This window comes from Arvicanthis niloticus, chromosome 15 (assembly GCF_011762505.2).
Source record: "Arvicanthis niloticus isolate mArvNil1 chromosome 15, mArvNil1.pat.X, whole genome shotgun sequence".
NCBI lineage: Eukaryota > Metazoa > Chordata > Mammalia > Rodentia > Muridae > Arvicanthis > Arvicanthis niloticus.
In genome coordinates, this window is record NC_047672.1 from 1,150,463 (window position 1) to 1,221,177 (window position 70,715).

The 70,715-nt window shown below is 47.6% G+C and overlaps 2 protein-coding genes across 7 annotated transcripts; one reads left to right on the plus strand and one right to left on the minus strand.

The window, feature by feature from the left end:
• The first annotated feature begins 1,215 nt into the window (after positions 1-1,215).
• Nub1 (negative regulator of ubiquitin like proteins 1) lies at positions 1,216-30,012 on the plus strand. Of its 4 annotated transcripts, none has more exons than XM_034519108.2 (15): positions 1,216-1,372; positions 4,823-4,953; positions 13,013-13,180; positions 15,420-15,478; positions 16,202-16,272; positions 17,889-18,071; positions 18,212-18,303; positions 19,399-19,505; positions 21,839-22,022; positions 22,767-22,874; positions 23,786-23,938; positions 26,122-26,268; positions 27,496-27,591; positions 28,289-28,466; positions 28,658-30,012. In XM_034519108.2, the coding sequence occupies exons 2-15, from the start codon at positions 4,837-4,839 to the stop codon at positions 28,834-28,836; spliced, it is 1,842 nt and encodes a 613-aa protein (XP_034374999.1). In that variant the 5' UTR covers positions 1,216-1,372; positions 4,823-4,836; the 3' UTR covers positions 28,837-30,012. The 4 variants fall into 4 exon arrangements, with proteins under 4 accessions (XP_034374999.1, XP_034374997.1, XP_034374998.1 ...); XM_034519106.2 differs by having other exon boundaries at positions 1,222-1,372; positions 4,836-4,953; XM_034519107.1 differs by having other exon boundaries at positions 1,369-1,439; positions 4,836-4,953.
• A 1,949-nt stretch (positions 30,013-31,961) lies between these two features.
• On the minus strand, positions 31,962-50,715 carry Wdr86 (WD repeat domain 86). 3 transcript variants are annotated; one of them, XM_076913246.1, is made up of 6 exons: positions 49,681-50,715; positions 41,714-41,855; positions 37,860-38,280; positions 35,491-35,626; positions 32,584-32,738; positions 31,962-32,472 (listed from the first exon to the last, which is right to left on the minus strand). In XM_076913246.1, exons 1-6 carry the CDS (start codon positions 49,841-49,843, stop codon positions 32,296-32,298), a joined length of 1,194 nt encoding a protein of 397 aa, XP_076769361.1. In that variant the 5' UTR covers positions 49,844-50,715; the 3' UTR covers positions 31,962-32,295. The 3 variants fall into 3 exon arrangements, with proteins under 3 accessions (XP_076769361.1, XP_076769362.1, XP_034374701.1); XM_076913247.1 differs by having other exon boundaries at positions 32,584-32,687; positions 35,522-35,626; positions 49,681-50,713; XM_034518810.2 differs by having other exon boundaries at positions 32,584-32,687; positions 49,681-50,706.
• Positions 50,716-70,715: the final 20,000 nt, after the last annotated feature.

Consider the following 70,715-nt stretch of genomic DNA (forward strand, 5'->3'; position numbering starts at 1 on the left):
TTTCTTGGGTTTACACTTACTTTCGTTTGGTTCTGAAAGCTATGTCAGTTTGGAGGACATAACAAAGAACTTGCAAACCTGAACTTTATAATAATAACAACTTGATTAGCTCCTGCTTTATTCCAGAGACCAGAAATTTTTGGACTGACTCAACAGGTCTGTGCTGGGCTCTCCCGTATGTGCATGGGAAGTAGGTGTTGAATGATGGATGTAACTTCACTGGTAGGCTGGCAGTTGGCAAGCTCCTTGTTGGGGTTCCTGGTTGCTTATGCTCCTGCAGGCTCAGGCCTCCTCACACAGTCTGCAGCAAGATGGGGCTCAACACCAGAGCATTGTTCTTTTCTCATAGTATTTTAAAAAAGGCCTCACTTTTTATGCCTGTTTGGATTGTTTCCTTACCTAGACATAAGGACACATGCCAGTTCATAGACATTGGTATTTTTCACAGTGCTGAGCAAAGCATATGTCCCTACTTACTGTATTCATGGTGGAAGTGGGCAGAAATGAGTATTGGTAGCCGCTGGAGGCATGGGTAGCCTAACTAACTTCACCAGTAGGGGGGAATCCTGCTGGGATTATGGAGGGTGGTATGAGCATCCTTCAGTTTAGGGGGACCCCCTATGCCTAGCAGAGGGAAGACAAGAAAAGGTTCAGGAAGACAGGTCTTGCTGTCAAGACTTTGGGGGAATAAAGCCAGATTCATTTTCTTCTGACCTCAGAAAAACTGGGTCTGGGAGTGGTCCGAAGACCTGGTGCCTGAAGACTTGCATTGCCTCACCTCCATTCCTCACCATGCCTCAACCCCACCCCCCACCCACCCCCCACACCCCCCCCACACCCCCCACACCCCCCGACAGCAGTCCCCCCACCTCTCTTGACTAGTTTTAGCCCTGTCTTTCCACCTAACAACTCCACCTACAACCCGCCCTGACTCCATCTTCTTCTTCTCCCCTTCCCACATCAGGTCCACCCGAAAACTACCAGCCCCGCCCACAGATCTCCTGACTCTCACATCACGGCCCTCGCCCCACCCACTTAGCCCCCCACCTCCCACCTTCACATCAGCCCTGCCATCACTCTCCCTATTTCCATCTACGCCGTTATCCCGCCCCATATCAGCCCCGCCCACCAATCACTAGCCCCGCCCACACTCGCGTTTTGCCAGCTTCCTTCCTTCCCCACCGCCTACTGCATGCCCTACAAGCCCCTCGGCCCCACCCCTCCGTGCAGCTCCCGCCCATGACCCGCCTTCCGGAGGGCGCGAGGGGGCGGAGCCGGGGGCGGGGCCGGCCTCACCCGGAATGAAAACAAACGGCGGCCTCTGCAGCATCCGGGTACTCGGCAGGTCGCGGCTGGCTCGGCGGTGGCGCAGGTGAGACAGCTGTGGCGGGCACCGATCCGGGCTTGGGCCTCGCGCGGCCGAGGCGGCCGTCGGCTCGGTGGGCAGGAGCGCTCGGGCGGAGGCGGCGGGGCAGGCTGGGGCGGAAGCGGGAGGAGGTCGCGGCGGGGCTGAGGGAAAGGGCCGGGCCCTGGCCGTCAGCCCGAGACGCGATGAGCTGACTGCTGGGGCTGACGTGCGGATCGCGGTGGGTGAGAACGCGAGCTTTCTGTGCCCACACTGGGCCCGCCTCCTTCCCTTGCTCTTTCAAAAAGGAGGCCCCAATCGCATGTTGTTGAATGTGCGTAAGTCTGTCGGCAATCTCGATTGATCTATTCCACAAGTGAAAATGATACTTTCAACGTTGATGCCTAACGTTTCACTTTCAGTTCAGAGCGCTGGTATGACTTAAGTGTTTTCCGCTTTAGGATGTGGAACGCCCAGCGACAGACAAAACAACAATTCTGCAGATAAAATTCAAAAACTGGGCTGTTAGCTTTTCTTCCTTTTGACCTAATGTGTCATCCCTGCTGCCTGTAACTGGAGTTCATACGTTTGAATGCAGTGGTTTAATTTTTCTTTTTCTTTTTTTTTTTTCTTTTTTTTTTTTTTAGATAGTGTCTCACTATGTAGCTGTGACTGTCCTGGGATTCGCTAAAGGCGAGCAAAACATGGTCGGCTTCAGTGGTTTAATTTTGTTAAATATTAAATCTGTTAATCTGGGCGTGGCACACCTTTAGTCCCAGCACTTGGGAGGCAGAGACAGGCGATGTCTGTGAGTTCAAGTCCCGCCTAGTCGAAGTCGACATAGTGAGTTCCAAGACAGCCAGAGCTGAGTAGTGAGACTCTGTCATGGTTATGAAAGAAAACAAAAAACAAACCAAAAAAAAAAAAGGAAAAAATCTTATGTGATGCAGACCTGGCAACAGTGTGGGGCACAGATGAAGGGTTCTGATAACGTTGGCTCCTTTTATCAGACAGTGGTCTGGGTACAGCCTGAAAGGCTGTTTTCAACCTTCTGAATAGCTGGTACTAGTAAATTATCCCTGCCACTCTCCTTAGGAGATGGCAGTGATGTTTGTCTCAGAATTTCTATAGATTTGAATCCTGTGTCTGGTGGTTTAAGAGATTTGTATTTGCAGAACTCCTAAGTGCCTTGTGATGAGCTTGTGAGTGAGTAAAAACAGGCAGCATATTCTCTCCCTCTCTCACTTCCTCCCTTCTTTCTCCCTCCCTCCCTCTTTCCCCTCCGTCCCCCTCCTTCCCCTCCCTCCCTCTCTGATTCACATACACACAATGTTCACTCCATGTGCCATCCTGATGACCTGTTTCTCACTGTCAGATAGATCTGAGCATCCTTTTAAAAGTGTGGTTATGGAATAATGCTTAAGTTTTACACTTGGCTTAAAGAGCAGGTAGATTACGTTTAGAAGGCCGAAATTTAAGTTACATTAATCCACATATTTTTGCACTCTCTGGAATTCCTGTTCACCAGTGAGGAGTGAGTGGCTTCCTATTTTGTTTGCTTTGGCAGTCCTTGAAACACTTCACTACCAGTTCCAGCTGCCACAGGCTCTCAGCAGCCTCGCCCTATGGAATAGCTGTGCTCATGTGTGGTGCCATTACACCTCCTATGTAAGAACGGGGAAGTTAAATGCTGAGGAAACACAGCATGCGATTTGTGAGACAAACTAGAGTCCATATTGTAGGCAGTTGTCTCATCCCAGTTTTGGCGCAGGCTTATTTTTTGGTTTTACAAACCTGGGGCCTGGGGTTTCCCAGCAGTAAAGTGATTTCACAGTCTAATCTAGTTAGATTGACAACAGTAGCACAATAGCACATTAGTGCTCTCACAAGTACCAGTGAGAACAAACCAAGAAACAAATCGTAAAGACAAACAAATCCCAAACTAAACCAAATAAAGCCACAAAAAGTGAAATGGTGCAGTGCTATAAATTCTTTTACTGATTTATTAGTTGGTTGGTTGATTTTTGAGAGCATGGCCTGTAACTCAGAGATCTACCTGTCTGAGCCCTCCAAGTGCTTGGATTAAAGGTGTGTATCATCATACCTAGATAACTTTTTATCTTTAGAGTTCAATAATATAAACATTTATTACTGATGGTTCATAGTTCAGACTAGGTTTTTTTTTTGTGCTTAGTCTTAGGTTTTGAGTTAAAGTGGCCAAGTGTGAGAGAGAATTTACAAAGTTTAGATTGAGTTACTAAAGGGTTTGTCTTGTCTTTAATATATATACATATATATAATATATATTATATATATATTTGTATATATTTGTAAATATATTTGTAAATATATTTGTATATATTTAATATATATACATATATAATATATATAATATATATGCATATATAATATATATTATATGTATGTATATATATTACCTTTTTATGTGTTTTTCAGGTGTTTTGCCTGTATGTATGTATGTATGTATAACAGAAAAGGGCCTTGGATTCCCTTGGAACTGAAGTTACAGATGATTGTGAACTGCCATGGGGGTATTTTGGAACCAAACTGACTTCAGGAAGTATAGCCAGTGCTTTAACCCCTGAGCTGTCTGGCCAGCCCCTTTCCTTGTCTTTCTGAGAATAACAGAGTAAGAAGTGGAGAGATATGTCTGGGCTGCCACTGAGTAGACCAGAGGCCTGGCACTCATAATGCAGAGTGCCCTGCATTCCTTCTTCCACAAGAAACAGAGTATGCTACTCCTTGCTACATATTAGCAAGTTGAAAGTAGACATTGTACACTGGGATGTTTATAGATACTTTTTTTTTGTTTGTTTGTTTTTTGTTTTTTGTTTTTCGAGACAGGGTTTCTCTGTATAGCCCTGGCTGTCCTGGAACTCACTCTGTAGACCAGGCTGGCCTCGAACTCAGAAATCCGCCTGCCTCTGCCTCCCAAGTGCTGGGATTAAAGGTGTGCGCCACCACCGCCCGGTGGTTATAGATACTTTTAATCCCAGTATTCAGAAGGCAAAGGAAGGCAGATCTCTGTTCCAGGGCAGCTCGGTCTACAGAACAAGTTCCAAGACAGGCAGGGCTACACAAAGAAACCCTATCTTAAAAAACAAAACAAAACAAAAACAACAATAAAAATATATTGCCTTACATATAATTGGATAAAATAGCTTAGGTTAAGCTGACTGAGGTAGGGAGGAGAAACACGGCTTACTTGGTGGATTAAGCCATGTGTAAGGCATTTTAAAATGTTTTTTTGTTTTTGTTTTGTTTTGTTTTGTTAGTTTTTCGAGACAGGGTTTCTCTGTGTAGCCCTGGCTGTCCTGGCATTCACTCTGTAGACCAGGCTGGCCTCGAACTCAGAAATCCGCCTGCCTCTGCCTCCCAAGTGCTGGGATTAAAGGCATGCGCCACCACTGCCTGGCAGGCATTTTAAAATGTGATGTGGGCTTTATTGATTTACAGTTTTACTTTCAAGGATGGCGCAGAAGAAATATCTTCAAGCAAAACTGACCCAGTTTCTAAGGGAAGACAGAATTCAACTTTGGAAACCTCCATATACTGAAGAAAATAAAGAAGTTGGTTTGGCCTTAAAGGTATTTTTTTTTTAAATGTAAATCTTTTGCAGTGTCAAAACCTATTTAGTAAATACTATTCTGAAGTCACCAGAAATTAGTAGGCACAGCAGTGGAAATTTTGAGAAGCACGAAAACCATTAGTAATGAACAAATTCCTACTTAATTTTTTTCAGCACCAGAGGTACAGCCCGGGGTGTTACCCAGGTTTATGTTCCCTGATTCTGCAGGCATTGTATTAATCATATTAACTATAATACAGTAGCTGGGGAAAATTAAGTTATAAAGAGAAAAAGGTTATTTTGGTCCATGATTCTGGAGGTTCCTTAAGCTTGAGTGGTCCTGAAGCTGTGGGATTTTGGGGTGGCACATTGTGACAAACCTCAAGGCAGAGATGAGGACTGTGGTGCCAGGACAAACAGTCATGCACAGCATGTGTTGTTTTATAGTGAGAACAAACATGACTGCAATACCAGCCTTGGCTTGCTTAGTGTGTGCTCCTTTGACTTAATTTATTCTGAAGTGTGTGGAGGCAGCAGCAACTCAGGCCTGTAAATCACTTAACCAGGTGTGACTCAAACTCCTGCCTCAGGCATATCACCCAACCACAGAGCCCAGTGGTGAAGGAAGTCTCTATTTCCTAAACTAGGAAACTGAAAGGGATGATGTATCCAGTGGGTCCTCTAACCATCCCAAGGACCTTCTACCACCTACCAATGCAAAGGTTCTACCACCTACCAATAGTAGTAGCACTGTACGCATTAAGCCTTTAACACAGCCTTTGGAAGACATTCAAACCTGGACATGAATGTGCTGTTCTTAATGCCATTTGAACTTGCTTGCAATGGTGTCTTGGCTTGAGAATTAGTGAGACATTATAAAAATGATCTTATCTCCAGTTCCTGGCAGAGCTAAAACTCTTGAGAATGGCTAAGACATCAGGGTCATCTTACCTCCTAACGAGGTTTGGGGGCCCTAACAGCTTTGGGGGGAAGGTGGCTGCCAGAAGGAAGAGGCTTTGATTAGGAGCTTTGAGCTTCCCATCCCACCCTCCAGGGCCTAATCATGGCTGTCCTCCTTTGAGGACCAGGATTTAATCAGTCTTATCTGATAGCATGCTTCCATTAAAGATATGTAAACAATGGGCTCCCTAGAGCTATGAGGGTGGCTTAGGGTCCTGGGCAGGGACTCTACCCGGGGGCTTACAGACCACACCCTGTCCCTCCGTCTCTGTTCACTTGTAGTCTTGTGGGAAGTTAGAGTCGCAGACCTTGTTCTGACTTCTGAGTCACTGTAGCAAATTGTCAAACATGGGAACCCTGTATTTTGTAGGCAGTCAGTGAGGGTAACCTGGACACTAGTGCTTGGGCTTGGTACCTGACATGGGGTATTCTGTAGGACTGCACCAAGACCTGTTGAACTGTTAGTTCCCAAGTTAATATTAGAATAACCTGCTATCAGGAGAAAAAAATACCCTTTCTAGGTAACTAGGGTTTCGGTGGGTTGGTTGGTTATTAGGTTGGTTTGGTATGTGTTCTGTTTTAGCTTTTTGAAACAGGTCTCATGCAGCCTAGATTGGCCTCAAAGTCCCTGGGACCTTGAACTCCGGATATTCCTTCTCTGCTTCCTGAGTGCTTAGATTGAAGGTGTGCTCCACCATGCTCTGGAGTCATAAGTTTTAGAAAGTGACTTTTTGAACATTTATTTACTTGTGGGGGAGGAACGTGGGTGCACATGGCGAATCAGACCCTACCTCAAAAAACAAACAACCGCCCCCAAAAAAATTCCCATCCAATGACAATAGCTCACTATTAAGAAGTCTTTTTTATAGTTATTTATGTATGAGTGCATGTATTTATGTGCCTGTGTGTATGTATATGTGTCCTGGCCCTCAGGGAATTCAACAAGAACCTAGGGAGGGAGGGCAAAACATTGAAGGGACAAGAGACACAAAGAAGTGCAAGTCTAAAAGTCCTGATCAAGTGCTCAAATTTTAATTTCAGGCGGCAGGTTATAAAGACATAGCAAAACAGGGAGTTTAGACAAGGACCATTGCTTAAGGCTATCCCACTTTCATATCCTCATTGCCTAAGACCATCCCACTATCATCCAGGAAATACCAGACATTCTTTAAGTTCCTGTGGGCTGAGACTGCTAAAACATCCTTTCCTAACCTTGTACTTTAACTGACTAGGTTTTCCCAGAACAGCAGGTAATTTCATGGGTTCTCTCCCAGCATCCCCTCCCTTTTAACAATATTTAATGAGGCTGACAAGTGAAGGTGGACCTTAGGAGATCTCATCGACAGATGAGTGGGCATTAACCAGAGGGGGAAGTATTGACCTGGTCCTCCCAGTATCATTTGTAGAGGCGTCTTTTGGGGGAGGAGAGGGTTATTTGTCTCATGGGTTGCATAGGATTTTGGGGGTCCTATTCGACTACTTTCTGAGACACAAGAAGTCAACATGAACCTCTATGCAATCCGTTCTCGGGGGACTCAGAATCGAGAAGTGGACTATAAGCTCCTCCCCCTGCAGTGCTTCGCCTCGCACTCCTGTCAGGTACTCACGTTGTGTCCGTGCCAAACCAACGTGCACTGATCTGAGTTCTATGCAGCTCCTAAAGGAGATATATCATTGCAAGGCTCAGCCAAGTGTCTGTCAGCCAGATCAAGTCTATGATAATTACTTGTAGAGGTTTAGATGCCAAGGAGTCAATTTGTTGTTTTATAAAGCCCATAAGTCTATTAAGGAGAAAAAGTCCTAAGGATAACAATACTAGCAGACCAACTACTGGCCCAGGATGGAAGGGAGAAGGGTGTAAGCCAAGGAGAGGCAAAGAAACAGTTTTTAAGCCACCCCTCTTTTTGTTCCCACTGTTTTCTTTTGCCATTCTAATCTCTCTCCGATCTTGGCCATACTATCTCTAACTACCCCGGTGTGGTCAGTATAAAAACAGCATTCCTCCTTGAGGGCAGCACAGAGCCCCCCTTGCTGAAGGAAAAGCAGATCAAGCCCTCTGCATTTTTGGAGGACCAATTCAGGCGGCGAAACGAGGGATTCTTCCAGATTATTGATGCCAATCTCTAGCTGTTTGATGTCCTCGTCAATGCATGTCCCATTGAAGTTCTGAGTAGTGCAAGTCCCGAGGCTGAGGCTGGTGTCAGGATCATAACCTTCTACAGTAAACACCATGGCTGGTTCATTTTCATCTGGAAAGGGAAGAAAAGGGAGAGAACTCTCAGGGAGATCTCTCTTCCCTGGATCTCAGTTGTTATTCATCTTATCTACAATTGGGCCTGGTTTTGTGGAGGTATCAGTTTGTTTCACTAATCTTTTTGGCAGCCATCTAGCTGTGCCTTCTTTGGTATCAAAACAGACATATCGATCCTCGGCCCCATATGAGAACTGGGTCTGGGCCATTCCATTTAAAGATAAGAGGGTCCTTCCACATGACTGTGGCATAATTTTTATTAGTCTCAAGGTGCCAGAGGTGATTGGCAGCAGTTTGCCATGAGTGTCCAGATTTAGAAAATTGAGAACAAGTAAGGCATGATGGAGAATATTTTTAGGGGATCCCTTCTGGGGGTATAACTCCCCCTTCTTTAACTTATGTAGAGTATATCTGATAGTCTGGTGGGCACGTTCAACAATGCCCAGTCCTTGGGGATTATAAGGAATGCCAGTAATATGTCTTATTTGTAACTGGCAGCAAAACTTTGAAAAAATTTTCTAGCATAGCCAGAACCATTATCAATCTTTATAATAATTTTAGGCTTACCCATGATGGAGAGACAATTTAGAACATGGGCTGTAACATTTTTGGAAGCCTCTCCAGTATGTAAGGTAGCAAAAATAAATCCACTAAAAGTATCTATGGTAACATGAAGATATTTAAGATTGCCAAATTCAGGAATATGTGTGACATCCATTTGCCATATTTCATTTGGAACCAAACCTCTGGAATTAACGCCTAGGTTGGGGGTGAGCAAAAGTGTGACACAGGCGGGGCATTGTTTAACAATTTGGCATGCCTGTTCATGAGTACACATGAATAAAAAGTAGGCGAAGGGTCTGAGCATTTAAATGATGCAAAGCATGACTCTTTGGGCCTGTTGTACAGAGCCTGTCAAAGCGGCAAGGTCAAGCGAGCAGCAGCATCTGCACAGGCATTTCCTCTAGAAAGGGGGACAAGGCAAATCAGAATGAGCACGGAGATGTCCAATAAAAATGGAGTGACATCTAGAGACAATCAGTTTTTGAAGCTGAGAAAAAAGAGGGGTGGCATTTGTGGAGGGTCTAATGTATGGGACCTTCTCAAGAATGGGAACAGAGTGAGCAATATAGGCACTGTCAGTATACAAATTAAAGGGACGATCTATAAATAACTGAAAAATATTACTGCAAAAAGTTCTACAAGTTGGGCTGATTTAAAGGGAGAACAAATAGGTGTAGCCTGTCCATCTATAATGTAAGCTGCTAATCCATTGGAGGAGCCATCAGGAAACACCAAGCAAGCATTTAATATTGGTTGAGGGGAGGTAAACTTTGGGAAAATAAAGGGATAAATTTTAGCAAATTGAAGCAATTTATCAGCAGGATGATTATCAATTATTCCCAAGAAGGAGGAGCAAACTATGGGCCACTCACTTGTGGTTTGCATGAGCCAATCTAGTTAATTTTTTAGAATATGGCACAATTATCTTATCAGGATCTTTACCAAAAAACTGACGACTCTGTTCTTGCCCCAAAAGAATAAGCTTAACAACCAAGGAGGTATAAGGGGTGAGTACTTTGAGGGGGCAGCTGCAAGGTGAACCCATAGAAGAGGGCTACATTGCCAAAACACTCCTGTATATAATATCTCCAGCATAATCATTATCCATAACTCCTGGCCCATAAGCTGTTGTGAATGTCTTTGGGTCTAAGGCTGACCTTTCCTCCCCAAAGAGGAAGCAAGGCAATAAACAAATTCCCGGAAAACATCTTTTTAGGGGCTGGTCAGGATGACCAAGACAAAAGGAATGTCTGTCACACAAGCTTCTGCTAAACCCACTCTGGAGTATATCTTAACTCAAATGTAAAAGTTCTTAATCTGGGCCTATTTCCTGAGGCCTGGCCCAAAGATTATCCTTCCTGCACTGAGGACAGATACTAGGGGAGTGATTCTGCTGTCTTGTCTATGCCTCTATTTTTTGGACAGTCTTTCCTAAAATGACCTATGCCCTCATACTTAGAGCATTCCTTATCACCTCAGCTCTGTTAAAGAATTGCTTGGACTGTAGTTAGCATTCTCTCTCATAAGCCAATTGTGTAACAAAAGGAACTCCTGTCTGAGAGTCTCTAAAATTTCTACCAGTTGGGTTCAGCAGCTTATTCACAAATTCAAGAAATGGTTCATCAGGGCTGTGTATGATCCCAGATAAAACTTCCACTGAGATTTCCTTTTCAATCTTGGGGGACTAAATTTGCCTCTACCACTGTATCTAATAAAGCTGTAAACATGGCAGCAGGGCTGTACTATGCTACAGGTGTTTTTAACTCTTTGATTACTCTTGGAATCATCTTCACCCTGCTTGAGCCTCTTCTTGACTATAAACATGGGTAAGTCAAAAATCTCGAGCTCACAATTGAACTGCCAACTGCAGCCAATGGAACATTGGCAATTTAACTATACTTTTAAGTTTCTTTTGCAGTATTAGAGTTAACAGTGTAAACAATTCATTCTCTCTAAAATCAACACCAAGTGCATTAATCTCATCTTACAAAGTTTGGCTGCCAGTTCTTATATATGAATGCATGATGGTGCAGCTTTTAATATCTCATTGAAGAGACATTGTTTTAAATCCTGTCCTTTATACATCTGGTTTCTGGATGACTCCAACCCTGAGTTACCAGTTTTAAGCCAGCTTTCTGTTACTAAAGTTGCAAATTTTTAATCATACCCAATAACTTATAGGCCAATAATCTATAACCAAGACATGCAGAAGATATTTATACTTTTAAAGCTAGTCAGAAACAAAAATGAAGTGGCTAAGCATCTTAAATATTTTATCCAAACAAAATTTTCTTACTTTGCCTAGCTGTAATTTCAAGAGAAAAATACCTTGTCACTTGTTGAACCCAATAAGCACTGTTACAGAAATTTTTCTAGGAAAAACAACTATCAGCTTCCTTATCATAGAAGCCAAAAAGCTGCTGGCCCCTTTAAGAGCAGTTTATGCAGACAATCAGCTCCTGGAAAGGCTTCTCCAGCTGAGGTTGACCCCTAATTACAGGTGCCCGGTAACTTATCAGCTTCTGCTATGCACATTAAGACTGCCTTTTAAACAAGTTAAACTAAATCAAAGGGTGGATAGCTAGCAGGTAAAGTTTTTTTTTAACAATTTTTTTTTCTTTTGAACATGAAACAGAATAACAATCATTCAAACAACGAAACAAAAACAGACAATTGACACACTTGGACATATTGCCCTGCCAAGGACAGACAATAGACCAAGAAAGCAGAACTGTGGAGTTCTCCAGTAGGAGCCAGAGAGCAATCAGGACTTCTCCTGATTTTCTCCTGCTCCTGGGAGAGCTCTGAAATAGCCTTTTTCCTTTCTTCTCTTTCTCATCAATAGTCCCCTCTTTCGGGAAATCATGGACAAACATCCCTGATGAAGTCAAAGAATTTTTTAAGATCTTTTTTCTAAACCCACATTCCTCGGGTCTTGAGGGACTCCTTGAGATCCTTTAAACATAAATCATGCTTACTTAATGCTTGTCCCAAGATTGCATTGCTCTATTTTACCTTAAACAGATCATTCTCACAGGTAGGCAGCTCTGTGGCCATCACAATGCAGATCTTCTCTCCTATTCATAGTGAAGCGGTGATCCCATGGGTGACATACATGTGGGGGCAACATTCGTCAGGTCTCCTGTACCCCAAGCCCCAAAACATTGGGCACCAATTGCCCTGGTCTACGGGGAATTCAACAAGAACCTAGAGAGGAGGGCAAAAGAATGAAGGGACAAGAGACACAAAGAAGTGCAAGTCTAAAAGTCCTGATCAAGTGCTCAAATTTTAATTTCAGGCGGCAGGTTATAAAGACATAGCAAAACAGGGAGTTTAGACAAGGACCATTGCTTAAGGCTATCCCACTTTCATATCCTCATTGACTAAGACCATCCCACTATCATAACGGGCTTCCAGGAAATACCAGACATTCTTTAAGTTCCTGTGGGCTGAGACTGCTAAAACATCCTTTCCTAACCTTGTACTTTAACTGACTAGGTTTTCCCAGAACAGCAGGTAATTTCATGAGTTTGGCTTTCAGCACATACATGACTGGTGCCCTTGGAAGTCAGAGGAAAAACATTGGAACCTCCAGAACAGGAGTTATGGGTGGTGGTAGACTACCATGTGGGTACTGGGAACCAAACCCAGGTCCTCTATAAGAATGAAAGATGCTCATAGCCACTGAGCCACCTCTCCAGGCTCCACAACTTTGAATCAAAAAAGTTGTGTGTGTGTGTGAGTGTGAGATACTTGTGGAGATTAGAATTTAATTTTAAGCCTTGTTTCTCTCCCACCACCTTGTAAGATTGGGCTCAAGGCGTCAGGCTTGGCCACAAGTGACTTTACTTGCTGAGCCGTCGTCTTCATGGCCCTAGTTCACTGCTTCCTAAAGTAATTTCTTAGTCTACTAAGGTCACAGGAATCTCGGCTTTCCCTTCCATCTCTCTGGAACAGTCCCAGTTACTCTCATTCTGACCAGCAAGCCTACTTTTACTATTTATAAGTGTTAATTTCTTCCTGAGAGTCCAGATTGAGTTTCAGTACAGTAGGGTCAGTACAGTAGGGGCATCTGCTTTTAAGAATTATGTTTCTTTGGGGAAGAAAAAAATTACATATATATATATATATATATATATATATATATATATATATATATATTACACATATACATAAAATTACATATATATGTATATATATACACATATATATGTATATATATATATATATACACACACACACAGTTTTTTTTCTTTTTTGCTCTGGTCCTCTGCTGAGCTCTTTGTCTGGTTTCTACTCATAGGACCTTGCTAAGAAGTACTCTGAGCGGCTGGAGTGCTGTGAAAATGAAGTGGAAAACATAATAGAGGAAATCCGATGCAAAGCAATTGAGCGTGGCACTGGGAATGAACACTACCGAACAACTGGGATCGCCACGATTGAGGTGTTCCTGCCTCCAAGGCTCCGGAAGGTGAGGAACTTGTGAGACTGCTGTGCTATGCTCAGACAAGCTGTGGTTGTGTTGTTGCTTTGCTTGTTTTTTTTTGTTTGTTTGTTTGTGGGGGCTTTTTTTGTTTGTTTGTTTGTTTTTTTTTGTTTTTTTTTTTTTTGAGACAGGATCTTTTTGTGTGGTTCTGTCTGTCTTGGAACTCCATATATAGACCAGGTTGCTGCTTTTGCCTCGAAAGTGCTGGGCTTAAAGGCACGTTGGCTTAAAGACTACCATGCCCAACGAGCTGTTTTCGCAAATCTACAAGCATCGTGCTTTACAAACTCCATGGGTTGAATGGTTGATGATGTAGACTTATCTTCACACATTTAAGGTAGGTTTGTTCTTGTCTGACCTTCAAAGCATGGGCCACAGAGGTGAGGCATGATAGTGTATATTATAATTGCAGCCCTTGGGAAGCAGAGGCCTCCCTGTAGTTTAAGGTTGTCTTCAGCCTATGTGGTGAGTTCAGAGCCAGCTCATGTGACCCTCTCTTTTGAAAAGTAAAACAATGTCACATGGGCCAGGGAGATGATGTAGCAAATAAAGGCTCTTCTCTTCAAGCCCAGTGACCAGGGTTTACTACACAAAACCCAAGTACTAGACTCAAGTCAGTAAAAGTGACTGCCGTGCAAACATGAGGACCTGATTGGATCCCTGGGACCCATATAAAAAGCCAGGTGTGTAAGGGTTCTTATAACCCTGGCTCTGACTGATACAGCATCAAGGGGATGTGTATGGAGCTCTGAAGTTCATTGGCCAGCAGAATCAATGAATCAATGAGAGACTCTATTACAAAAAGAAAACATGGAAAATAATCAAGAAAAGACACCTGTCATCAACCTGTGGATTTCACACATGCTTGCTTACACATGCACACCCACACTAGCAAGTACACCCACCACACGCCAACTCTTGTAAGAATAAACTGACGGTGAGCATTCACAGCAGGCTAAGGTAGACACAGACCAGCATCCATCAGTGAATGAGTGGATGAGCAGATACACCTACACCACAGAAGACAACTGGTGGGACAGATACACGATACTAATTGTCTGTTAATAGGAGGGAACCTCAAAAACATACAGAAAAGACCTGATGCTGTGTGGTCTTGTGTTGCCTGTAATTATTGAAAACAATCCACGCTAATAGCAGCTGCTCCCTGGCCTTGGTAGTCTCCCCACCTCATGGTTATCCCCATGTGGTGGTCCACCTAATTTCTTTGCCTCTGAGCCATCTGCCTCCTGTGGCTAGCTGTTACAGATCTCTGTAACCCAATAAAATCAAAACTCTAGAGGCTTATAATTTAATCAGTCAGATTTATATCAATAAATTCTCAACCAACCCCCAAAATGTCCACACAAAGAACTGAAAACTCAGTTGATATAAACACAAGCTGCACTCCTAGATGGGGCAAATGTACCCTACATTCTGTGATATTCATAGCTGCCTGTGGCTATTTCAAGACATGTGCATCAGGTTCATCTTCCTTTCCGATAAGTTCCATCTTGCCTCTTTCTCCGTCTCTCTCCCCCTCTTCATCTCCCTCTTCTCTGTCCCCACTCTAAAACTCTCAGCTCACCTTCCTTTTCCACTGCCCAATCACTGGCTCTAACCTTACATTTTGCCTGCCCTCACCTGCGTATAGGCAGAAATACACAGTCCTGCTTATGTGAAATGTCCAAAACAGATAACTCCAGAGACAGGAAATAAATGGTTTCAAGTCTGGAGGAAAGAGGGATAGGGTGCAGGACATGGTGCCTTGTGAGGGGTGATGAGATGGGAGGGTTCAGAAATTACATTAAACATTTTCTTAGTTTAAGATTTTATTTTTGCTGGATGGTGGTGGCACAAGCCTTTAATCCCAGCATTCAGGAGGCTGAAGCAGGTGGACCTCTGGGAGCTCGAGGGAATGGGTGCTGGAAAGAAAGCTTAGGTCCTCTGTAAGAGGAGTATATACTCTTAACGACTGAGCCATCTCTCCATTTGATTAGAATGGTGGCTGGCATGTGACAGATCCCACTGAGCAGCCCTACCTATTGAACCCATAGGACAATCAGGTCACCCTGTTGGTCTGTGCTGGACTGTTCAACATGCTTCTCCATACAGGCAGTGTTTTGGTCCTTAAGTAGAACCCTGTGTTTACATCCTGACAGCACGTTACAACTTCACATGCAGAGTGTCGCACTCAAGTATATTTTGTTTTCTCTTTTTGCAACAGGATAAGAAAAGCTTGTTGGAGACCCGCTTGCATGTCACTGGTAGAGACCTGAGGCGTAAGTGAGTATCTGAGCTGTGTCCCTGCAGGTCTGCCCCTCTTACCCTGCTTCTGGATGCTCTCAAGCCATCCTGTAAGCTAGGCAGTTGGCCCTTACAGCAGAGAAAGGAAGCCTGGAGGGTGGGATGATAGGCATGCTGGGCTCACACTGCTACACGAGAGGCAACATGGAGCTTCTTGGATGTAGTGCAGCTTTCAGAGGGCTGCAGCTTGGTGCCCACAGAGGAAGTGCCCAGCTGTACTGGAGTGAGCGGCTGAGGGTGGAAGCAGGAGCCAGTCGAGCTCCGAGAAAGGAGTTCCATTCCTTTGGGTGCTAGTCACTTCACCTTCAGCAAAGGCTAGCCATCCCAAGTGTCCCTTTTAGCTTGTTGTCTCACTTCTTTAGCGTCCATTGAGGTTAAGGAGAACCAGGAAGTGCTACTCATTCGGTGCCCAGAAGTAGACAGTGGTGTGGGATAACCCTAGTTAGTTTCAGGGTTCTGTAGTCCTCAGCTCAGAAACAAGCTTAAAAAGGGCATGTCAGCAAGACAAGCCCTTCTAGCAGCAGCAGCCTACGTACAGCTCAGCTCTGTTGTAAAGTGATGGTCACTGGCCAGTGGGTGGAGGGCCTGGGTATGTGTGGGTAGAAAGTATAAAGCAGCAGAGTGGACCTCATATCCAAGTCTCTGGTAGGCAGCAAGTGACAAGCTTGCTCTCCTGGAGCTCACTCTGCGTTTATTTTATAGAATAGCTGAAACTTTCGGATTTCAAGAAAATTACATCAAGATCGTAATAAATAAGAAACAGCTTCAACTAGGTATGTCATAGCAAAGTGTGCATCTGATGCAGACATAATGACTGTTTCTATGTTTTATGTCGATTTGTTTTGCTTTTCCTCTATTGAAACCTTCCTGGCCTTGTTGCATTAATTCTCCACAGTTGATTCCGTTAGAAGTTTACTATAATAAAAATGTTAGGCAGACAAGATCATTCCAGTAAATAGTTACTGGCTTGCTCTGGCTAGTGGGAACGGGAGACATTGCAGGAAAAGGAGTTCATTGCAGTCTCATGGAATGTTCCAGAATGGAAGTTTATGCTGAGGGGAGGATCAGAGTTACTCATAGTTCTGCCTGTGAGAAGATGGAACCCTGAGAGAGACAGATGAACAAGGCCAGGCTGAAGCACTCTGCTGACAGCCAAGAGAACTGAGTGGGGCCTAGTGTGGGGTGGAGACCTTTGTGGTTGCAGACAGGAGCCATGTGAGTCTTACAGCAGTGACTCTCAGCCAGGAAAAACTTGTCCAGAGAACAGTTGACTTTGTGAGGAGACAATTGTTGCAGGAGGGCTGCACTTCTGTTGTTTCCTGAGTCAAGGTCAGAGTTACTGCTGAATACAAGACAACCCAAAAATACCCATGGCACAGGCTGCTGAGAGGCCGGTGGACATGAGCCTTGTTCAGTATGGAGTTTGTCATCAGAGAAGTGGGAGGTACCAGTGCTGCGAGGTGGCACAGGAACATGTGTGGCTCACAGACCCCTGGGAGCAATTTGCAGGAGGCAAGAGTGGAACTGAACAAGCATTAGCTCTTGAGCAGCCTCAGGGATCTAAGGTTTGAGTTTCTAAACACAGCCTTCCCAGTCTCTTAGCAGCTCTAGCTGACAACCTTGTATATTCTTAGCTGACATTCCATCCCTGTGTTCTGCTCTTCACTGGACAGAAATTCTTAATTTTGATGCTGATCAGATCATTGCCTTATATTTTGTGTTTGTGGAAGATGCTCTGCATGAGCATGCTCTGCATGAGCATGAAGATGCTCTGCATGATGGTCCTAGAAAAAAGCAGGTGAGTTAGGTCTGTAGGGTGGGAAGACAGGCAGGTGCTTGTGGTTTCTTTTTCATCATGGCCAGAGCTGGCTCTGTTGTCCTTACCTTGAGTTAGTTTTTTTCTCAGTTAGAGGATAGGAGAGTCTGTGTATTGATCACACTTTCTCAGTTTCCTTTTATCCTGCCTCAAATATTCATTGCTCTCAATGCACTCAAATATTCATTGCTTAAGGCTGGCTTAGAGTGAAGAGAAAGGAAACAGGGAAGAGTGAACATCCTTCTGGTCTCCAAGTGGGAATGAGTGCAGGGTTTGAATCCTGTTTTCCAGGCTGGTGGAGTGGTTCAGTGGGGAGACAGCACTGGCTGCCAAGCCTGGTGACTTGAGTTTGGTCCTGGGATCCCACATGGAAGAAGCAGAAAAGTGGCTTCGTGCATGTTGTTTATAAATGCACTCATGCATGCATGTGCACATGTACACACACACACACACACACACACACACAAGCTTATTCCAAAATAAATTATCTAATTAAAAAAAGGACTCCATTTACCACAGGAAATGGACTGTTGCCCAGGAAGTTTGTGTGACAGGCAATTCTGCTGTTCCCAGGGAAAAGCCTTGAAGAACAAGGAGTCACTCACAATGTGAAAGCCATGGTACTGGAGCTGAAACAGTCTGAAGAGGATGTGAGGAAAAACCTTCAGCTAGAGGAAGAGGAACAGAATGAGGCTGAGCTGAAGGAGAAACGAATTCAGAGGACCAAAAGGGGACTGGAGATCCTGGCGGAGAGAGGTACACCATTTTGCTCTCACCTCCCTAGGTGTACCCAGGCAGCACACAGATGAGTGTTGAGCCTCTCCACAGTCTGGCATCTTCAGAGTCGATACTGCTGTTTGCCCTGAATTAACGAGGCTTCTGTGGCTTTGTTGCAGCTGAGATGGTGGTAGATCCAGAAACGACGCCTTACTTAGACATTGCGAACCAGACAGGCAGGTCAATCAGAATTCCCCCTGCAGAAAGAAAAGTAAGTCCGGTTTGGGAGGCTTGCCCTAGGGGCGGCTCACTGGGTGTTTGTGTATGTTCTTTGGAGTCAGGAGCTTCTTGGGATGAAGAGCTCTGATTCACTCGGGATCAAGTTCATTTTAGGGTATTGGTTTCATTTTGTATCTTTTTGGTATTTAAATGACAATTTGGGGTAAGCCTTGCTGCTTGAATTATTCTGTTTAAAATGAATTCGGGGACTAGAGGAACGGCAGCAGATAAAGGTTCTTGCTCTCAGCCTGCTGACCTGGTCTCGTCCTCAGAACCTACATGGTGGAAGCAGAGAGCTGGCTCCCTCTTACATTCACATGCACTCTGTGACAAGCTGTCCCATGACTCAGACCCATGCACATACACAATAATTAGAGATTATATAATGAGGTTGTAAGCTGGACATGGTGGTACAGATCTGTAATCCCTACACCTGGGGAGGCTGGGGACCAAGCCTTCATTTAGTACACAGTCTAAGCCATTGTAACCTTTTAAAAATGGATTTGGAGGCCAGCAAGATGGCTAAGCAGAATCCTGAAATTTGTCCTATGACATCTACGTATGTGCTATGGCACAGATGCGCACGCATGCCCACATATATACAAATAAATGTCTTAAAAAGTTGTCTAGGAAATGCTGGCATTGTCAAATAAGTTAAGTGTGTGGTGATACTGCTTGTAAAAGTGGAGGATGAGAGACTGATGTAGGAGTCTGATAAGTAAGGACCTCAAATGAAAAGCAAAACCACAACCAAAGCTGTGCTTGGTGGACTTAGGTTCTTATTTGGACAGTCTTGCTGCTTTAGGGCAGGCTGGCCTCCATCCTGTCTCCTCTCTCCTCAGCATCTCAGATGTGACCACAGCCCACAGCACCACACCTGCAGTGCTTCTTAGGAAGGCCACAAGAATTCCTGGCTGCTCATCTTCTAGTCTTAAAACTGAAACACATGTGGCTCAGCAGGTGGAAGAAGAGCCTGAAGAAAGGAGTGGGGGCGGGTGCACTCAGACTGCAGAGTGGTGTGTTTTAGTATTAATGCTGTACTAACTTGTTTGAAAGTACTAATTTAAACATTTACCTTCTTTCCTAGGCCCTTATGTTGGCTATGGGATACCATGAGAAGGGCAGAGCTTTCCTGAAAAGAAAAGAGTATGGAATAGCCTTGCCTTGCCTCCTGGACGCTGACAGATACTTCTGGTAGGTGGTTTTGCAGTCAGCAGATACTAGTGTGAGGGGAGGCCCCCAGCACCCTCTTGCCTATAACTGGTTTCTGGGAGCAAAGAGTTGAGGCACAGAGCAGTGGGTGATGGTTCCTCCTTTGTGTTTCTAACTAGCCCCCTTGCCTGTGTAGCACACCCACTCACTTCTACCCTAGTCTGTAGGCTCAGCCCCGAGGGGTGGGGAGCTGTCCTCACGCTGCTGCCACCTTATTAGTGGTGCCAGTGTGGACAGTGCTGGCCCAAACTCCACTGCCCTGCGGACTGCAGATGTGACCCCAGCACTCTTCTTCAGTTGCTGCTGGATTTCTAGGAAAAGAAGCTTTTGCCTCGTGAGCTGTCTGGTGTTGCTGAGGTGCAGTGTGTGAAGGAAGAAAGAGAACTGCTTGGCTCCTTTCACCTTATTTCCTAGTTTTCAGATTTAGTTGGTTCCTCAAAAGTGATCAAAATAAGGCTTGCTTTTTTTTTTCCTTCATCAATATTAACTGGTGAAGCCAAGAGTGAATTCTGCTATCTCAGCACAAGTTGTAGGCCAGCCTGGGCTACCCTGCAAGACTTTCTCTCCTGGGGGGTAGGTGGAGATATATACATACACACATGCACACATACGTTTTAACATGAGCTTTTACACGTTCTGATGTGCTTCACACATCTGTGCTTAGTTTCTCCATTTGTGGCTGGCCCCATGTCCTTTTGCCCTAATGCTGGTAGTTTTTGAAGTTTCCCAGGGTTCCTAGTTCCTGTTTGTGGAAATGGTAGAGAATGTAATCTGGGCATGTTGGATGCTGAGATAGACTTGGTTTTGGAAAATGATCAAAGCCTCAGTGTCGACTTTCTGTTTAGTAAATTCCCATGACAGTCTTTTTTGGTTTTTCAAGACAGGGTTTCTCTGTGTAGCTCTGGCTCTCCTGGAACTCACTCTGTAGACCAGGCTGGCCTCGAACTCAGAAATCCTCCTGCCTCTGCCTCCCAAGTGCTGGGATTAAAGGCGTGCGCCACCCATGACAGTCTTATATATGACACACACACACACACACACACACACAAACAAATATTTTCAGTGCAGTTGGGTCTTAAATGTATAATCTCAAGCTAACTTATTACAAAGAGACTTATTGTCCCAAATGTTTGGAGGAGATGGAAAAAGCCCAGGGTGGGAGGAGCAGGCTCTCTGTCACTACTGCTTTGTTCTCTTCTACAAATGCTGGGACTAAGTTTAGTTTTTAGAAGTAAGGAAAGGGGTGTGTGGGGAGGAGCAGAGCTGTAGGTAGAGCTGTAATGAGCTTCGGAAGGCTCAGTTTGGCTGTAGTGGGTGTCTAGATTTCTCTGTGGAGGCCTTTTTCAACCTTCTCTTCCTGGACCAATCATTTAAATGATTTCAGATCTCAGAAGACTTCAATGAAAGTACCCATGTCATCATCGTGATACACAAAGACATTCATTAAGTAGCAGGCATAATAATTAAATAATAAGTGTCAGTGCCTTTAAAGTATGTGTAGTCAGTCATCTTTCCTCTATGGTTCTGAATATACAGGGTGATTGATTTAGAACGGGGTTTATGGCCTGACAGTTTTAGAGGCTTTAGCTTGTAACTAGTTGGCCCTATTGCTTCCATGTCCCTCTGTTTCTACTGCTTTGTGGTGTGAATACACGGCTGGAGAACTGCACTGTGCACCTCAGGGTGACTGTAATACAGAGAGACAGACAGACAGACAGACAAGCCACCAGTATTCCCTTCAAGGACACCCACAGTGAAATCAAACCTTGTACTGTGTACCACTTCCTGAAGATTTCACTGTCAGTGTGTCAGCCTGTTCATGGGCCCTCATGAGTCAGCTAGGCATTTAGCCTGGTGTTTTCCAGACTTTTCCCCCAATGAGAAAGTCCCTGAGCATGACAGAACTGCTATCAGCTGGGGCATTCTTAGGAAGTTGCAGGTTTCAGGGTGTCTTTAAAGCCATGTGTCAACCTTTTATGCATGTTAGAATCTCCTGGGGAGATTTTAGCAATAAGACATCCAGCTCCTGTCATGGAGAGCTTTGTTACTGTTGGTCCCATCATCAGTATCCCCAGAGAAAGACTGCTGTGGCTAGGTGATTGTAATTCACAGCCAGGGCTGGAAGCCACTGTCCTGGGCCAGATGCCACCATGCTGCTGTCAAGGCCCCTACTTCCTCTTATCCATTCAGAGGATCCATATTGTAAATAAAGGCCCTGTTAGTTAATCCTAGAAACACACCAAGAGCTAAAAAGCTTTCCAGGGACCCCTGAAGGGCTGATAGATTCAGCCATGACAAGCTTCCTTCTCTTGTAGTGAGTGCAAAGAGCTGCTGGACACTGTGGACAACTATGCGGTCCTCCAGCTGGACATCGTGTGGTGCTACTTCCGCCTGGAACAACTCGAATGCCTTGATGATGCAGAGAAAAAGCTGAACTTGGCCCAGAAGTGCTTTAAAAACTGTTATGGAGAGAATCACCAGAGACTGGTCCACATAAAAGTATGTCACTGTGACTGGTTGTCTCAGCCCACTTCTGGGGCACATCTGCCTAGATGAGGGAACTGCTGCCAGGGGTGATTCATCTGGGCAGCAGCATATCTTTGTAAACCAGAGCAGGTGTTAAGAGTTTTAGGAGTCTGGCTGGGTTTTTGTTGTGTTTTGTTTCTTTGTTGTTGTGGTCTTGCTTGGTTGGTTGGTTGGTTGGTTGGTTGGCTTTTGGTTTTGTTTGAGACAGTCTCATGCAACCCAGGCTGTTCCTGAATACTTTTTTTGGGGGGGGGGTTGTTTTTTGTTGTTGTTGGTTTTTTGGGGTTTTTTTTGGTTTTGTGTGTGTGTGTGTGCACGCGTGCCTGCGTGTTACTGAATTTTTAATCCTCTTGTTTCAGCCACTGGAGTGCTGGGGTTACATTATGTACCACAATGCTCAGTTTAGTCTTGCTGCTTCTGTGGTGGTTTTTAAAGATAGAGTTTAGTAATTATAGACTGATACTCTCAGTCAGTCTGACCAAGAGAGAACCAGTGACTTAGTCATGGCCCATGGTGGCCAGAGTCAGGTGTCCTGACTGATGCCTTCCATATGGAAGAGATACTGCTTAGAAGTCGTCCCGATGACAGCAGTGATGCCCTGGGCATTCTAGTGCTGCCACCTTGCTACTGTGGAGCCACGGCACCATTACAGCAGTGACTATGTGACCTTTTAATTAGAAATAAGACTGCTTATTCTTTTTCTCCCAATAATTTCAGGGAAATTGTGGGAAAGAGAAGGTGTTGTTTTTAAGACTCTACTTGCTTCAGGGAATCCGAAACTATCACAGTGGAAATGGAGAGGAGGCTCGGGAATATCTCAACAAGGTAAGGAAGGCCTCTGCTGCAGCATCGGAGTGCTCTGTCTGATGCTCACAGGTCCATGCTCACAGGTCTGTCGGTGCCCTGCACCTCCCTCCCATGCAACATGAACACTCGTGTCTGTGAGGGTGCAGGCAAGAGCTGGAATGAAGACTCTTCAAAACGGCAGAGTGACTTTAAGTGGGTAGTTTGTGGGTCGTGCCTGCCCTAGCATGAGCAGTCCAGGCTAGAGCTCTGCAGGCCTTGGCTCCCACTGTTCCTGCTGGTCCGTCTGCTAGAGCAGAGTGGGCAAGAGGTCAGAGCAGACCTGTACACCAAAAAGAGACTGCCAGGGCTAGAGAGACGGCTCAGCAGTTAAGAGCTCTGAGTATTTACTTTTCCAAAGGTCCTGAATTCAATTCCCAGCAAACACATGCTGGCTCACAACCATCTATAGTGGGATCCTGGTGTGTCTGAAGACAGCGACTATGTACTCGTATAAATAAATAAATAAATAAATAAATAAATCAGTCTAAAAAAAGAGAGAGAGAGCCTGCCTGCAGTTGACCTGGCAACCACCCAGCCAGCTCAGCTATAAGGGAGAGAGATGCCATTTGCAGCCTGTTGAGATAGGGTCTTGCTGTGGAGGCCACATGGCCTTTGCTTCCTTGTTACTGGGATTACAGGCCTACACCACCACCACCAGCTAAACTCAGAATGCAAGAAAGAAAGAAAGTCACTCTGGCACTCCTACAACATGGGTATGTTACACAGGCAGAGGTGGTGTTTGTTTCATTCCTTATGGTAGACAGGTTAGACAAGCTTAGCATCTGTCTGAATCTCATACAGTAATTCACATTTGATAGCCGGACTCCTGGGCTTTAGCTTTGCCAAGCTTTAATGTTGCTACTGTGTCTTCTGCTTCTTCCTGTTTGTAGGCACGTCAGCTCTTTAAAGAGCTTTACATTGATCCATCAAAAGTTCACAACTTGTTACAGTTGGGGTTCACGGCCCAGGAAGCACGGCTGGGCCTGCGGGCCTGTGATGGGAACGTGGACCATGCAGCCACTCACATTTCCAACCGCAGAGAGGTGAGTTTTCATTTCTCTCTGCAGCACACAGGAGGCTATGATATGACCCTTTAAGAAGGTTAAGAAACAAAGATATAATAACTTTATTTCTCAACTGAGTAGGAAAAGATCAGACAGAAGGTCAGAAGAGGCATGAAGGAGCTCAGGGTCAGGAGGGCAGGGGTAATGTATTGTCTTCCCTTTTTCTGAGGTGGGCTCATGTAATCCAGGTTAGCCTCAAACTTGCTCTAAAACCGTGAGTAACCTTGCTCTGCTGATCCTTGCTGGTACCTACAAGGGCTAGGATTACTCTTGTTCATCACTCTTGGTTTTCTGCAGTGCTGGGGAAGAAAGAAACCTGGGTTTTCACCGATGCTAGGCAGGTGTCTCTGCAGGGCCACACCACCCACAGAATGTCTTAATCATGTCAGCTTGAACCAGAACCAGGGTGGCTTCCTGTCATGATGGCAGGTTATGCCTCTAGTCTCCTCTCAGGATCTTGCTTAACACCATGCTGTGTTTCTGGAAGTTTTTTCAAAGGCAGCTGAGAGGCCACATGGTAATTTAGGATTGCCTTCTGGAGTCATGTCAGATCATAAAAATGAGGTCTTAAAAGCCGCAGTCTTTAGAACAAGTACACACACACACACACACACACACACACACACACACACATGAAGGTTTAGTATTCTAAAGTTGAAATAAATGGATCTTGTTAACCCAGTTGTACAATGAAGAACCTGAGGTCCAGAGGGCTGGTGATGTGGTCAGTGTTTTCTCAAAGCTAGAAAGTAACAGTCTCCTGGGACTTTTCAGCCAGAGACTCTGACTGTACGAGAGAGTCTTCCTGACGTGCAGCAGTTTGTGGGCCACAGTGGGGTAGGAGAAGCCACTAGTGATTGTAGGAGTGGAGCTACGGGTTGGTTCTGTAGTGACCTGTCAGCAGGGCTGTGTGAATGTCTCCTTCAGCAGTCAGCCTCAGTTGGTCCAGTCGTGGTCCCTGGTCCTTGAAGCAGAAGTCAGGGACAGGTGAGGTGAAGCTGGCTCTGTACCGTGTAGTTGAGACCGTAGGAAGGGAGCCTCCCTGATGGAGTTTCCACCTGCTGCTGATCTTCCACCAGCAGGATCTCGGGGAAGCTGCTGCTTTGAAGGGATTTCTTCAAAAATATGGTGTAATACTTGTAGTTCATGTTGTTCTCCCAGTTGTGATATAGTTCTACTCTCTCTCCCCATAACTGATTCTGTTACAGAAGAGGTGGGCAGTGGCTCAGACTGCCATCCCAGTATGGATGAGCCAGGACGGTGACTCAAGCCAATCTAAGTTCTGTCCTTTGTCCCTACCATAGGAGAGAACTGACTCCTTCCTACAGCTCATCCTCTGACACACACATACATAAAACCAATTAAAATGTAATAAAAATATTGCAGAATGCTGGAGTATAAGACACTGGGCCCTCGCACCACTGAAATCAATGAGCATGTGTGCATGTATATGTGTAAGCATATGCATGGCATACATGTGTGAATTAAGTTGTAATCATTAGAGAAAAGGCCCTGAAGATAGTGATTCTGGGGTTAGGAGAATTGGTTACCATATTACTGAGGACCTGGTTCTGTTTCTCTTCCCCCCTTTGAGTCTGATCACATCCTGAATCACCAGTCCTTGAACTTTGTGCTGATGAGCCAGCCACCCTTGGACCTCTTACTGAGGCTAGTATGAGCTGAGACCATTCAGAGTCCAGCTGGGAGCTGGCCAGGGCAGGTGGTGTTGGGAAGGCACACCTGGTGTGACATAGAAGAGGCCCTCTCAAGGGAGCTACTGTCTCAGTTCCTGTAGCCCTTTGTCACAGAACTAAATGGAATCAGGGAACCCTAAGTGACATTCTTAGCCCCTTGATATGAATCCCTGGGTAGGTAACCTGAGGCTAGGATGACCTTCCACCCTAGCAGGAAACTCTCCTGCCCCCAGCACCTAAGCACATAAGAACCTACTGTTCTTAGGAAGTACTTACTGTGCTGACTGTTTCCACTCCTGGGCCTTAGCCCAACCTTAACCCTGTCCCTGTGCCTCCTGACACTTTTTTTGGCAGGATAGGCAGATGTCCCTTTCTGTTCGGTGGTTCTCCAGCCCAGAGACCCTGACACACCCTGCAGATTCATGTGCTGCTTCCATCTCTAACTCACAGAGCCTTGTTTTCCTAAAGGAACTGGCCCAAATACGAAAGGAAGAAAAGGAGAAGAGGAGACGCCGTCTGGAAAATGTTAACACTTTGAGAGGAATGGGCTACTCCACACAGGCTGCCAAACAAGCCCTTCACCAGGCCAGGGGCAACCTGGACGAGGCCCTGAAGGTAATGCTTCCCGGCTTGAGTGTGAGCACTGGGTATACCCCACCAGCCTGGCTCCTGGAACTCTGCCTCACAGCCTTCCTGTGATATCCCTCCTAAGTCTTAGGCTAGTTAGGGATGAGGCGCAGTCAGGTCTGTTCTCCTCCCACAGAGCCAGAGTGATGGCCCTAGACATCTGGCCTGGGGCTTTAGTGACTGGCCTTCCCAACTTGAAGGGATTGGTTACATCTCAGTGGTGTTTGAATAAAATGCTTGTTGGCATATCTGCTTGTACTCTCTTGGTACATTTTGGCAAAGGGCTTTTAAAAGAAATATGCAAAGTAACAGTGCAGGAGCAGCTTTTCCTGGCTGATCTTGGTCAAGAGGCACAGGGAGCTCTGTGCTGCAGCTTGGACACTGCCCTCAGGTGCCACAAACCAGTGGTGGACAGAGATGGATGCACAGGGCCAGAGGACAGTTGGCCTGGAGCTCTTGGGATGGGGAATATCGCTGGTGATGGGGCTGGCCAGGCAGGGACCAAGGTTACCATGTGCTTCAGGGAATGAATGCTCACTGCACCCATCCTCTGCCTCAGGAAGCCCCACTTTATTTTTTTTTCCTCATGTGTACATGTGCACACATGTGTGCATATTTGTGTGTATTTGTTTTATTTTTTGAGGCAGGGTCTCATTATGTAGCTCAGGCTGTCCAAGAACTCATTATGTAGACTGGAGACCAGGCTGGTACCCGACTTAGAAATCTGCTTGCCTCTGCCTCCTAAGTGTAGGGTTAAAGGTGTACACCACCATGCCCAGCTCATATACATTTTAAGTTATAATTAATTTGAATATGAAGCTTACAGTTTTGTGTTGGACAAATATAAAAAACAGGGAAGTCTAACCATCTGAAGAAACTAGTGAGATTCAAACTGTTAATTCAAGAAGGGCATGAAGCTGCAGAGATGCCAGTTATAAAGTACTTATCTTGCAAGCATGAGGACCTGAGTTTGATCCCCAGAACCCAAGTAAAAATCCCAGGTGTGGTTGGCCATGTCCTCGTACTGGGGAGGTAAAACAGGAAGATCCTGGGTCTCCCTGGGTAGCTGAGAGCCCCGTTCCCTGCTTCAAGGCAGTCTGTACAGCCTCCTGCAACATTCTGTATTCATTTGTCCCCCAAGTGGATGGTCTAGGCTGTGCCTGCATGTGAGGTGGTGATTGGGTGAGTAAAGAATGTCCCTGTCTGTGCTTGCAGGTTCTCCTCAGTAACCCCCACATGTGGTGGTTACAGGATTCAGACTCTGAAAACAACAGCCGTCAAGCAAGTCCTTCCCAGGAAAGCATCGACCAGGTGAGTGTGGTGTCTGTCACCCTGGGCAGGGCTGGCTGGAGCTGTGGGATGGTGGCAGGAGTGCGCCTGCTTCTAGGCTTTAAGCAGGACCTGCCATCTCTGGGAGGACCTCAGGCATGTGCAGCAAGGAGGATGTGGTTGGGGGTGGGGGTGGGGGGTGGTTGAATGGGAGGTGCTTCTGTAGAAAAAGGGAACGGGCATGATCGTGCACATCTTTAATCCTACCAAGCACCTAGAAACAGAGACAGGTGAGACTCTGATCCCTGAAAACAGCAAGAAGCACTGCAGCAGGAGGTTGCCTTTGCCTTCAGTTCTCATCTGCCCCTTCCCCATGTTCCAGTGTTCTGTCCTATTCCTCTGCCTGGGACCTAAGAGGATGTCACTGTGTCCTGTGAAATTCAATTCACCATAGTACCACATACTAGCATGGCCCGTGTATTGTGGCCACTTGTGGTTAGATTTTCATGCACTTGCTTTCAGCCCCAAGGTGGCCAACCCTGGAGTGCCTATGACCTATTGGACCAGGTCTTCAGAGGCCCGTTCTACATGTCCTGGTGTGTGCTGCATTCTTTAATTACATATAGATACCCAGGAAGCAAAGTTGTCCTTGCTGTGCCAAGCTGACAGAAGCAGATGTTGTCCACATGGCTGTGTGGGTAGAGCACATGGTCAGTACTAACCCTGGGATCTCTCCTAGCTGGTGTACATGGGCTTTGACACAGTGGTGGCTGAAGCTGCACTAAGGGTGTTTGGAGGCAATGTCCAGCTGGCAGCTCAGACCCTTGCACACCATGGAGGAAGCCTCCCTCCTGACCTGCAGTTCTCAGGAGAAGACTCCTCCCCCACACCATCCACGTCCCCATCTGACTCTGCAGGTAGGCCTGAGGTCTGGGTGCCTCACTTATGGCTGCACTCTGCCCAGTATGAGCCGATGGCAGCTGTGAGCCTGAGGCAGAGGCTAAGCTGGAGGCTTGAGGGGTCATCCCTAGGGTTCTGCCAGGACAAGGTGGCTACCAAAGGCACTGTCGGGCACCTCTCCTCCGGTGACCTGTGGTGTTCACTGCAGGGACTTCCAGTGCCTCGACAGATGAAGACATGGAGACAGAGGCTGTCAATGAAATCCTGGAAGACATCCCGGAGCACGAGGAGGATTACCTTGACTCCACGCTGGAGGATGAAGAAGTCATTATTGCTGAATACTTGTCCTACGTAGAAAGTATAAGTTCTGCCGCAAAGAACAACTGATCAGAAATAAGTGCTACATTTCCGCTATAAATGGTTGAATGCTTCTTTGCGTTCCTCTTGCTTTTCAACGATTTTGCTCTAAGTAGGCCTTCCTCCTTGGGTACAGGGCCCAGCGTAGTGAAGAGACTTTGTCGGTCACAGGACAGTCTAGGAAAGGGAATTTCCCAGCCCAGCCCTGCTGTTCCCCTTCCTTCTCTAGGTCTGCATCCCTGACTGCCACTCTGCTGGTTTTCCATCCAGAACAGGGAAGCAGGTTCCCTGGAGGTCCCTGGGGAAGGTCTGCAGAGTGTCTGGGACCCTGTCTCTTGTCTTCTCAGCTAGCCCTCCTGTGCACTCCCGCCACCCCCATCTTGCTGCTGAAACTGCCCTCCTCCGCCACCACCCCTGCTGTGCAAAGCTTACCTCAGCCCTGGCTGCCCTGCCCCACCCCTTGAATCTTCATTCCAAGTGCTGTGGAGCGCAGCAGTGAGGTACTGGCTGCCGTCTCGCCATGGCAGATGGTACAGATACCTTGATCTAGAAATGTCAGTGTTTTGTGCTCTCAGATCAGTAAAATCTGTACTTAAAATTCAAGGTTGCAAAATCAGAGTTTATATGGATTCTAAATTCCTCATACAAAATGAAAATCTTTTATTAAATGGAAAAGTTTTAAATGCTAACCACAGCAAGTTATTTTTAATTAACATTTCTAGACTGAAAGCTTCCTGATAGAGATTGCGATCTGCTTTCTCCAGTCTCTCCCTGGGTCTCCTATGGTTGGGTCACAGGAGACTGTTGCTGAAGAGGGGCTGTCAGCCTTTGGTTGCTTAGTCCTGGTTGTGGACCAAGCAGACAGCCTTCTAGCACCCACGTATGGTAGCAGCCAGATGTGGCATGGGCCAAGTGCCACTGTGTTTCTGAGAACATTTCATTTCACCTGAAGCCTTGACAGCAGACTAAGTTGGACAAGTATGATCATCTCTAGCCGTTCATTTGTAAATTACACATGTATTTGTGTGGGGGATGGGGCTAACACACCATAGCACAAGTCTGGAAGTTCAGAAGACAGACGCCAGGGACTGAAGTCAAGTTGTCAGGTTTGGTGACAAGCCCCGCCCTAATGCTCTTACTCGCCCCCTTGCTGTTCTTTGGAAGTGAATGATGCTGATGGAAATAAACGTGGGGAATGCACTTGAATGTCGTTGGTCTAACGCAGTGAATTGCCTCCCAGTTGTTGGTGTGATGATTCCATTCTATGTTGGGAGTGAGTGGAGTATAGCCCTCAAAAGCAGCATGGGAAGCTGGAGTGTGGCTCTGCCCCAGAGCCCGAGTTGGGCCTGTGTGGGCTACATCTCCAGCATCCTCGGGGAAAATCAGAGTTCGGGTATGACCAGGAATGAGCAAGTCTCAGCAAAGGGCTGTGCAGAGTCTCAGGGTGAGGCCTTGAAACCACTGGCCAGCCAGTTACTGCCCTGGGCATGGTGCCAGCTGTGCTTGCTGGCTTCCCAACCGTTTAAATGCTGATGGAGAACACTAGAAACCAGGGTGGCCCTGCCATGCCAACAGGCCCTGACTACATGTGTACCTTTGGAGGCACACAGTGTTGGAGGGCCATGAGCAGGCACCACCAGCAGACACTCTGGCTTGGAGACTGTAGTGGCCATACAGAACAGCTTAAGTTAGAGAGTTAGCAGCCACCGGGGTGGGGTTAGAATTGGTACAAATTCTGTTCTGGACGGGATAGGGGAAAGAGACAGCAGAGAGTGATTTATGAGTAGGAGGGAAATGATTCTGGGTGCACCAGGAGGGTGTGTTGTCAGGAGAGGAATGAAAGGAAAAAAGCTACCAAGGCCTTTCACAGAGCCCCACAAAGCAGGAAGAAACTGGACTGGATGTGGCAGAACACCCAGAGGCTGGAAGACTGGGCGGGCATGAGGGATGGTTATGGGGGATGAAGTCAGCCTGAAGCTGTACAGTGAGATCCTGGGTTTGGTGTCACTGATGATCATGTCACTTGTTAAATTGTCTTGCCCTGGTCACACTACCACACCAGTCTGTTCTCATGGCCAGGCATTCGGCAGAAAGTTCCTGGTCCTTCCTCTGGCCAACTAAACGTGCCATCTGCTTTCTTCCTCTCAAAGGCTGAACATGCACTCTACCACTGATCTACACTCCTTCCTGGTGTGTCCACAGTGGACCTGTGGCTCAGCATTTAACAGTTCCACACATATGCAGCCCGTAGCTGCCAAGAACCTGAAGAGCGCAGGACACCTTCATGTCCTCAGCATGAAACCGAGGTCTCTGCTAAAGTAGAAACCCAATGGTTGTGCTGGACCCATGCAAATGCCCTAGTGCGTTCCCAAAAGCACTCAGCAACCCATCACAGGCTCTCCCATCAAGCTCCCAGACAGTCCGTCCTTCCTGCCAGCCCTCTTAGCAGGGTTCTTATCTAGGGAAGATAACAATAAGTAAAAGAAAATAGTGGTGTGCACCTTTTATCCTAGCACTAGGGAGGCAGAGGCAGGTGGAGTCTACAGAGTGAGTTCCAGGACATCTGGAGCTACACAGAGAAACCCTGTCTCAATCAATAAACCAATGGGGAAAATATATTTTCACTTTTAAATTGGATGTGTATTGTGGGTGCAGGTGCCAGTGGACACCAGGAGAGGGCATTTGATCTTCTGGAACCAGAGTCTCTGATGGTTGTGACAGATTAACATGGGTGCTAGGAATTAAACTCTGGTCCTCTGTAAGAACAATGCACACGTTCTCTTAACCACGAAGCCATCTCTCCAGACCCTGTGGCTCCTACGTGTGTCTAATGACTCCCACATCTGGCATATTGCTAGCATTTCTGCACAAGACCAGAGGGCCCTACCAAGCTTTTCAGCTCCAGACCACAACAGAAGATAGCTCTTGGATTAATCTCCAAAAATGGGTGGGTGCTCCAAGCCAGAAGGACTTCCTGTCAAATAGGCTCCTTGAAAAGCTGGTCCCTTGCTTTCTGTCCTCTCCTAAGGTCACTGCTGTATGGATGATCTTGTTTCACAATCCCTTTTCTCAGTCAGAAGGGAGATGACCAGGCCAGGTCCTGGAGGCCACAGCTGTGGCAGAAGGCCTCCAGAAGGAAACCAAACAAAGACAACTTAAAGCACTTTGAGAGTGTATTTGAATTCTTCAGGAGGGTCCTTCCTTGTGGCACATGATTTGCCAGTATGGCAGTCTAGCTCCGTGGATTTTGTATGAAGTCCCCATTTTCTCTCAGCTGAGAGAGCCTGGCAGCCGGGGGTTCAGCTATCAGAGTTGGAGGCCCTGCCTTGGCTAGAAGTATCCAGGTAGCAAGGCCTTGGTTCAGAGCAAGGACAAGAGGCACCTTCCCTTCCTCCACAGTGGGAAAGATCGTGAGGACAGGTGCATGCCCTGCCACAGGCCACTGCAAAACAAGCCAGGCCTCAGTCCAACCGTTTCCTCTCCAGGCTCTCAGGCTGGTTGTAGGGGCACTGGAGCTGCACAGGCCACCTTGTTGCTAAAGAGACGTGACAGGCTGCGCTTGGCTGCTGGCCTGCGTGGCAAAGGTGGCACTGACTGGAGACCACGTACGTCCCAGAGGCGCAGAGCACCATCATGAGATGCTGTGTAGAGCACCTGGCCGTGCACCTGTGGGCAGGCAGGACAGCTGTCAGCCATGAGCAGACCACTGGCGTTTCCTCCCTGTGGGAGGCCCCTTGCTTCCCGGGGCAGTAGGGAGCTGGGAAGGGAGAATCCTACCTGGAGACAGTTGATGACGAAGGTATGGCCTCGGAACACCCTCTGCAGCACTCCTGACTGGGCATCAAAGGCCCGGGCGCAGGCATCCCCACTGCCTGTGAACACTGTGGACACACAGCGGTACACTGGGCCCTTCCTGGCTGCCACTCTGCCACCTCCCCAAGATAGGGACAGGGTGAGAAAGTAGCATGACCTCCTAAGGGTCAGATGGTAAACATCTGGAAGCTTTGTGAAGAGAAACTTGCAGTCCTATGAAGTCAGGGAGGTCACTGAGGGCCCTAGAAGTATGACTGTCATGCTTTCCTTGATTTCAGGTCAGTCTGTGCTGTCCTGAGTGGCCCTGTCTCTCAAGGACCTCTCAGAACCAGGTACCCATCTCATACCCTACTGGGTTAGGCAGGTTTCTCTGCCTTGTGGTTCTAGGGCAGTCACTACATCCTGCAGGCTCTCCACTCGGCCCATTCATCCCCTATACCTACTAGACCAGCAAAAGCTCACCCACCCTCCTCAGAGGGATGTGGCCTTGAAGCAGAACCCAGGCTCTCCAGCACTCTCCTGCACCTGACAGCTCATCTGACTCCCTCCTTGGGGGTCTTCCTCTGTTGTTACTTGGCTTGGTGGTGTTCTGACATCAAGGACACCAGAGTCCCTGGAATACTTGCTAGGACAGATGTCTGAGCGCCACCCATGCTTTCTGCTGCAGAGAGGGACTGTGACTCCATTTGAACAGTACGAGTAAGGCCAGTGATGAGGCCCACCTGGAGTAGCCACCGAGGGAACTGAGTGGTTTATCACCATCCTATACTAACTTCCCCAGAAGCTGCCCTGCCCTGAGCAGGAGGCCACCAGTTCCCACGGCAGACAATGCAGGAAGCACAGACATAACAGAGAAGACAGGAAGAAAAAGCACACTGGGCCTGTTAGTGAGCACAGAACTACTGCAGGTGGCTGGGATAGGGGTGGGGAAACTGTTAGGTCCAGATAAGAGGTAAGGATGCTGGGCCACTATGTACCCTTCAATACCCCTGGTGAGGGAGCACTCCTGGGTATTGCCTCCCGGCAATCCTATTTGCTCCGTTTTAGCTGTCAACTTGACACAACCTAGACTCTTCTGGGAAGAGAATCTCTGTGCAGAATTATCTAGGTCAGGGTAGCCTGAGGCATTTCCTGGTTAACTGAGGTTGAAAGACTTGGAGGAGCACCATTTCATGGGCTGGGGGCATGATTTTCTGAGCTTGGCTCTGAACAAGAAAGTGAGCTGAGCAGAAGCCAGGAGCAGGCAGCATGGTTGTGCTGACTCACTCTTCTCTTGACTTAAAATGCGCTGAAACCAGCATACTCAAGCTCCTGCTACAACCTCCCTGCAACCTGGAATTGTGAGACAAACCCTTTCTCTCCTCCTGTGTTGCCCTTTGTCAGGGTATTTAGCTACAGGAGAAACCCCAAGGCCACACTGTATTTGCCACTGTGCACCTGGCTAAAGCCAGCACCTCTAGGCTGCTCCCTGGTACACTGCCTTTGACTGTACTACTTACCCTCTGGGTCCTGGGGAGTTTCTTTGCTAGGTTTCCTCAGTCCCTTCCTTGTCTCTCCCCAAACTCAGTAGCAGGGTTCCACCCCTATGGGGCTGCTGGGCCTCCTGAGTAGGCAGAGTCAGGAGCAAAGCCTATTCTGTAGCCTTGATGGCAAAAACCAAGAGCCAAGCTCTGTCATAGTGGGAGGGGCCATGGAGAGTGACTTCAGCACAACTGTGCCAGTTGCCACCAAAGGGAGGGGCACAGGAGGCCACCTGGCAGTGTCTGGGGGCTAACCATTCTGTGCTCAGTTGCGAGAGAGGTCCCTGCTCAGGGAGCAGAGCTATGCCCATACTAAGGCTCAAACGTGGGAGGAAGGAAAACCAGCTTCCCAGAGTCAGGCTATCTGCCTAGGGCTCACATACCCATGCTTTCTTCCCTCCGCTCCTTTACAGGAAGTCAAGTTCATCTTCCTAATGGAAGATCCTCGCAGGCCCGTCCCTATGGGAGTCTAACACCTGCTTCTGTTAGGAGCTCAGAAACGAGATAGGAAGGGGATAGCCATCAGTGAATCTGAGAAAGTGATGAAGGCCCAGGTGTGTGACCATCTGGGACCTGACAGAAAGCTTCCTCCCTACCCAACAAGCCATTCTATCCAGAGTAACCAGGATTCATCTCTATAGCTGTGTCCCACCTTAGACTGGGATCTCACCTTTCCTGCACGGAGTGGTCAAAACTGCACGTGGCACCCGAGGGTGGGGTTCCCTTATCTCAAAGGGACCTACTCAGCTTTAAAAAAAAAATGTCCTTAGCTCTTCCCTCTGCCTGCCTGCCTCAAAGACCACACAATTGCTGATTTTCCAAGAACTACCTTGATCCATGTTGTCCCACTTAAGATAAAAGATGTGTGCCATATGGCAGTCATGGATTCCAGCCTAAACTGTCAGCCTCTGAAACAAAAAAGCTCATTTCATCCACTATCACCTGAGGCCAAGTGAGATCAAACCCATGGGCCCTCTAGCCTGCCACATTAAGAAGATATTTCTGTCTCACCTGGAGATTAGAATGGAATCAGTTAGCTCAGTCAGCACAGCATGAGGTACTTAAAATGTGTCCTTGAGACACGATTTTGACTCAAGGACCCTGAGTGTCTAGGTCTCCCACATTCTCATAAAGGTGAGAAGGAAGTTGTAAGCCCGTACTTGAACCTTCTGTGTAACCCTCTTGGGAAGCAGGTGCCTGGAGAGGTGGTTGTCTTCAGCTTAGGCCACCAATGAAGTGGAAAGTTAGTGGGACTCAGTGTTAGCAAACCATGCAGCATGCGATACAAGAGACAAACCAGGAAAAGGAAGATAGGGTGGGCAGCCTGAGACGGCCAGGACAGATCACTTACAGGTGCCTGCGTGGTACTTGAGGGCACTCACACTGTGTCTATGTGCCGGGAAGGTGCGTACCCTCTCCCCAGTATCAGCCAGCCAGCACTTGACAGTCCTGTCTGCACTGCCCGAGTACAGGAGCCGGTCCGTGAGCTGTAGGAAAAGCAAAAGGGACAGCCCACTGGCCTTCATAGCTGAGCAAACCTCAAACTGTTCTCTACACGGTAGGAAACATTAGCAGGTCTCAATGGGAAAAATCAGGGTGACCCCAGAAGGTACTCCCCACCATCCACTGCAGCACTGGATAGTGCTGGCTCCTCTCCGCCTGTTCACTTGGACCCCAAAGGCAGAGCCCCCTCAGCCCTAGAAAACCCGGTAGTCCCCACACAGAAACTACTAGACCTTATTAAATAGCCCTACAAACTCCAGAGCCATGCACCCACACAGAGCATGCAAACTCAGACAAAACCCTGCAGACCCAAACAGAACCTGCACATGCCAAACAGCCCTGCAGACCTAGACAGAGCCTGCACACCCAGACAGAACCTGCAGACCAAGACAGAGCCTTCAGACCCCAGACAGAGCTCTACAGACCCAGACAGGGCCTACAGACCCAGACAGAGCTTATAGACCCAGACAGAACCCTGCAGATTCAGACAGAGCTCTGCAGACCCAGACAGAACCTACAGATGCAGAAAGAACCTGCACATGCCAAACAGAGCCCTGCAGACCCAGACAGAGACTTCCATCCCCATACAGCCCTGCAGATCAGAGAGCTGCCACAGACCCAAGAGCTTCTCTCTACTATCTGGCTGTTCTTCCTCCACAGGCTCACTAGTGAAGCCTTGGTTCCCAGCTGATGACACTCAGAGGTAGCAGAGCCTCTGGAGGATACTAGGAAGCTGGCAAGTTCAATGTCCAAACATAAACAGAAGCCCTCTGCCTATACACTCTCCTCATCCACAGCAGTGGCTCCCCAGAACTCCACACAATGGGGACACACTGAGTCATGCTCAGGTGAGGGTCAAGTTACTTTCACACTTACAGCCCCCAAGAGACCTAGAAGGAAGGCTCTTGTCACCACTAGCATATTAAGTGAGAAAATTTGTGCCCAAGAATATGAAGGCTGATGACACACTACCCCAAATCCAGCAGCAGAGGCGGTGTGTTTAGACTCTCCTTGCATGCTAAATAAAAAGCTGAGAAAGTCCTGTCTCCGGGGGAAGAAAAAGGTTCTTATCACCAAAGACAGAAGCTCAGGCCCAGAAAATACAGACACAGGACAGGCCTTCAGGGTTTTTGTTGATGTTGTTTTTGTGTGTGTATGTATGTATGTATGTATGTATGTATGTTCATGTTTATAGCATGTGTGCATGTGCATGTGTGTCCATATATGTGTGTATGGTGCATATGTGTCCATATATGTGGAGAGTTCATGTTCCTAGCATGTATATGTATGTGCAAGTGTGTATACGTATGCATGTATGTGCATGTGCAAGTACACATGCATGTGGAGAGGCCAGTGGTCAACCTCTGCTCTCCTTCCTTTGATGGTGTTCTGAGCTCACGAGATTAGGCTGTCTGGGCAAAAAGTCATAGGGACCCTCCTGTTCCTCTGTCTCCAGAGCTGGATTACACTCACGTGCCACCACACCCAGTTTTTCTGCTTGGTGCTGGGATGAACTTGGGTCGTTAGCTTGCATAGCAAGCCTCTGAAACACCTCCCCAGCCCTGTTTTTCCAGACAGGGCTTTGAAGCTGGCTTCAGACTTCCTTCTGGCCTCCACAACACTAGGACTCCAGGTGTTCTCAATTACACCCGGCTCACACCGTCCCTTTCTCTGTCAGGTCACTTCAGTGGCACTATCTCCCCTTCGTCTGGACATTTTCATGAATCTTCCTCTTCAGCCAACCTAGGGTCTTTTCCTGGCAAGGTCTGCACTTCTGGGATCTGAACATGTCTTCCCCCAAAGCATGGACCGCACACTTTCCCCAGAGCACGAGGGTGTGGGTGGTCTGGGGTCAGGTGTAGTGAACACCTTTAATCTCAGCACTGGAGAGGCAGAGGCAGAAATCTCTGTGAGTTCAATGTCAGCCTGTCTACATACAGAGTGAGTCCTAGGACATCTAAGGCTGTTACACAGAGAGACCCTGTCTTGAAAAACAAAACAAAACAAAACAAACAAACAAACAAACAAACAAAAAAAAGTGTTTAGCCCATGAGAACTCCACCCACTCCACATTTGAAAAGATGCACAGCCTGATGCTCTGAACAGGCTGGCACTATGAACTGGGCCTACCAAAGGCCTGACACTATGGGTGGGCTTCAGTTTCCTCCATTCCCACCCTCCAACAATACCACAGGGCAGCAGTTAGACAGGTCTCACCTCCAGACAGATGACAGAGCCTTGGTGCTCCCGGAAAACCCGCAGCTGTTCCCCACTCAGGATGTCCCAAGCACGAACGGTGGCGTCAGTGCTACCTGTGAAGGCTGTGTGGCTGGAGACATCCAGCACCAGGCACAGCACTGCACCTGTGTGGCCCCGAAGTGTCTGGTGACAGCAGCCACTGGCTACCTGCCACACCTTGGCTGTGTCGTCTGAGCTGCCAGTCACTAGGAGCCCGCCACCCATGGCTGCCTCCAAGCAGGGATCTCTGGGCAGGTCCTTGGGAGCAGAGTAGGCTATTGTCAGTACACAGTTACGGTGGCCCCGGAACTCTTGGGACACTTGTCCTTTGTCCACAGTCCACACACGAGCTGTCCGGTCATAGGAACTGCTGAAGAGCTGGTCATTGGCAACTAGGATCCTGTGGATAAGAGGGGAGGGGGGTCAGGCTCAGAACACTCAGGGGTGAAGGAATCCGCCCAGCCTTCATGGGCTAGCTTTGGCACTTCAGCTGACACAGCTTCTAGTCTCTGCCCTGCTCCACACTCAATTTCCAAGAGCTAGCTCAAACATCACTCTTCTGCTCTGTCTCTCCCTCAGTCACCCACTTATCCTCCACTCTTTCCCTCGGTGACAAACCTGCTGGCCTGACCTTTGTTCCAGCAAGGAACATGTCTCAAGTGCATGAATCTATATAACAATTCTTTCTAGGCCAGATGCATAGGAGGAAGAAGGGAGAGAGGAGGGAGGGGACACAAGTTTTCTGTTTAAAATAGGGGAAAAAAAAAAAAACCACTCAGGAAGCTACAGCAGGAGGATTGCTTTGAATTCAAAGCCAACCTGAGTTACATAGTGAGTCTAAGGCAAGCCCAGACTACAGAACAAGAGCATGCCTCAAAGAGCAAAACAAAAGCAACAAAGAGAGTCTAAGGCTATGTAGACCATCGGCCTCCTTAGGACAGTCTGGTAAGGCCTATCTGGAGGGCTACAAGGAATCTGGGAGCCCCTCTGCCACTCTGGCACCAGAGTGTACTCAGGGAGGCCGAGGGAGACACACAGGCAAGCTGATGTTCAGAGTAAGCTTCTGCTGTCAACAGGAGAGACCCTGCCGCTCCAGGGCAGGCCAGACTCCAGACACATGACTGGCAGGGGCGGGCACATGGCCACAGGGAACTCTGGATATGAGGTATCAGAAGGGCAATCATGCAGCAGGCTGGCTCACCACAGCATGGAGCTGGAGTGAGGGGTAACTATTGACAGCGCACTCTCACACGGCTAAATGCTACATACAACCTTGCCAGAAGAGCACATTTTTCTTTGAACTTTGCACAAAACTTCCAAGTGTGCGTTTGCACATCTTTGTTAAGAAGTCTAGACTAACCTACCAGGTACGGCCCATGCCTGGGATCCTGGCATTTAGGGGTCGGAGGCAGGCAGCTCTCCGAGTTTGAGACCAGCCTGGTCTAATTCCTGATCTGTTCAGAGTCAGAACCATGATGCTTTGAGGGAGCAGGCTGTTCTATGCTCACTCCATAGTGTGTGCTCTGGAGACACTGGGGTTTGCAATGGTTTATCTTGATTGTCAAATTGATAAGATCTGGAGTCACCATGGAAACAAGCCTCTGGCACACCTGTGGGAGTTTCTAGGTGAGGTTAACTAAAGTGGTAAGTCATCCTAGGTAGGTAATACCCTATTCCATGAACTGTGGTCCTGGGCTGAGTATAAAGGAGTGAGCTGAGCCCAGACATGAGCTCTCTGCTCCCTAGCTGTGGACATCACGTGACCAGCTGCTTCACAGTCCCATCACCATGCTTTCTCCACCATGAAAGGCTGTCATAGTATGTTGGTCTGGTGCTGCTATGCATTCAAAAGCTGAATAGTGCACCCCAAGACCTGGTTGCTCCAAGAGGAACAGATCCTCATGTATACCAGCTTTTGTTGTATAAACCTTACCTCCCAAGTTATCCTTGATTGGTTAATAAAGATGCCTACAGTCCGTAGCTTGGCAGAAGAGAGGTGGGTGGGGCTTGAGAGCCCCAGTCTGGGTTTTAGTCAGGGACCATGAGGAGGAGAAGAAAATAGGAGGAAGAAAGAAGCTACTATGGGGTAGGTGGATCGTAAGCGCATAGCCATGAGAGTCAGCCTGTTGGATTAGGAGCAGCCCAGGGACAACATGGTAAGTGATATATCCAGGTTACTGACAGAGAAGGAGATAAAACAGCACAGAGGGTGGATACCTGCCCAGCTCTAGTGCTTTAAGGCTTATTATAAATATAAAGGCTTCTGTGTCTTTTATTTGGGAACTAACAATATAAAGTGGGATAGAAACCCACAAATACTATTTACTACAACAGACTATACCCACTTAACTGTCTCCCTTACATTGCTTTGGGGGAGGGAGTCAAAGCAGTAAGAAAACAAAGTAATCCAGGGCTTAAGTGGGTCCCGTGCAGATGTAGCACAATGTACAATAGGAACAGTAGCTCACACACAGCCTAGACCTCAAAACGGAAGTGAGCTCCAGGCTCTCACACACTTGAGAACATCCTTGGTGTTGTGGGTTTGGAGCAGCTACTGATGGAACGCAGTGTATGTACTTGTGTGTTTGTATATGTTCTGTCTGCCCATGTGGATCAGATACGTATTGCACATACATGTGGACATTTCTATGTATACATCTTGAACACATCTCAGTTATGTATGTGATGTGTATATGTATGTTTATAGGAATCGTCTTATTCATACATGTGCATGTTACATGTATGTTGCATGTACATGTATGTCCATGTGCTGTGCCTTTGTGTGTGTTATGTATATTGCCTGTGTGAACAGTAGATATTAAACCTTGCATGGCATAGTTTCTGCCTTGCTTAAAGAAGCAGGTGACGGTTCCCTGGTCAGTAACCTAAGGACAAGCTGGTCGTCTGAGGGTATGGACTCTCACTCACCTAGGCTGGCTCCTGATTGATGCCAGTTTCCTTCAACTCGTTTTTTGTGGAGGGGGGAGGGGTATTCTGAGACAGGGTCTACCTCTAAGCCAAGCTGATCTGGAGCTTACTCTGTAACTCAGGCCAGCCTTGAAATCACAGAGATTAGCCTACATCAGCTTCCCAAGTGCTGGGACAACAAACCAAAGCTACCACGTCTGGCAGTGACAGACATCTTCCTGGGAGAGGCCAATTTGAAGTGTGAAAGCTGAGTCCTTGTAGATCTACTGGCTCCTACAGACACCTCCAGGCTGCCAGGCTACTGTCTGTGGTGGAGCTAGAGCAGCAGGTGGGTTGAGTAGCTAATCTGCCTGTCACTCAGAGTCCCCTGCCTATAGCCCCTCCTCTGTGTCCATACAGAAAGACCCTTGGGCCCAAGTAGGGCCAGTCTTATCAACATGACCTTAAGGGTCCCTATGCTAGGCATCTACTTGGGACTTGAGAGCCCAAGGCAACCATCCTGTGTCATAAAAATAACATCAAGTTGATCTGGTCAGCAAACAAATTTCCGCTGCTCAGGTCCAACCTAAATTCAACAAAGAAAAAATTCAGACCTTGAAGAAGCCCTTCAGCAGCCACATGAAAGGAAGTTTTAAAAAATAACACCAACTGTGTCTTCCTCCTTTTCCGAGTCCCTGTTTTACCATGGGGTCATGGAAGCAGTCTCCTCTGGAACTTGCTCCCCACACATAGAACAGCAGTTATGGCGTGTGGGTCCCCAGAGAGTACAGACTAATAAATGTTAACGATACCTCTTTTCTGCGGCTCCTATGTCCACACAGCCTGTTCCCACAAGCAGTAGCTACACTGCTCAACTCAGTCCTACACAGTTGTCTTCTTGATCCATGTCACTAAGCTTCACTGACCTGTTCACAATGGATGTGTGCCCTCGATACACCTGAAGACACTGCCCAGTCTTCACGTCCCACCTCCGGATGGTGCAGTCAGCACTACAGGTGAAGGCGGCCTCATCCTCCAGTTGACAGAAGGTCACATAGCTCTCGTGTCCTACAACAAGAGAAATGTGAGCCAACCAGGTACTGACTCGTACCCTCCTGTGTGTGCAAGCACATAAAGGAGGGACAGCAGCAGAGAACGAGCTTGTGAGGCAAGTCTACAAGAGACTAGCCCTCCCTTCTATTAAAGGGACAGAGACTTAATTTGTAACCCAGACTGGCCTTGAACTCACAATCCTGCTTCAGCCTCCTGGGTACTCAGATCCTAGGACAAACCACCATGCCCAGTGAGGCTGTCCCTTTTGTGAGTGTGTGTATGTGTGTGTGTGAGATAGATAGGTAGAGAGATAGAGAGATAGATAGATAGATATGCATGTGTAACATGGAGAAAATGTCATGTTCTACCACTTTCTGTGTTCCCTTGAGAGTCTCTTACTGAACCTGGGGCTAGGCTGAGGTTGAGCAAGTCACAGTGATCCTCCTGTCTCTATCTTCCACAGCACTGGGATTATAGTAGTTTGTAAAATAAAATAAAATAAAATAAAATGCTCTCCATTTTTTATCAGGGTTCTGGGAATTGGAACTCAGGACCTCCATGTGTAAGCACACATGGAGGTCTTACCCACTGAGCCATGTCCCCAGTGACCCACTCCTCCTCTGGTCTAAGATGTTTTCATGTAGCCCAGGTTGGCCTTGGACTCCTGATTCTCCTGCATCTACCTCCCCCCTCCCTGGGATTAAAAGCATGTGCCACCACACCCAGGTCTTTAATCTAACTTCGAGAATTTCCATTTTGCGGCTGGAGTCAGGCAAACAGGAATTTTAGCAATCCCCCACCCCGCCCCCCCAGCAGGATCGAGCTGATTAACTTTTATTTTAGGTCTTGGGTTAAGCTTAACTTGGAAAAACATGACTTCCTGGGTTCTAAGAAACAGAATTTTAATAAAGAAAATTGTTCACTCTTCCTGGAGAGCACATGCCAGGCTGCTCTGAAAACAGTACAAGATTAAGTAAACTTAAGAAACAGCAGATTGTGTTTCCCCCGAATACACAAGTTGATAAAAAAAAGTTGAGGGCAAATCTGTTTGGCAAAACACAGTCAGGGTTTTGCCAGAGTTTAACAAATATTTCTTAAAGTTGTCAACAAACTTTCCCCGAGACCAATCTGCCTCACCCCACCCCCCACCCCACAATGGCTCTTAGGGCCTGAGATACCCCAAGAGGGGTATAGCCAAGGTGAACCACGCCTACCAGGTTCTGGCATAGGCATGACTCCAGGGTCCCCTAATAACCCTGGATGGGCGTCACCACCCATGGCCCCTAAGGACCTTGAGCCAAGGCTGGCTGAGGCCCAGAGCGGACTGCCCTAGCAGCGCCCAGCTGCTGACACCCCATCTACACAATGGGTCAAGTGCAGGAGTAAATCAGAAATTGGACTATGAAGAGGTACTTGAGAGCCACAGATAGCTGTTAAGAAATGGCACCCTGATTCTGAGGCACCACAGGCAGCCTGCTTGCTGAAGACCTGAGGTGCAGGTGGCTTTGTGGCCTGTTAGGGAAAGAGGAGCTGAGCACACAGACCACAAAGGAAAGAGGCAAAAAACAAAAGCACCAGTTTTCAATGTAAAACACCCTCATCTAGAACTGCAAGCCAGGCTGACCTGGCAGCCTCTGCCCCCAGCAGCCAGGCAATGAGCCAAGCAAGGCTCCATAGCACTGCAAAAAGCAGGCCCCTTTCCACTCTATAGCTCACTCCCCAATCAGTGAACACGCCCACTTGGGTCATGGGTCAGAGCCTGCCAGAAGAGGCCCTGGACTCAGCTGTGCCTTTCCCTTGTCCACTCCCCCAAGCCCCCACCCCACCCCAGTATACTACCAAAAGACAGAAGGGCCAGACCCAGGGCTGGTGGGGTCACCACAGAGGGTGGGAGGAGCTGTCTGCCAGCTCTCGGCCTATCACCTCCAGGGACCTTGTCTGGCTTTCAGCTGTTGGAATTGTGCAGAATAAGCAAAAACTCCAAGCTGAAAGTAAACATTTTGCAGGGATGAAGAATGCAGATAAGATACAGTTACTGCACTCAGAAAAGCAGCTCTGGGGGCTCCTGCTGAGGCAACAGCCCTCCTCGCCTGCCTGGGCACCCACCAAAGGCTTGCCTACATCTGTTGTTCCCTCAGCACAAAGAAAAAGTGGTCCAGGACCCAGGGCTGCAGTGGTCCCCCAACTGCAACAAGTCTCTGACACAGCATGAAACAAGGCCTCCCTTCCCTGCCACTTCCTCCCAGAGTACAAGCAGGTATTGCAATTTGTGGAGAGAGGTACACTACCATGTGATCTGGTCTTCTCACCTCCAGTTGGGTTCACACAGTGGGAGAATCACTAGGCCAGAATGTTACCCTGGGCTCTGACACAAGGACGTCTCAGGCTGGCGGTGGCCCTGCAGTAAAGTTCCCCTCGCCCCAGAGGAAACTTCTCCACAGCTGTCTCCTGGGGAGAAGTGATGGCCAGTTGCTCCACTCGGACTACTCCACTGTTGCTGTCTTAGAGGCTCATGAGCTACTCCATGGAAAGGGAGCCAGGACTCTGAAATACAGTCCTTCAGCAGGTGACCTCTAGCACCCAGATGTGCCAGAGTTGTCCTTGTCAAAGGCACCAAGACCCATGGTCTATCTGCAGGCCATCATTCAGAACTAAGAATCACACAGGGCTTCTGTGAGGAACTCAGACCTGTCTGTTCCCCGCTACCCACCATCAGCCGCATGAGACAGAGCCTACTCCTTCAGCATCACCCCAGCCGTGGCCCCTCCCACTGCCTTGCTTGCCACTCTGCCACCTTCCCCTCTGGCCTTCTGAACAGGACAGGGAGCCTACCACTAATGCAACAGCAGACTCCAAAATGCTAAACACAAGTACCTCCTGCTGTGACTAAAACAGAGGCCATTTTTGTGGAATTCTTTCTTGAGCAGACACTGCCTTGCCTAAGTGTAGCAGCCCTCTGGGCATGTAAGGGCACAGACAGCTCAGCAGTTAAGAGCATTGGCTGCTCTTCCAGAGGACCTGGGTTCAATTCCCAGAATCCACATAGCAGCTCATAACCATCTGTAACTTCAGTCCCATGGGATCTGACTTCCTCTCTGACATCAGGCCATGCGGTACAAAGACATTACATTCAGGCAAAACATTCATATACATAAAATTTAAAAATTAAAATAAAATTTAAATGCATATGAGTTGTTAGCTCACAAGAAAAAACCAAGTACCTCATTTTCTCATTCAGCCCCTGCCCACATGACTTTTTAGTTAGTACTTTGCTTGGGCCCTGTCCTAGGCCAGTGTCCTGCTCTGGAGCTTGTAACCATGGCTCACAGAGCATACTGAGGCCAAAGGACATAAATATCCACAATGGGCTAGAACCACCCATCCAAGTCTCTTACTCAATTGGGAACCACATGTGGCAGCGCTGACTTCCCTAGAAGGTTTTCTCAGGTGAGGATCCTGTGACGTGTCATCAAGAACATGGATACTCTATATGAAGGGAGGCTAGAGACCATCACCATCCCCTAATCTTTTCTAACATTAGCTTTTGCCAATTGCACTTTTCCACCAGAGTTCACTCACTGCATCTCCAAGCTATCCCATTTCTGTCTGTCTGCAGCGGGGAAGCCTGAGTGGTCCAGCTCCACTGATGCTGTTCTATAATGACCTGCCCAGCAGTGCCCGAGAGACAACCCTCTTTCTTTCATCTCCACCCAGGTTCCCCCAGCCTCCACCCAAGTTTCCCCAAGTTCTGTAAAATACTCAGAGAAGCCTCCATTCAAGACAGACTGAGAAATGAAAAGGAAGCCTGAACCCGCAGCAGTCAGTCACCCCAACTACTCTGCACAAGAAATCAAGGACTACCCAACAAATGTGCTTCAATCCCAAGATCTAACGCTACATAAGGGGTCAGCCCTTCACAGGAGCAGAATGAATGCTTGCAGTAACAGGCAGTACACAGGGATGTAGGCTGCCTCTGGTTGGCCATGTGGCCAGGGCACAACTTTCCTATAGCAAGACCCTGAGAGAAAGTAGTAGCCATAAGCAACAGGCTGCTATGGGCCAGCCTTGCAACCTTGGACAAGTCCTCTAGTTTCAGTCCAGCTTGGGAGATGCTGAGGCTTTAGTCACTACTGAGCAGCATCCAGAAAACACAAGATGTTCTGGATCAATAATTAAGTCTGCCTTTGTTCATTTCTGGTTCATAAACTGGTGTCAATAGGGCTTGCAGAGATGGTTCAGCAGCTAAGAGCACTAAATGTTTTTACAGAAGACCCAGGTTTCATTCCTAGCACCCACAGGTGGCTCACAACCATCTGTATGTCCACTTCCAGAGTATTTGGTGCTCTCTTCTGGCCTCCTTGGGGACCAGGTACACACTTGGTGCACAGATATACACAGGCAAAACACCTATATAAAGTAAAATTGGTAATTAAAAAACTGGTGTTGATCCTACTCTACTAAATTTAATCACATAATAAAATGTACAGACATACATCCTAAAACTTAAGTTGTGAAACAAGTATTGAGTTACCTTTACTGGGGCTGGAGAGATGGCTCAGCAATAAAGAGCACTGAGTGCTCTTCCAGAGGTCCCGAGTTCAATTCCCAGCAACCACATGGTGGCTCACAACCGTCTGTAATGGGACTGGATGCCCTCTTCTGGTGTGTCTGAAGACAGCTACAGTGTACTTGTCATATACATAAAATAAATACATAAATCTTTTTTTAAAAAAAATCTCTCTCTTAAGCCAGGCAGTGGTGGTGCATGCCTTTAATCCCACCACTTGGGAGGCACAGGCAGGTGGATTTCTGAGTTCGAGGCCACAGAAGTGGCCTACACTCTGGTCTACAGAGTGAGTTCCAGGGCAGCCAGGGCTATACAGAGAAACCCTGTCTGGAAAAACAAAACAAAACAAAACAAAACAAAACAAAACAAAACAAAACAAAACAAAAAAAAGATCTCTTTACTAATTGAGTGTGATGGCACATATCTCTAGTCCTAGTAGCTAGAGAAGGAAGTATGAAGACCACAAATTCAAGGCCAGCCTGATCTACAGTCCCAGGCCAGCCTCAGCTAAACAAGGAAACACTGTCTCAGCCAGGCAGCACCTTGGAAGCAGAGGCAAGTGGATCTCCAAGTTCAACCACAGCCTGGTCTACAGACAGGATGGCCAGGGCTACACCTGTCTCAGCAGATGGGGGTAGCGGGGGGGGGTGCAGGGGGAGGTTATGAAGACAGCCTAGGGCAGCTGTGCCAGCACCCGGACCTGAGTTTGATCATGATACACCAGACATGCTGCTGTATGTTTGTAATCCTGGAGAGTGGGAGGCAGAGACAGGCAGAGTTAGCCCAGCCTACGTGGCAAGTTCCCAGACAATGATAGACTATCCCCAAAACAAAAAAAGAAAACAGTTCCTGAGGAACAATACCTAGGGTTAATCTCTGGCCTCAGTACACTTGAACTCATGTGCCAAAACAAAAGGTATTGGGGAAACTAGGGGGAGTCAGTCCTACAAATATCTCAGGGAGATAGGAAGGCTGGGCAGACTTTGTTTTGTTTTTGTTGTTTTGTTTTTCTAGAAAGGGGTGGTCACAGAAGCCAAACAAACCAACATGTTAACTCACGAAAATTCAGTCACAATCAGGATCTTATAATAAAAGAGAGAGAGAGAGAGAGAGAGAGAGAGATTATCTCTATCCATTTTATCCTTGCAGGTTTTTAAGAGTTTTGTTTGGTTGGTTGCTTTTGGTTTTTTGAGACAAGGTTTCTCTGTGCAACCCTGGCTGTCCTAGAACTTGCTCTGTAGACCAGGCTGGCCCAGAACTCACAGAGACCCACCTGCCTCTGCCTGGGATTAGAGGGCTGGGATTATAGGTGTGTACCACCACCCCTGGGCCCCTTGCAGTTTAGAAACCAGGCTTCAAGGCAAGAACAAGCTGAGCAGGGAATCTCCAACAGTTTCCCCTTCAGTGGGGCGGCTCTCCACTAGGCCAGGTCAGGCATTCCTCACTGGAATGTTGTGTTAGATTTAGGGGACACACAGCTGTGAGGAATGCTGGGTGCCAGAGCTGGGTGCAAGGATGAACCTGGTGGTCCTGGAAACTTGGCAGGACTCCAGAGCTTCAGTGGGACAAGACCCTGGGCCAGAACCAGCCTGGAAAGCCTAGACTTTTTCTGAAGAGAAGCCTCCTTGGCAAACAGGAGTTACCCACGAGTCATGGGCATAAGGGGCCCACAGGCTGTCTGTGCACTACCTACAGAAGGCCTGGTGAACATCAATTGGAAACACCAACCAAGCCTAGTGTGGGGTAGCACATCTATCTCAGGTATTTGGGAGGTGGAGTCAAGAGGACCACAGGCATAAGGTGCTAGATGGTTTTAGGTCAACTTAACACAAGCCAAAGTCACCTGAGGAACCTCAGTTAAGAAAATTCATCCATAAGATTGAGCTGTAGGCAACCTTGAAGGACATTTTTTTTTAATTAGTGATTGATGGGGGAGGGCCCAGCCTATTTTGCCAGGTGCCATCCTGGGTTGGTGGTCCTGGGTTCTGTAAGAAAGCCGGTTGAGCAAGCCATGATGAGCAAGCCAGTAAGCAGCATCCCTTCATGGCCTCAGCTCCTGCCTCCAGGTTCCTGCACTGTTTGAGTTCCTGTCCTGACTTCCTTCAGTGATAAAGTTTCCTCTCCAAACTGCTTTTGGCTGTGATGCTTCACTGTACAGCAGTGACCCCGGCTAAGACAGTGAGTTTGAGACCTGAGGGTAACATGAAACCCTGACTTAAGAAACCAAAATCAAACAAACAGACAATTCTAGGGTTCTCCTTGGGAGAATCCTTGGAACCAGTCCTAAGAACCTGAACTCTTGAAAACCCCAGACAGTCTTCCCTTGGGAAACAACACATTTTACTTAAGCTAACAGCTCTCCTCCTAAGTGGGGCCTGTCAGTGAGCACTGGTTGTGTGTGAGGAAGAATGTAGCCAATTCCCCATCTTCACACCAGCTCCCAAGTACCTGTCAATTCAGTGTTCCTCTCTTTGGGGCCACTAGCTAGTAACTACCTTATACTGTTTTCACGTCAAACTGACAGTGTAGGATGAAGCAGGTTTGAAGCTAACTGTCTCGCTGGAAGGGCTGGGTCCAGGCCACCCAGCATTCGCTGGTCGTGGTGGAAAAGCTGGAGATAACAAACTGTACCTTGTGCAAAAAGGTTGGCATGCCTCCTCTAGTCTGAATGTGCTACTGCAGAGGCCAACAGCCGGCCTGGGGCACCCCATAATGCAGGGTGGGAGCGCCCAAGACAAGGCTGCCCAGAATGTGAACAGAAGATGAATCAACAGGTGGATACATAAGAAAGAGTATCCATTTTCTTGCATGATAGTTCTCGTTGCATTTCAAATATGCAAGATAAACTTGACCCTATTCCCCAGGAGTTTGAATCAATCCTTTTTCTTCTGGCCATACTTGAGATGAAGCCAAAAAGGAGCTTGGGGTTGGGGAGGAGTGGGGGTCAAATCTCAAGGGTGCCCCTCAGTCTTGGGCAAGTCCCTAACAAGGTAACATTGGTTCCGCGAAAGGATCGCATGGGACTGGTTGACAAAAGGATCTTGCATTGGGGTCGCCCCTTGGTCACCCACAGTCAAGCATTCTCGGACTCTTACTCACGGCTTCCCGCCAAGAGCTCAAGGACTGGGGTGGGGGTGGGGGTCCCGGATGAGCAGGAGCTAGAGCCCTACTCTTCCAGAAGGGGGCTGCGGGGCCCGGAAGAGTGAGGTCCCGGGTGCGGTGCAGGTGAGCGTGAAGAGGCGGGAAGGGTCGCGAGCACGCGCACCCGTCTACCTTGCAGGAGCGCGTAGCACTGGCCGTCCACGGTGTTCCAGAGGCGGGCCGTGCCGTCCTCGCTGCCGGTCAGCAGGCGCTGCCCGTCGGGGCTCAGGCTCAGCCAGTTGATGCCCCCGCGGTGGTCCGCACAGACCCTCAGCGCCGACCCGCTGCTCCCCATGGTCGGCCCGGGGTAAAGAGGCGCTGCGCCTAGCTAGAGAGCGGAGCTCCAGCGTCCACTCGTGGTTCTGGCGGGGCTTGGCGGGGCAGTGGCCATCGCTGGGGCTTGGGGGGCCCGGGCGCCCCGTTCCTGCAAAGGGTCGAGGTGCGGCGGGGAACAAGGACTCTGAGTCTCCACCGGTATCCTCCAGTCCCTTAGCACCGATGCATGGTCTCAGATGAGGGCTCCCCTACGCAGAACCTTCTCGGGACTTCGGGACCGGGTGTGTGGGCGCCTCTGCCTCAGGGTGCGCCCACCAGGTCTGAAGCCAACTGAAGAACCCGGGAAGCGGAGCGCGAAACAATACAATCCAGCCTGGCTCCTCCTCAGAGACCACCCCCCAACCTGTTCCCTCCCACTTTTCGGGCCGTGCGCCAACCCCCACCCCAAGACTCCCTGGTCGTCCTCCGGGAACAGACTCAGAAGCTATCCCGGGTCTCTAGTTAGGGACCGCTTCCACGTGCTTCATGTTCGACCCTCCCAGCTGCCTAGGCTGGGTTCTGTTCCCTGCCACTCCCGCTGCCCTTGTCCCCAGAGCCCAAGGCGAGGAGGTGGACCGAAGAGTCTGGAGTTTTGGGGACCCCCGATAAAAGGCAGACCCCCGAGTCCGCCCTTCCTGGGAAATCGCGGGCACAACCCGAATTCTACTTGGGCTGTAGAAGGAGAGGGCTGGATCTTGGCGATTGGAGGTTGGAGGTAAGACCAGAGGTCAGGTTCGCCCTCCCTCCACCCATTACCACCCCACCCCCTACGCCCTCAGCTGGGCGCGCGCCTTTGAGGTCCCACTGAGGTCTGCAGGAATCCTATACCCAGCCCGCAGCCCTCCTGGAGCGCTGTCGGCTGGTTCCTATTAGAGCAGTTCCGGGTGCTGACTTTGCTGGGGGGCGGGGAGGGTTACCCCCCACTCGGATCCTCCAGGTCCTAAAGATAGCAGAGTTTCTCGAACCCTCCAGGGCTCTTTTTGGAGTCCAGAAAGGCCGGAAAGAGATGGTTTCCAGGAACCGGCCCCTAGGGTGATGTGATGACCTGCCTTAATCACTCTGGATAACCCCGTTCAATTCCAAGAAAACCCCAGAATAGGACAGCCGACTTTATTCCCCCGAGTGGCAGTGGCGCAACCAAATACACGTTTGGTTTGTTTTTTGTTTTGTTTTGTTTTTTTTGTTTTTTTTTTTGTTTTTTTCCCTTTCCCGAAACTCTCAAATCAACTTAGGAGATGGTACTTTGCAGACACTGAGGAGCCAGCTGAGGGTGTTACCGAGTGTTTTAATGGGCTGTGGAATGTGGAGGCAGGAGGCTGCCGGTGACTACAGAAAGGATAGAGGACTCAGGAGCCAGAGTGCCCTCTGAGAGCCCATCCTGAGTTCATCTGGTATGCTGACCTTTAGAAGGTATTAGCATCATCCAGGTGCAAAGACTGGTGGGTAGCTGGCTGCACAGGTGAGGTCAGCGGCCATAAGGGTGTGTGAGCAATGGGCACCCTAGAGCAACCATCCTGCAAACTGAGGTGTGGGATGAGGAGACCGACTTGCTCATCTAGAGAGGAGCCCTGAGGGTGCCCGGAAAACCTGCATTCTCAGAAGGAAGTAAAGGAGTTTCAGGAACAGCTAGGGCTAGGTGAACACATTCACAGCCTCAGAGAGCTTGGCCAGCAGGGGGTAAGACAGGACAGCTACCTGGGGGAGCTACATTGCGGTGGAGGGGGGGGTCACATGGCGTGTATTATGCGTGTAATGCAGCGGCAGCAAGAGTAAGGGGTACCTGGCAATTCCATGCCAAGGTGTGCCCCTGAGAAATCACACCATGAGGCAAACCTGGTATGAGAGGTTTATTTTGGGGTAAGGGAGGGAAGCGAGGACCTGGAGAAGGGGTAGAGCCAGACAGAGTCACAAGGGCAGAGAAGTGAGCACAAAGGAAGGCAGAAAGTTGCAGGCTGCGAACACATGGGAACAAAGAGAGAAAGAAAGAGGGGCACTGAGGTAATGAGCAGTCCTCTTACACACTGCCAGGCCACCCGAGGGTGATGACTTCCCTGTCCCTAGGTCCCTGGGAGGAGAAGTCTAGTGGGATTGTAAGCCAACAGTATGAGAAAAATGGGTCTCCTGCACTTCTGGTTTGTCCTCCAATCCCCAGGAAACCATCTGTGTGCTTCCTCAGCCCCTAGCCTGCAGAGGAACTAAATGCTATCAATTCCAGAGCCCACAGATTATAGCCAGCTGCCTCCATCCAAGATGAAGAGTTCTCATTCTTGCTCTCTTGAATCCTCATAGTTGAGCACATCTGTGGATGTTAGAAATAAGTTCAGGGTGGCAAAGAAAAAGACCACCATTCCAATCAGTGTGTCCGGACAAGTCAGGCTTTTATCAAGAGCGTGTGCTTAGGAAGACAAGAAGTGCAGTTGGTTTTTACTCTGACTCTGCTGGTGACTCTCTTTTCCCTACTGGCTGGGGTCCGACTTTATTCACCTGGCTAGTCTGAAAAGAACTGACTCATAGGGGATAACAGAAAGGGGAAAGAGGACACTGCTCTGGGAGAAAGGGGTCAATGCTCTCGGCCGTCAAACTCCTAGAATGGAGCAGTGGGCCTCTGTGTACATGATGGTTTTACTAAGTGGAGAGGATTAAAGTATTTGCATAAAAGTCTTACAAAAAGAAAAAAATATTCCTTATCTTAAAAACAAGTGTTATCATATTGGAAAGAAAAGACTCATGTTTGATATTTCTTCCAGTGGAGTTGAACTTCGTGAGTTTCATCGTTTCCAGGAGGCCCAGTGTACCCAGTGTACCCAGTGGCCGTGTGGTTTCGTAGTTACTATGGTGGCTTGGGCCATGTCTTTATCCCTTTCCTTTACTGAGTAGCTGGGAAATCCAGCAGAATATCCCCGGAGACAAGAAAGTTGGGAAGCAGCAGCCAGTCTCTCTCAGCCTGGAGTCCACTCCACCTAGAACCAACAAAACCTGAGCTCCAGAAGCCAGGTAGGTCTGAAGATACTAGCAAACACAGAGTGAGTGTGTCTGTGTCTGTGTGTGTGTCTGTGTGTGTGTATGTGTGTGTGTCTGTGAGTGTGTGTCTGTCTGTGAGTGTGTGTGTGTCTGTGTCTGTGTGTCTGTATATGTGTCTGTGTGTGTCTGTGTGTGTGTATGTGTCTGTGTCTGTGTGAGTCTGTGTATGTGTCTGTGTGTGTCTGTGTGTGTCTGTCTGTGTGTGTCTGTGTGTGTGTGTCTTCCTACAGGAGCCTGAAATACTATGGACTTGGAGAGCTAATCATTTGTGGAATGTAAAGCACCATTAGCAGAGGCTCTGGGGAGTGGGGGAAGGGACTGCCACATTCCAAGAGGCAGAAGGAAAGGGCAGACTGTTCAAAGAACTATTGCATCAATAAAAGTGGCCATTTGGTGCCAGGTAGTGCCCATCTCCAAAGCTATGCAGATAGCTGCAATGTCACCTGTTGGAAAAACTGACCCTCCCAACTCAACTCTGAGGACTCTGAGAAACATCTAGAACTGACAATCACAAGATGAGAGATGACAGAGGGAAGCACCTTTTGGAGTCCCGGTCATGAGCTCACACTGTCGGAAACATAAACAATACATTGTGCCATCTCAAAATGTCAGAATTTATTGCATAACAAAAAAAATTTACAAGGTGTGCAAGTAGAGCAATTTGTCAGATTTCCCCTCCCACCAGGCTCTCCTTGATAGTCTTGAATGTGGCAAACACAAACTTTTATTCAGTCTTAATTATTAATATTAACTTTCAGATTATATAGTACACATAGTAAATGTCTATATACATGACACCTGGATGTACACATATGTATGTTATAGAATGGATACGAAAGAGTTAAAGAGGCAAGACTTTCAAAGAAGTCTGAGAAGCCAAAGCTGGGTAACTGATAGCCATGTTGACCCTGTGGGGGAGAGAGATTAGACCAGCTGGCGCTCTCTGGAGAGGGCCTGCAGCTGCCGTCCCAGTGTCCAGCTGCAAGGCCAGAGTTGAGCTATTATAGAGCTGAGTCCAGCTGTAGATGAGGTAGGGCAGGAGTGGGCACAGAGTCACTGGTGGGTGTGGGTGGAAGGACAGTAGATCTACACCAGATCTAGTAAGAGAGAAAACCCAGAGTAGGCTGTCAACAGTAGAGCTGAGCAACGCTGAAAGAAGCCGGTATACAGGGAGCAGCAGGGAGTCCTCTGCTTGCCTGCCAGTTTGTGCACACCAAGTGGTCAGTAGGGGCATTGCCAGGCCCCTGGGAGATAGCTACACCATTTTCTTGTATATCCAGTAGGTTCTCGGCCTGGTTTTCCTGATATGGTTTCAATATGTTCCTGTGCCCAACTACCCTGATAGAATCATACAATGGCCCCCTCTCTACTCCTAGAGTGTCATTTTTCAGAGTGTATTTTATGACTTGTGCCAGACAGATATACAATCATCCTCGGTTCTCAAAATGGATCCCAAACTGCTTATAAAATGGAATCTTTCAGGGCAAGGCAAGTCTGAAAAGCCATTGTTATACAAACTCATAATATGATTAATTTAGGGCAGGGCTCAGCTGGATCTTGCCAGTACCCACAGGGAGCCTCATAGTCTTGTGACAACTGTTCTTACCCTTGTGGTGCCAGCTGCATTGCTGAGGGTGAAAGGGACCATCATCATTGTCTTCACTTGGGTACTGACTCTGTTCCAGGTACTGTGCTAAGAACTAGTACTTTTCAAGAAAATATAGGTCTTTCTGCTTTGTGAGTTATTCCCAGGAGGAGAGCTCAGGTACTCCAGAAGGAAACTGGAAGCCCCTGTATAGTTCCCACCAGGCTGAAAGTGCACAAGCCAAGAAATATTTTAACAAGATGGGGCTTATGGTAGCACAGAAGTTGGCTGGAAAAAGACAGGCTCCACCTACAGGATATAATGGAAGAACAGAAGAAGGGATGGAGAGGTTGCGGTTAAATATTGCTGAGAAGGGACCAGTAGAGGGAGAAGTTGAATGTACAAAAGAGAGTAGAGGACTCTGTAATGGAGGAGGGAAACACCAGAAGGAGGGGTTGGCCTGAAGCGAGAGCTCCTAGGGTGGGGGTGGGGACCTCGTCTGTTCCTTCATGGTTCCTGGGTCTCAGGTGAAACACTGGTCACATGCACACACCGTTTCCTTGTTATTCTTTACTGTCTATATTTGAAATGTAAACTTTTGTTTGTTTGTGAGACAGGGTTTCTCTGTATAGCCCTAGCTGTCCTGGAACTCACTCCATAGACCAGGCTGGCCTTGAACTCACAGAGATCCACTTGCCTCTGCCTAGGATTAAAGGCGTGCACCACCACCTGGCTAAAATGTAAACCTTTAAAAAGTATGTGCAGTTGGCTTTCAAATTGAGGTCAGCTTATGAAGAGAACTGGTTTATTTTGGCTCACCGTGTTGGAGGCTCTGAACCCTAATCTGCTGATCTGTTGCTATGGGCCTGTGGTTCGTGGAATGAGGGAAGCACGTGGAGAAGCTGAATTTCTCATTTCACTGTGAGCCAGACAACACAGGGAAAGCCCCCATCCTGTAGCATCAATCTAGGGGCCAACCCTTAACACAGGGTTATGGGGAATACTCAAAATCCAAACTTTTGTCTGTCAAAAGGCAGTTAAAAAGCCCACAGCTGTAATCTTAGCAGTTAGGAGGCTGAGGCAGGAGGCTTGTGATTTCTAGGCGGTCTTGGGGAGCTCAGAGAGACCCTTCCTCAAAAACAAAGTAAAGGTAATATGGAGCAATCAAAGGTACGTTGAGAAATTGAAAGCGACCCTTAGAACAAAAGAATCTCACAGAGCTAATAAAAGCGAATACACCAAAAATCCTTCAGTCAGCACCCAGCTTTAAAATAAAGAGGCCTTGAGGCTAGGAAAATGGCTCAGCGGTTAAGAATGTAGAAAGACCAGAGCCCACTTCCCAGCATTTAGGTATTCAGACAGGAAGATCAGTGGGGCTTGCTGGCTTCCAGCCTGAAAAGACCTTCGTCAAAGCAAGAAGGTAGAGAGTTGGGGAGGGGCAGGCTCTCCACACCCTGCATGCACATCATACACACGTGTGCACCTCATGTGCATAGACACACACACACACAACTTGTATTTTCCCAAATAAAATATACAAATGACTAATGGGCACATTCTGTTTATATCAAAGGGAAACAAACAGGCAGCAGGTCGAGGTGGCTCAGAGGGTTAGCGTTTGCCACCAAACACATCTGCAGGACCCAGGTGCTGAAATGATAGAACTGGCTCCCTCAAGCTCTCCTCTAACCCCTGTACTGTGGCCTGTTGTACCCCCTGTGGACAGGAAGATAGAGGGAAAGCTGTAACTAATGGCCAAAGGATAGAAACACCCCAAACAAGGGTCAGGTCCGTCAGCTGCTGAGTGGGTGAGCATGAGAATGTGCCAGTGCTGACACACACTACAGCATGATGAATCCACACATAATTTTCTTTATGGCATTGTGCCCTGGCCCACGGGGATTGGACGAGACCCTAGGGAAGGGGTCAAAAGAATGAAGGGATAAAAGACACAAAAAATGAGAGCTAGTCTGAGGTTCTGATCAAGCTCTGAAACTTTAATTTCGGGAGCATGTTATAAAGACACAGCAAACCGGAAAGTTTAGGCGAGGGTCATTGCTTAGGGCTATCCTACTATTGAATCCTTATTGCCCTAGACCATCCCACTGTCTTAACTGGCTCCAAGGAAATGCCAGACGTTCAAGTTCCTGGGACCTGAGACTAGGCTTCCCAGAACAGCAGGTAATTTCCTGGGTTTGGCTCCTGGCAATATCAGGGCTCAAACCCAGGACTTCATGCATGCTAGGCAAGTGTTCTTCCACTAAGCTGTACCCTTATCCCAGAAATGTTAAGGGAGAGAAGTCAGTCTTGCATGTCAGCCATGGCAGAGGATCTATCTGGACATAAAGAACTGATCACCTAGAGCTGGAGGAGGTTTGAGAGAGTGGGGAGTTGGTCCACTCAGGGTTTCTGTTGCCGTAGGAAACACCATGACCAAAAGCAACTTAGGGAGGAAGAGGCTTATTTCAGCTTACACTTCCAGGTTACAGTTCATCACTGAGGGATGTCAGGCAGGAATTCAAGCAGAACCAAGAGGCAGGAACTGATGCAGAAGCCGAGGAGGAATGTTGATTACTGACTTTCTCCCTGTGGTTTCCTCAGCCTGCTTTCTTTCACCACCCAGGACCACATGCCTAGGGGTAGCACTATGCCCTGATCCTTCCAACATCACTCACCAATCAAGAAAATACCTCTACAGATTTTTTCACAGACCAGTCTTAGGGGAGCTTTTCTCAATTGAAGTTTCTCTTTCCAGATGTCTCTGGCTTCTGTCAAGTTGGAAAAAAAAAAAAAAAAACCACAACACAACTAACCAGGATAAGAGTGATGAATAAACGTACAGGATTTTCCTTGCAGGTGATAGAATGTTCTAAAATGGCTCTGTTGATGGTACACACACAGCTATGAATATGCTACACACCACTGGGTTGTACATGCTACATCTCAATAAAGGGGTTTTTCTGACACAAGCTGCCACGTTGCCTCCACAAGGATGCCCATAGTTTAAAAACAGAGAATCACATGTGTTGACAAGAATGTGAGACAGTGCAGCCACTTCGGAAAGCTGTCTGGTTCCCTCCCTGAGGCCCAGTACCTTGACTCTGGGTAGCTCCTAGGAGTTACCTCAGAGAACTGAACACATGTCCAAACCCAAGTGTGGATGTGAATTTTGCAGTGGCAGAGGGTGGAAACTACTCAGGTGCCATCAGCAGATGAACAGGTAAGCAGATGCTGTGCTCACACAGGGAGGTTTTATTCAGCTAGGGAAGAAAGGAAAGATTGGTCCAGGCCTTGGTATGGATGAACTTAGCATTCTGCTGTGGGATGGAAGCCAGAGTCAAAAGAACCAGAGGCAGACAGACAGACAGCAGGCTATAGTTGCTAGAGGCTTGAAGGAGGGCCTGGGGCACAACTGTGTAATGTACAGCAGGTTTTGAAGGTGACTTCTTTACAAACAGTGGGGAAGGCTGGGTGACATGGTGAATAGGCTTAATGCCCTCAAATAGCACAGAGTAAAATGGTTACTATGGTAATTTTATTTAGATCTCTCTTTTTTTTTTTTTAAACACAGGTTCTCATGTAGCCCAGGCTAGCCTCAAACTCACCACCTAGCCTCAAATGACCTTGAATTTCTGAACCTCAAGCCATTACCTCCCAAATACAGGGATTACTTGTTTATGTGGTGCTGGGGACAGAACCTGGGCTTTCTGCATTCTAAGCAGAAGTTCATCTCTGGCCCGCTGTATTTTAGTGTGCACACACACCAACTTTTTTAAAAAAGATGTTTAATGAACCTGCTAGATTATTATTATTACTGAATAATCACCAGAAAATAAAATTAATGTTTGGAGCATGTGGTGGTTTGAATATGCTTGTCCCACAGGAAGTGGCACTATTAAGAGGTGTGGCTTTATTGGAGGAGGAGGGGCCTAGTTAGAGGAAGTGTGTCACTCTGGAAGCAGGGCTTCAAGGTTTCATATATTTGCTTAAGTCTGACCAGCGTGATCCAGGCCCTCCTCCCAGCTGCCTGCAGATTAAGAAGTAGACTGGGGGGGGGGGGGCGGGAGGGGCCATGTGATGGGGAGACTGGGAGGAGTGGGGGCTGCAATCCGGATGTAATAAATAAATGTGAGTATATTAATAAAAAAACAAACTAATAATAATAAAAAAAAGTAGCACTCTTGGCTTCTCCAGTACCATGTCTGCCTAGATGCTGCCATGTTTCTTGCCATGATGATAATGGACAGAACCTTTGAATCTGTCATTCAGATTCAAAAAAGCCAGACCCAATTAAATGTTGTCCTTTATAGAGCTGTATTGGTCATGGTGTCTCTTCACAACAGTAAAACCCTAAGTAAGACAGACAGAGTGGCTGGAAAGATGGCTTAGCTGATGTGTACTGGAATCTCAGCTCAATACCTGGAGGTAGAGGCAGGAGGATCCCTGGAGCTCGCTGGCAGCCAGTCAAGGCCAAATCAGTGAGTTCCAGCTTCAGTGAGAGACCCTGTCTCAAAAATTGAGACAAAGAGGGATTGAGGAAAGCTATGTCAGCCTCTGGCCCTACATGCATATGTGCCTGTCCACTGTCACCTGCATAAATCTGTGCATATACGTGCTGGGGCCCCTGAAAGCGTCATGGTTGGCAGATAAATGATTCTTCTTCACCTCCGTGTAAAACATTTAACACAGTAAAACTTTAGGGAAAGGTTTCCACATGACAATTATAGTTAAGATTCAGGGATGACTACATCGAAATTTCCCCTGCAAAGTACATCTATATAACAAATTATCTGTGACCTTCACCATAATAAACAGTGCTCAGGGTTAGCGCCTAAAACAAATGTTCAGGATTCGGGTGATCTAGGAGAAGGCTGGCTCCATAGAATAGCAAAAGATTCCCAGGTTGTTAGACAACACACACTCTATCCTTTTGGATGTAAAAGCATCAATTCTTTCCTTTGGGGGCCAAGGGGAGACCCTGCATGTTTCACAATTCTGGTTCCCCCAATGCTTTCTCTAAGCTATGCCTTCTACACACATGAACGTGTGCACATAAAAGATCGATAGAGCCTAACACATGGTCATCAACCTTTGGCATCCGGTACATACATGTGGGTATTGCTGGGGTACAGAGGAGCCTACTACAGAACCCATCAGCCTTCAGTTAGTCCCAGGACCAGGCCTGTGCTGACTCCCTTAGTACATTGCCCACTCCTCACCCCCTCCCCAATTCTTTCAGCTTGGCTAGAGGGATCACATCCATTCCTCTCAGATTCAAAATATAAAAAGAGGCAGCATTAAAAAGCCCACTCTTAGGCTGATGATGAAATTTGCCATAATCACTGACAAGCCTGATAAGCTGAGTTTGATACCCGATCGCATAGGAAGAGAGAACGGACGCCCACAGGTAATCCCAGTACTTATGAAGCAGAGGCAGACCCATCTCTGTGAATTGAGGCTAGCCTGATCTACGAGTAAATTCCAGAATAGCCAGGGATACATAGAGAAACCCTGTCTCAAAAAAAAAAAAAAAAAATCCCATCTCTTTTGTAAGGCCACTGAAGGCCCCTCTGGGCATGAGACCTGCGGGCACAGGGTCTAGTCTGCACATGCGCAGGACTCTCTGTGGTCGCCCACATCCGGCCCTGGAGTGTCAGCCCTTTCTGGTCTCTGACCTGAGTTGTGTTCTGTAGAAGCAAGCCAGCTGGCTAAACTCCCACCACCTACCCCAGATTCCCCCTTTATCTCCTGCAGCTTCTTCCCCGGAACTTCTGAGAATGCAGAGCTAACTGCAGAGGGCTGCAAAGCTTCCAATAGAGAGCTCCCATTACCGGCCAAGAGGGACTGACAAGGACCTGCTTGCCCTCCTGCCTCTCAAAACAACCAAAACCACACACACAAAACACTCAGAGCAGTTGTTTTCAAGACATCAGGCAATGGAGGATAGTAATTCCGAGGGATGGGGAAAATGAGGTCCAGCCTACCGCTGGCCTGAGAGACTTCCAGACCACAGAGCAGGAAGGGGATCCTACAGAGTCCAGGGGACTTCCTGAGTCGAGGAAACAGCAGAGTATTTGGGGCAGTGAGGTGGCTACTGTCGGTAGGACAGCACAGTAAAGAGAGAATACCCAAGTGTGTGTTTCATACCGGGAGAATCCCTGTCCAGCAGTTATTATTAATTACATTCCACACGTTGAAAAACTTATGTAGGGGCAGCTAAGTGGTAGAGGATGTGTCCAGAACACTGGAGGCTCCAGGTTCAAACCTCAGACCCCATCCCCCTCCCTTCCAAAAACATTGAAAATATGAGCCAGAGATAAACATGATGTCTGAAGTTAAGCACCAACTCTGGACGGGATTGACAGCTTATTGGGCGTTATAGAAGAACATGGACTCAAAAACAGCACAGTGCAAACTTCAGGGAATGAAATTAAAGGAAAAAAAATATTTGAATAAAAAAGGGGAGACCATTAAAAATACAGTAAACGAAAAGAAAACCAGTGACCCAGAACGACTTCAACCAATGTGAACAGTGTTATTGGGAGTCTTAGGAAAGAGAACAGAGGGAGGAAAAACTGTTAGAGGAATCTGTGGTAGAAAGTTACCACATTGGAAGATGAGATTAAAGTCCAGAGTTCCAAAGATTTCATTGAACCTCCAGCGAAAGAAGCAAGAAAAACAGGCCAGCAAAGACTGACTGCCATGCCTGATGATAGGAGTCTAGTTACTGGGACTCACACAGTAAAAGGGTGGCACTCACTCACACAGACACATACACATAATAAAAATAAGACTGTGTAGAGGCTAGAGAAATGTATTAGCAGTTAAGTGTTGAGAACCGCACTAGCCCCACGTTCGGGCGGCCAAAAAAATGTCTCAGCCCGAGCAAAATGTTGAGGCCCGGGCTGCCCCGAGTTTGGGGAGGCCTCTGTATCCCGGCCCAAGCTGCCGCTCCTGTCCAAGGGTCGGGGTTCAGCAAGAGCGAGAGTGAGGACAAACTCGAAGAATGCAGACCAGACAGAGTATAATTAAATCCCCTTTATTCTTCAGTCTAAGTCCTAAGTCTTGAGTTCCTAGTGCCTAGTCCCTAGCTCCTAGTCCCTCCAAGTTCCAAGTTACTTCTTCCAAGTTCTCTTCCAAGTGCCTGCTACCTGTCTTCTCTCTGCTGTGTCTGGTTCTGTTCTGTTCTGTCTCTGCCTTTTATATGTCTCATTTCTAAGCCATGCCTTTTGGTCACACCTTTAATCATGCCCTTAGGTCTTGTCTCTAAATCTGATCTCTACACTTCTAAGTCACTCTTAAGTCACACACCTTTAATCTCACACACCTTTAATCTCACACACCCAAGGTATCTAAACCAAGATTATCAGAGTGTGCTCAGCTGTTGTAGGCTATTGTAATCCAAGTCACATGTCAGGGTATATGGCTCAAGATGGCTGCAAAGCTGATAGCTGCTTTCTGCTAAAAGCAGAAAAGCCCCCAACAGTTAAGAGCACTGATTGCTCTTGCAGAGGACCTGGGTTTGGGTACCAGCATCTATAAGATGGCCCATAACCGTCTATAAATCTAGTTATGTACAGAAAATCTGTTGTCCTCTCCTGTGTCCATGGGCACCAGGCATGCACACAGCACATACATACATGCAAGTAAGACATTCATGAACATAAAATAAATGAATGCATAAATACATACACGCATGAATAATATTAGGGCTGCAAGATGATTCATCAGGTAGAGCACTTGCTACCAAGCTTGAAGACATTAGTCCAGTCTCTGGACTCAGGTGAGAGGAGAGGACAGGCTCCCACAGGTTGTCCTCTGACCTTTACACACACATTTTGGCATTCATATACCCAATTCCAAATAAATAAGTGTTTTTTTGTTTGTTTGGTTGGTTGATTTTTGTTTTGTTTTGTTTTGTTTTTGTTCTTGTTTTTGCTTTTGTTTTGTTTCTCCATGACAGGGTTCTTCTATGTAGCTCAGGCTGCCCTGGAACTCTCTCTGTAGACCAGGCTAGCCTCAAACTAACAAAGATCCACCTGCCTCTGTCTCCCAAGAGCTGGGATCATGTGTCAGTGCTGCTTAGCCAAATAAGTAAATGTAAAAACTTTTTTTTTTTTTCTTGGTTTTTCGAGACAGGGTTTCTCTGTGTAGCCCTGACTGTCCTGGAACTCACTCTGTAGACCAGGCTGGCCTTGAACTCAGAAATTCACCTGCTTCTGCTTCCCAAGTGCTGGGAATGTAAAAACTTTTTAAAGAAACTACCCAGATCAGGTTTGTGATGTACGCCTGTTATCCTTGCACTGGAGAGGCAGGGTTTAAGCAGCTTGATCTACATCATGAGTTCCAGGCCTGCTGAGGCTACATACTGAGATCCTGTCTCAAAAGAAAAGGGAAAAAGCAAACAAAAACTCAGAAGAAACAACTCAGAAGTCACTAGTTCACTCTCTGGACAGTGGTGATTGTTTCCCAAGTGTGTGCATCTGTCAAAACACATCCAAATTCCATCCCAGGCACAGCTGTCTCCCACTCTTCATATGACTCTCAGCAGACACAGTGAGGCTTCTGGTTAGAAGAAATATGTGTAAGACACTGTGTGCCAGCATGCACGAGAGAAGCAACTGTTAGCGTGCGAGTGTCCACGTGTGTGCAGCAAAGTGAGAATGTGCTGCATGTCTGGATGTATGCATGCTTGAGGGCTCCTGTGAGACTGTATGCATGTGTGCACATGTGCATGTTTGTGGGCATGTACATGAGAATGTGAAAGCATTTATGTGTACATGTGCATCTGAATATCAGTGTACGTTTATGTGAGTGTGTGTGAGCACCTGTGTGTAAAGTCACGTGCGTCTGAGTGGGGCCGGGGGGAGTCTAGGAAGGAGCCTGAGAACAGCATCTGCTTCCACTCATTCCAGAAGCCGTCACGGCCCATAGAACAATGTTGTGGCTTGCTCTCTGTGGAAGTTCTGAGCACAGCTTCATGCTGCTAGGCTGCTCAGTTTTCTCTCTGCACTCAGTGTCCTCTGCACAGAGCCAGGGCAGCAGAGTCACCACTGTCACCAAGCTACCACTATCACCATGCCTGACTTTTGAAGCAGAAGGCATTACAGGACTCTTGGGTGGTGGCGGCAGAAAGCTGGGCTCAGTGAGCATGAGACAAAAAGGGGCTTTGCTAAAAGACTACTGAGGGCAAGCAAGGCGAGTGTCTGGTGACCCAGAGGATAAGGGAAGGAGACCATCACAGTCCAACATGGGTGCTGGGAACCAAATTCAGGGCTTCCTAAAGAGCGGTATGTGCTCTCAATTGCTGAGCTATCTCTCTAGTTCTGGTAACTTTCATCTTTGACAAAAAACTTCAAGGATTCTGTGAGCCATACCAGCTTGTTCGTTCTTAATGTGTGTGTGTGTGTGTGTGTGTGTGTGCACATGGTCTTGTACGTGTGCACACACAAGTGCACAGGTATATGCATGATGTGTGCAAGTTCACGTGTGTGCATGTTTGTGTGCGCTCGTGTCAGTGCACACATGCCGCAGTGCATGTGTGCAGGTCAGAGGACAATCTCAGATGCAGGTCCTCACCTTCTACCTTGTTTGAACCAGTCTCAATCAATGCTGCTTAAGCCAGATCTCTCGGCTTTGGGAGAGCTTCTGGTCTCTGCCTCCCATCTTGCTAGAGGAGTTCTAGGATTGTGTCTGCCACGAGTCTAGCTTTTGTTGGGGACTCGAACTCAAGCCCTCGTGAAGTGCACAGCAAGCATTTTACACATTCAGTTTTCCTGGGACTCAGTTTTGTTGCAATGGTGCACACATTAAGGGGTGGCAGCTGGCCAAGCAGAGGATCAGAGAAGCAGTACACAGCACTGTTGCTACACATCACAGGGTCCCAGAGCATGAAGGCGGTTTGAACTCCATGGGACAGTGAGTGTGGGCCGGGCACCTTGCCAATGACCAGAGATTTGGGTTCAATGATGTTCTAACATGCTAATGGTTTCATGGAGTTCCTACTAGTAACAGAACCAAGAAAGTCATAGATGAAGATGCCCTTCAAATACATCAGGCATGTGGATGGCTGTTAGTCTTGGAACTTGATAGGTTTAGAATCAGCATGGAAACAAACCTCTGGTCATGGTGTGAGGGAGTTTCTAGACTAGGTTAACTGAGATGGGAAGGCAGAGCCACTGTGGATGGCACTGTGCCCTGGCTGGGGTCCTGGACTAAGTAAAGAGGAGAAGGCAACTTAAATACCAGCATTCATGTCTGCTGCACTCATGTCATTTCTTCCAAGAAGATGGGTTCTAGAGCTAGTATCCTCCTGTCTCCACCTCCCCAGTGCTGAGATCATGGGCATGCACCATCACACCTGGCTGCTGAGATCATTGGTTCTGCTCTTGCAGAGGACTTGAGTTTCAGTTCCCAACACCCCCACTGCATAGCTCACAGCTATCTACAACTCCAGCTCCAGGGGCTGAGGGCTCTGGGATCCATAGGCATTTTCACTAGATGAGCACAAACTCACATACATATGCACATATTCACAAATGCACACACACACACACAGAGAGAGAGAGAGAGAGAGAGAGAGAGAAGAGAGATGCATAATTAAAAACCGGTCTTTATAAAACCAGGCAATGGTGTCAGAGGTAGGCAGATTTCTGAGTTTGAGGCCAGCCTGATCTACAGAGTAAGTTCCAAGATAGTCTGAGTTGAGTTTCAATGTAATTATGCTTCCGTGTGAACCAGGGGTTGTACTACACCAGGATACTGTGTTTAAATCTGTTGGGAACGAACTGCCTGGCATCAGACTCCTTAGAAGGTTTGAAAGATACAGACGGCATAGAGCTGATATGCGGCCATTCTCAGAATGTCATTCTCTTCACTGGAGGATCACTGGCTGGGCTCGTGACCATCAACCTGGATCCAGATGCCCCCAGGAGAAGCTTCTATCTGGCTCACATCCCAGGAATCGCTGTGTATGAAGAAACCTCATGGTTTTATTATTCAGACTCAGAGAGCTGTGCAGCCCATGCTACTTGTGTGTTAGCTGATTTGGGGTCTTCTCCACAAAGAACTCGACTGTGATGAACTGCTCATCCAGCCTAGCCTTTCCTGTTACTGTTTTGAGCTTTCTCTGCTCCAGAGACCTCTTTAAAGACTATTTTATTTTACGCTGTTTTTTAGATGGGGATTTATCATTGTATTCTAAGCTGACCTCAAACTCAAGATCTTCCTGCCTCAATCTCCCGATTTATATGTACTCTGAGACTCTGAGGCTCTGAGACTCTGAATGTTCAGCAAGAAGAGTGAAGCCTTTGTTCTGTGCAAAATTCATGTAGCATCCAATCCACCACAGCCACTGTGGCTGGGTGCAGGGATCCATGGCAGAGGAAGCATTCACACTGCTGAGCACACATTCAAAGTCCCGCGAACACATTCACACTGGTGTGCACACATTCACACCACTGTGCACACATCCACACTGTGTGCATATTCACACTGGTGTGCACACATTCACACCACTGTGCACACATCCACACTGTGTGCATATTCACACTGGTGTGCACACATTCACACCACTGTACACACATTCACACTGTGTGCATATTCACACTGGTGTGCATACATCCATACCACTGTGCACACATTTACACCACTGTGCACACATCCACACTGTGTACATATTCATACTGGTGTTCACACATTCACACTGCTGTGCACACTTTCTCACTGCTGTGCACACATCCACACTGGGTACATATTCACACTGATGTGCACACATTCACACCACTGTGCACACATCCACACCACTGTGCACACATCCACACTATACACACACTCACACTGCTGTGCACACATCCACACCACTGTGCACACATTCACACTGGGTACATATTCACACTGCTGTGCACACATTCACACTGCTGTGCACACATTCACACTATGCACACACTCACACTGCTGTGCACACATTCACACTGCTGTGCACACATTCATACTGCTGTGCACACATTCACACTGCTGTGCACATACCTGAATTATAGGTGTCCATCAAACTGCACTCTCTTATTGTTTTTTGTTTTGTTTTGAGACAGATTTTATCTATGTAGTCCTGACTGTTTTGGAACTCACTCTGTAGACCAGGCTAGCCTTGAACTCATAGATCTGCATGCCTCTGCCTCCCAAGTGCTAGTCTTAAAGGTATGTACCACCACCACTTAGCTTCCATACAATATTTTTGATCATATTATTTCCTTCCCCAACTCGACTTTATAGAGAATAATGAGTTGCAAATAATACATAACATTGTATTTCACCACCACTACTAAGCATCTACTTCTCTGTGGGAAAGGGCCCAGAGGCAAGACAAAGCAGCTTTCTTCAACAGTGAGAGTTTCTGCTCTGGGTGCTGAGCCTTTGGTGGGATAGATAGAAAGGGTCTTCCTGGCCACTCACTGAAACTATTTTAGGCCTAAACCTGAGTTCTACCTAATCTTAAACCTGTTCTATTGGTAATGGCTGGTCTCATCCACCCAGGGTCTCTGTCCCCACCCAGGGAGTGTAGACATGTGGTCTCACAGATTAGAACACTTAGTCCCAGCTGATGTAGTACCACCAACCCACAATTCAATTGTTGACCCACACTTTCAACAAAGGGTTGTATACCTTAGGGGTTAGACCCAGGCTGGACTCTCTGGATCTACCCCACACCCAGTAAAACACTGCACATTTGTCAGCTGGCTCTAGGGGCGATTCCACACTTGCAGGTTGTGACCCTGTCCACCGCTCCCACACACACGTCCAGAAAGGTCATAAGGAAAAGTTGCAGCTGGTCTCCACAGGATTGTTTTATACCACATAGCAGGCTCGCAGGCAGCAGGGAAGCCAACAGCCTCTTTATAAAAACATTCATCGTACAGGACAGGCTTAGCAAGGATGGAAAGTCGCTCCTTTCTGTGTCCTCGCTGACATCAGACCATGGTGGTGTTGCCTGAACAGGGCCTGAGAAGGTTGGGCTAGGCTCAGGTAGCCCCACCTTGCTCTGCAGTGGCCTTACTGTATGGGTCTTACTCAATGGGTCTCCCCTTGAGGTTCCTCAGCAGCTAGGGCACCTCTGCCCACACTGCAATCAACAAAAATCACAAGATCAACAAAAGGTGACCAACGGGATAAGGGCTATGTGAGACACACTTGGGACAAGTAAGACCCAGTATGTTGCCAGGGTCAGGAAAGGTCTTCAGTACCATGAGTAAATGCCAATGGCTCTGAGACTCTGAATACTCAGCAAGAAGAGTGAAGTCTTTGTTCTGTGCAAAATTCATGTAGCATCCAATCCACCACAGCCACTGTGGCTGGGTGCAGGGATCCATGGCAGAGGAAGCATTCACACTGCTGAGCACACATTCAAAGTCCCGCGAACACATTCACACTGCCGTGCACACATCCACACTGTGTGCATATTCACACTGGTGTGCACACATTCACACCACTGTGCACACATCCACACTGTGTGCATATTCACACTGCTGTGCACACATTCACACCACTGTGCACACATCCACACTGTGTGCATATTCACACTGCTGTGCACACATTCACACCACTGTGCACACATCCACACTGTGTGCATATTCACACTGGTGTGCACACATTCACACCACTGTGCACACATCCACACTGTGTGCATATTCACACTTGTGTGCACACATCCACACCACTGTGCACATATTCACACTATATACACACTCACACTGCTGTGCACACTTTCACACTGCTGTGCATACTTTCATACTGGGCACACATTCACACTGCACACACACTCACACTGCTGTGTACACATTCAAACTGCTGTGTACACATTCACACTGTGCAAACATTCATACTATGTACACATTCATACTGCCATGTGCATATTCACACCACTGTGCACACATTCACACTGCTGTGTACACATTCACACTGTGTACATACTCACACTGCCATGTGCACACTCACACTGCTGTGTACACATTGTCACCACCTCACCCCAGCACTGTATCTTCTTCAGCTGATGTGATCTGAATGTAGAATGTCCCCAAGTACAAGGTCCTGTGCTTATACACTTGGTCTCCAGCTGGTGACACTGTTTTGGGGAGATTGTAGGATCTTTGTGACATATAGGATATATGAGGATATATATGCCCAGCTCTCAAATATGGGTCTCTGGAGCAAGTCTTGAAGAACATGCATCACTGATCCTGGCTGGGGCTCCCAGCTATCTTTCCCATCAACAGACACTATGTAAAAAGTCACCACAGTCTGGCTACCATACCCTCTGAAACCATGAGCCCAGATAAACCTTCTAAAAATTGCTTCTGTAGGTATTCTGACAGTGAGAAAAGTAACTAACCCACTAAAGGGAACTCTGTGGTGTTCCCTTAATTAATTATTATTATCATTATTGTTATTATTACTATTGATTTTATTTTTGGATACAGTGTTTCTCTGTGTGTAACTTTGGCTGTCCCAGAACTCACTCTATAGACCAGGCTGACTTTGAACTCACAGAGCTCCTCCTGCCTCCAGCCTCCTGCCTCCTGCCTCCTGCCTGAGTGCTAGGAGTCCCACAGGTTATGTTAAAAACTCTACTGAGGTTTCTAGGGGGGAAAGGATACTTAGGGCTTAGCTCTGCTCTGAAAGCTTTCCAGCCAAGGAGTGGCCAAGTAGGACACAGCTGGAGATGGGGCAGAGGGAAGCCAGGGAAGGGAGGGGAGGGAGGGGACAGAGACCATAGCATCATCCTGGTATGGGCTGAGGAGTTCAGAGAGGCATACCATGGAAATGGCTAGGCATCTGTATGGGCTGCAAAGGGAAAGTTTTTCCCTGTGGTTTGCCTGATAAACAATGCCTGCAGATCCCTGACCAGCAAGGGGTCTGAAGGATGTCTCTAAAAAGCCCCAGTTTTCCAAACCACAGAGTGAAGACAGAAATAGGAGAAGCATGTTCGGCACTGAAGACTCTCTCATCCTCCGTCCATCAACCCCCTGGATGGACTTCAGATAAACTGCACAGCTGCCCACAGGCTCTGCAGTGGGAAGCTTGTTTTTCTTCTTTCTGACCAAAAGCAGATTTTACTGACAGATTAGCAAGCAGGGGCCTGGGGTGACTGGGAGGTCACCCACGAGTGCAAAGCTGTGTGACGCACTGAATCACCCTAATAAGGTGCCTTTGTTCCTGGGAGCTGGGAGAGAGGCAAATTCAAGAGGAGTCCTTGCAACTAGTTCAGCAGGAAGGGCAGTGGGTCCCATCTGGCTCCCAGGAGGAAGTCCTTCCCCGACAAGGGCAGGCTATTATCCTGTGCACCTGTGGCCACTGAGGCACAGGGTATTGAAGTGGAAACTTCTAGTTCTTTGGAAAGTCAGTTATGCCAAATGGTGGTTTGCTGGGGCACACAGGTGAAAGGTTGTCTTGCTAAAGCAAACACATGAAACACTGTTTTCCTGAAGCAGACACAGGTGAAAGGGTGTTTGGACATAGCAAACACGTGAAAGGACACTTGATGAAGGAGTATGAATATGACCCCACAGTCAGTGGGAGACGAGCACTGAGCCTTGGTTTGCTCTGCCTCATTATTCTTCACTAATGACACACATGTATTGGTTTGCCTTACATAGCATTGTTGAGCTCAACTGTGGTAATGCTTCCAGAGAGAAGCTCACCCAAGAATTGCCTGTGAGGTTCCTGCAGCAGCTTCCTGCTTCTATGGCCCTTCTTCAGAATAGAACTACAGCTGCCTGGGGTCTGCCTGCCCAGAGGACTGGTCTGCAGCTGCCGAGTCATATTTGGTGTTTGCTACGGGACTGAACTGCTGCCGGAGAAGATCAAGCTCTCCCCCAAAGAACTATTGCTGAACAGGTCCACTTTCCCCATATCCTAATAACTTTTCTCTTTCACCACCTCTGCTGGGTGGTGGGCTAGAGGAGAGGTTGAATCCTAATTAAAAGTAGGTTGCAAAAAAATGTATGCCTACATGCATGTCTGAATGAGAATCCTGCTGTAACCCAGCACTGCCTCCCTTGAGTACATGGCCACTGGCTGACACACACACCATGAACCTTTGGGGACACAGCTCCATGGGTACATGCAAACTGTGAGGCTGCAATCGTCCCCTCTCATAGGTCACTTGGCTTTTTTAGTTGTGTTTTGTGTTTGCTTTTTTTTTTTTTTTTTAGACGGGGTCTCGCTTCTGGCTAGCCTGGAACTTGCTATGTAG

Coding starts and splice junctions, on each gene's coding strand:
- Wdr86 (XM_076913246.1), bottom strand. CDS start 49,843: ATGGGGAGCAGCGGGTCGGCGCTGAGGGTCTGTGCGGACCACCGCGGG. Junction 35,627..37,859: donor GCTCTGTCATCTGTCTGGAG/GTGAGACCTGTC, acceptor CTTTTCCTACAG/CTCACGGACCGGCTCCTGTA. Junction 32,739..35,490: donor CAAGTACCACGCAGGCACCT/GTAAGTGATCTG, acceptor TATCTTGGGGAG/GTGGCAGAGTGGCAGCCAGG.
- Nub1 (XM_034519106.2), top strand. CDS start 1,302: ATGAAAACAAACGGCGGCCTCTGCAGCATCCGGGTACTCGGCAGGTCG. Junction 4,954..13,012: donor AAGTTGGTTTGGCCTTAAAG/GTATTTTTTTTT, acceptor TTCTACTCATAG/GACCTTGCTAAGAAGTACTC. Junction 26,269..27,495: donor ACCTGGACGAGGCCCTGAAG/GTAATGCTTCCC, acceptor CTGTGCTTGCAG/GTTCTCCTCAGTAACCCCCA.